We start from the raw sequence: 72,089 nt of genomic DNA, 5'->3' as shown, positions 1-72,089 counted from the left end.
TCTTTGGAGGACAGGGACACAGGGCCATTGAACAATCGTTGTTTGCTAATATGTTGATTACCCATTGTATAAGTAGTATATGTATCAATGTATATGTAGCTAGTTGACAGCAAAACCGTGAAGGCCAAACTATGCAGCTTGATTAAATACTCAAACAATGAGGGTTAATCTCACCTTCACCCTGATCTGTGGATGATGGCCTGAACCACAGATCTGGGTATAAAAAGGGATATATATCCGTCTGCAGAGATAGTCCACAGAACAGCAGCCAGTACACCATGGCTCCATCAAGAGGGAAACATTGACATTCTACAGGACACCAGCCTAAGAGACCACGGCCATTACTGGAAGAATACAAATCTGCTGCATTGACCATCACTGAACCAGTGGAGACGTTTGGGAAAGCCAGGTTGGAACCCTCTGGCCTCTTGGCCCCATGGAGACATTCAGAGAAGCCAGGTTCGGACCCTCTGGTCACATGGTCCCATGGAGACGTTCGGAGAAGCCAGGTTGGAACCCTCCGAGCACCTGCCCACATATCTCAATGGACTGTCAGCTTCCTAAGTTTGTCGATACCTCCTCTCTGTGGGTGGCCATCAACAGTGGGGTGCCACTGGTGGGGGTACTCGGACCTGGAAGCCCTGAAGTCGCAGCTGCTCTAATCCCTGCGAGTCAGCGGGTGAGAATCTGTAATTTGCACCATCTTGGGTATTTGCTGGGACTGTTCTATATGTTTTTGTCTGTTGGTGGTTCAATAATGTATTGTCACACTGTTTTACCCTCACCCTGTGTTGTCTGAGTAGTATTCTGCCCACGGTGAAGGAATGCAGGCGTTCAGTGAGATAAGCCCTGGTCCATGCGATCTTTCTAAAGACACCTGGGCCAGCGGACAAGAGCACCCACTGACTCTCATGTCCCTACACTCGGTGGCAGCGGTGGGATACTACTCAGCCTGGGGGAGCTGCAGGGGACTGGTGTTCATAGACACCGTCCAAGGGCTCCATAACAAGGGAGGCATATAGGCAGACCATAGGTGAGGCATACACAGCAGGTTTCGGATACTACCGTGCCCAAACCCACCATCTGAGCCTTGGGAAGAGGACCGGAGTGGATGTATAACCACAGAAAAAAAGGGCAACTACAGGAGCTGTGCCAACTTCGACAGATTGAATACCAGGCCACAGATACTTGGTCGGAATTGATCTAGGAACCACAGGATGCAGAGGATGCCATGTGCAGACGCAATAGATACAAGTTGGTTCTCGTCGATTACATGAGGGGTTACCAAGGTCAAGCCGAGGACCAAGAGAACGATGATCGGAATCCTATCACTTCTGGCTGATTAAGATGGGGGGACAATGTGATAGCACAGCATTTAATCTTAATTATGCCAGACATATATTTTCAGGAGGCCAGGAGACATAGACTATTGTTCATATGAGTCTGAAAGTTGAATCTTGAATTGATGTGTTTTTCTTTGGTGGGTCTAGAAACATAGACTATTGTCTGAACCTTGACTCGTGAATTGATGTTTGTGAATTGTTGAATGGCTGCTGTTTACCTATTATATCAGCTCCTACAGGTGATTGTGTTGCTATCTTTGGAGGACTGGGATGCAGGGTCATTGAACAATCGATGTTTGCTACTATGTTGATTACCCATTGTATAAGTCCATGTAACTTGTTGACCTGCAAAACAGTGAAGGCCAAACTAGGCAGATTTATTAAATACTCAAACAATGAGAGTTAATCTTACCTCCCCCCTGACCTATGGATGATGGCCTGAACCACTGATCTGGGTATAAAAAGAATCTGTATCCTTCTGCAGAGAGATTCTACAGAACAGCAACCAGGACACCATGGCTCCATCAAGAGGGACACAGATTTGACATTCTACAGGCTACCAGCTTAAAGGACCATGGCCCTAGCTGGAAGAATACAGATCTGCTCCATTGACCATCACTGAACCCATGGAGATGTTTGGGGAAGACGGGTTGGAACCCTCTGTTCACCTGGCCCCATGGAGACATTCAGAGAAGTCAGGTTTGGACCCTCCGGTCACATGGCCACGCATTTCAATAGACTGTCAGCTTCTTAAGCTTGTTGTTACCTCCTCTCTGTGGGTGCCCGCCAAAAATGGGGTGCCACTGGTGGGGGTAGTCAGCACTGCAAGCCCTGAAGTCGCTGCTGCTCTCATCTTGGTGAGTCAGCGGAAGGGCGATACTCTGTAATTTGCACCATCTTAGTTATTTGCTGGGACTGTACTATGTGCTATTGTCGGTGGTTCAATAAAGTATTGTCACACTGTTTTACTCTCACCCTGTGTTGTCTGAGTAGTATTCTGCCCACGGTGAAGGAGTGCAGGCATTCAGTGGGATGAGCCCTGGTCCACGCAGTCTTTCTAAAGACAGCCGGGCCAGTTGACGAGAGCACCCACTGACCCTCATGTCTCCATACACTTTCTCCATCATGCATGAAAAAGCAATGTTCATCACCACATTGCTGCTGGATGGTTGGGAGAAGTTCTTGGGAGACTATTTAGATCCCATAGCAGTATTCTTGGGAAAAATTGTGAGTGAGCCCCTTCCATGGATTAAAAGCCCCCACACGAGAGGTCCCAGGACGCTTTACTGCTGGCATACACAGGACTCAAAGCAGCGCTCACCTTTACTTCTCCAGACCATCATTCTTCCAGATGTCCCAAAGAGGCTGAAAGGGGCTTCATCAGAGAAAATACGCCATTCCTCTGCAGTCCAATCTCTGTACTTCCTGCAAAGTTATTCTTTTTCTGTGAAAACCAAAATTTGTGTCAGTCTAAAAACTTTTAGCTATAACTGCACTTGCACCTAAAACTAAAGGGAAGGGGTTGGCATTTTAAAAATTACTTTAGCATAAAATTACCAATCCCATGACTTCATACAGTATATTAGAACAATTCTCACATAGAATACGTGAGTTACATGTCATTACCTAAAGGTAAAAAAAAAATTATATGGAATATGCCTGGTCAGCTAGTTAGGGTGGAAAACATAAAAAGGAACTTGCTATCTGCATACACTAAATTCTATCTCACTTCTTTGCTTTTACTGCTACAGTTGTAAACTGGCGACAATAACTTGTGCTCCACTTTACCGTTCAAGAAATACAGAAGGAAAGTTGATTTCTGGGGCAAAAAAATGCTGTGGCTAGATGTTTGCTAGTAGTCAGTAGGGGAATATTAAACTCACTGCTTTTTTTCAATGACATTTTTGACTTGTATTTTTTATTTTTTCAAAATCGCAACATGCATTATTTATTGCATTTCTTTACCTTTTCTCTCCCGTAGACCTCCGTTGTATTCTTTTCTTCTGTTGCAAAACATAACTGTCACAGGTGTGTCAGGTGTAATAGACAGTCGCTCTGAATATGGCTGTAGAAGGTCACTGCGCTTGGCATTACAGACGCTTTCTTAATCCTTCTGCCTTTAGGACCCAGCGGCGACCTCCCTCCTGCTGCTGATTGACATACCCTTGTCTGGGAATTAAACACTCAGTTTGCTCCAGGGAATCGCCGGTGATACTTCTATGTACCTTTGTGCAGGCTTGGAGCACTAGCAGTCATCTAGCTTCTTCTCTGGTGCCCTTGGAGGACAGTTGGTGTTACTCCTCTGGTGTCTGCTCAAGCTAAGTTTATCCCCTTTGTTTGTCTACCTTGTTGTCTTTAGTTTGTAGGGGGGGACTGACCAGTGCTCACCCCTCCCCCTCCCTATCTAGGGCCAAGCTCTAGGGTCATCCAAGGCTTAGGGTCCTGCTCGGCGATAGGTGTGCAACCTATATAGGGACGGTAGGCTAGGCAGGGTGATGTTAGATCTGCCTAGGGGTCTCCACTCCCCCTTTTCCTAGTGTTTGGGTTTCTTCCCCCTCTTCCTTTCATGTTGCACTTAGTCTTTCCCACACCTTGCAAGACAATAACGTGTTCCATAAAGGGACTGATTCATCAAGGTTTTTTTTTGTGACATTTGGCGTTTTTACACCAATTTTTTGAAAGACCATGTGCAGTTTAGCAGAAGGGGTATGTGTTATGATCTGCAACATGTACTAAGGAAAGATAAGGGAAAACTGTGCCTACAGTAAAACTAAGCTGAATCCCTACGATGTAGCGGGCTGCCTGTTCCTAGCGAACAGACCCGCCTTAGTCCTCCGCTAGTCTGAACGAAGACCTATAGCATAAGGGGAGGGGTCCCTAAAAGAAATAAGGACTGGGACAAAAATGGGACACCTCCTAAACATAGAAGTTATTGCAGAACACAAAAAGACAAAACAGACAAAAAAGTACTAGAGGTCCCAGAAGGACAAAAAGAACTGACAGTGAAAGGCACAGAAGCACCTGGCTAGAGAAACAGTCAACCACTGAAGTCCAGCACAGCCAAAAGTGCGGAGCTGGAATATAAAGGCAGATGGTCACGTGACCGCAAAACACAAGATGGAAAAAACAAACAGGATGGTTCTAACAGTACCCCCTCTTTTATGAGGATCCTCCGGATCCTCCAGGCCCAGGCCTATCTGGAAACCTCCTGTGGAAAGCTTTAACAAGCCTAGGAGCAGAGACATCATCCGCCCTTACCCAGGAGTTGTCTTCGGGACCGAAACCCTTCCAGGAGACAAGATACTGTAATCTCCCTCTATGCCATCTAGAATTCAAGATATGTGAAATTTCATATTCACCGTCTTCCACCACAGGAGGAACTGTGACAGTGGTGTCCCTATCCGATAGATCAGCCTTTTTCAACATGAAACGCAGGATTAGTCTTCCAGGAAGTAGGGACATCCAACGTAACAGCAGACGGGTTAACAACCTGAAGCACTTTAAATGGACCCACAAACTTAAGACCCAGTTTCTTAGAGGGAATCCTCAACCGCAGGTTCTTTGAGGACAACCAAACCATGTCACCCACAGTAAACAAAACCTCCTTACGTTTCCTGTCAAAATACTTCTTGGACTTCTTGTTAGCCTCTTGCAGGTTGCAATGTACATTAGTCCAAACTCTCTCCAAATCACCGGAAAAATTCTCCTCCTCCGGCACCGCCGACCCCAATTTGGAGAACGAACCAAAAGACGGATGTCTCCCAGTACAACAAAAAAAAAAGAACACCCAGCAGAGGAGGATGTATGATTGTTAAGAGCAAATTCTGCGAGAGGCATAAACTCAGACCACACCTCTTGATTGTCCGCCACAAAACAACGCAAAAACTGTTCAACATCCTGGTTCTTTCTTTCAGTCTGTCCATTTGACTCAGGATGATAACCAGACGAAAATGACAAATGGACTCCCAACCTGTCACAAAAAGCACGCCAAAAGCGAGCCACAAACTGAGGTCCTCTATCAGAAACAATATCCGTGGGAACTCCATGAAGCTTGACAATCTCCTTAACAAACGCCTTAGCGAGTGTCTTGGTGCAGGGCAACTTAATGAATGGAACCAAATGACACATGTTACTAAAACAGTCCACGACCACCCAGATGACAGTAAAACCCTCGGACACGCGCAGATCAGTAATAAAATCCATTGTGAGATGTGTACAAGGCGCACTAGGAACCTCCAGAGGCAAAGCAACCCCGCAGCAGGGGTATGTGAAGCCTTCTTAGTCTCCGAAATTCCTGGATGACCTGCCAACCGAGACTCATGACACTCCACAAACAAATCTCTCCTAAAGGCTCTAGGCACGAACAACCTCCCATGGGGAGTATTAGATGGAGCATCATCTTGAGCTTTCAGAATCCCATTCTCCAAAACGTAGTCCAATGCCGCCACCACAACTCCTTTCTGTAAAATGCTCTCCTCCTCCTCGGCACCTACCGTAGGAGAGAAGCTGCGAGATAAAGCATCGGCTTTAACATTCTTAGTACCAGGGATATGGGTAACATAAAATGAAACCGAGAAAAAAAAAGTGCCCACCTAGCTTGATGGGCATTCAAGCGCTTGGCAGCATCCAGATAGATCAAATTCTTATGATCTGTGAAAACCTGAATAGGAAATCTAGCGCCTTCCAGAAAATGATGCCAATGTTCAAACGCAAGTTTAATAGTCAGCAACTCCCGATTTCCAACATCATAATTCAGTTCAGTTTCCGAAATTTTTTTCGAAAAGAAGGCACAAGGATGTACTCCACCCTTGTTCTCCTGAGACAAAACTGCTCCGACCCCCACCGATGAAGCATCGACCTCGACCAAAAAAGGCTTGGTCTCATCAGGCTGCATAAGGATAGGGGCAGAACCGAACCTCTCTTTGAGATACTCAAACGCTTCAATGGCCTCAGTAGTCCACTGGGCCGTATTCGCACCTTTCCTGGTGAGATCGGTCAGAGGCTTAACAATTATAGAAAAATTCTTAATGAATTTCCTGTAATAATTGGCAAAACCCAAAAATCTCTGTATAGATTTCAAACCAATAGGCCTAGGCCATTCCTGCACAGCCTGAACCTTCACCGGGTCCATCTCAAAGCCCTCGCTGGAGATAACGTAGCCCAAAAAACTAATTCGCTGCACAGCGAACTCACATTTCTCCAGCTTAGCAGAGAGTGAATTATCACTCAATAACTGCAAAACTTCACGTACGCTCCGCCAATGGGACTCCAGATCTGGTGAATAAATCAAAATATCATCCAAATACACAACCACATTCTTACCAATCAAAGGTCTCAGGATGTCATTAATAAGGTTCTGAAAAAAATGCAGGTGCATTGGTAAGACCAAAAGGCATCACTAACCAATAACCATGAGTGTAGAAAAAGTTTTTTTGTTATCATTCATATTCTCTGAAACAAGGCCGAGAAAGGAAAAATTCTGCCGGAGTATGTAAACTTTTGAGCACAACTGTAATATGTATATGTAGCACCCTGAGGATTCGGCTGCTACAGGGGTATTGCACCTCAACCCAGAGGTGTGATATTCCACTCCCGGGTAAGGAAGGAGTGTGGATCTGAGCTCGGTAGGCTGCATGCACTACATACATCCCATTTCCGAGGAACAGGCCGACGGTGCTCCCACTTAGAAATGTGCAGGTACGACCGAGTCTGTTCCTGGCTGGAGTGGGAGGGGGGTGGAACATCCCATGTAGTGTAGGGGCAGATAGGGGGAGCAGCCTGGGTAAAGATAGGAGCTCATTGGGTGCTGGTCACCTGAGCTCACACATAGAGGGTGTATATAAGGTGGGCACCAACTAGAATCAGGGTCAGTTGTAGAGAACAAGTCAGTTGGAGAGGAGCCTGTCTGATGCAGAGAACAAATCAGCAGAGAGAAGAAAGACCAAGGCCCAGAGTGAGAGAGGAGAAAAGAGAAAGACCCAGAGCACAGAAGAGAAGGGACCCAAGAACCCAAATCAGAGCACCGGGTGAGGAGTCAGCATCAGGGTACCGGAACCCAAGCTGGTGGGGGTAAAAACAATCCCCAGCCAGAGACCGGAGACCGTGGGCAGTGTCTGTCACGGTCACCCACCACATTCACCCCGAAGGCACACCACATGAAGGGTCAGGGAACCCAGGGCCAAGGGTGTCCCAACAGAAGGCCCGAGGGAGCTGGACCTAGGTGGATCACTGGTGGGGACGGCTGAAGAAAGGACAGAGGGAGAGCTCAGGGCCACGCTCCGGACTTGTTTGGGGGTTGGCTGGATCCAGGACCTGGTGGACGCAGCACGGCTCGGGTGGTCACTAGCAGCTGGAGTGACCAGTACAACATCTGCAGTAAGTAAACACCCTTAACTGCACAACCCGACTCTGTCTTCACTGCCGTCTGCACTACACCACCACAACCCCCATCCTCTGCGCCTGTCCCCTCTGAGGCTATACCCCTCCCGTTGGGGGTTATCTCACCAAGCTGCGCACCCACCATCAGCCTCAGCGGACCCTGCTGCAGCGGCGGCCACAGTGACCGCATCACAACGGGTGGCGTAGTCGACACAAAAGAACTTTAGTAACATCTGTAGAACTGCCACATCACACTGAGCTTGACGCCCTGGGCACGGGACCGGGTCACAGCCGCTCGGAGACTACAACCCCCCCCCCATCTGATCCGGTGCCGGGTATTCCCCTCAAAAAGGAATATGTCCCAGGGGGCGCGTCAACTTTGGCGTAGTCGGCAGGATTACGTGCCCGCAACACCCGGGTACTGCGTGCCTGAAGAAAAGTGCAAGTTTACCTCAGAAAGAAGTCTCCCGCCGGTTCCGGAGGGTCCACGCCATCGGACTCCATCACCAGTCGTTTCCCGCCGATTGTCCGCCATTTCCAGCTTGTTCCCGCCATCTGCAGAGTTTCCCGCCACTGGGCGACGCTTCCCGCCAAAACCGCAGATTTCCCGCCTTGGAAGAGCAGCGGACGCCATTATGGGCGTGCCAAAGGAGGGCAAGAGGCCACCTCCCATCGTGGGCCAGGACAGAAAATGGCGCCAAAAGTGGAAACCGCCCCCACCAACAGAGACTGTGATGCTAGAGGTGTCTGTCAGCGTGAAAGAACTACCCCTGGAGCTGACAGTCACCGAGTTGCCCCGGGACCGCCCTCGAGGTGGGAGGAGACGAAAGAGAAGAGAAAAGATGGGTGTCGCTTGGAGCGGTCTGGAGCGAGCGCACCCGGAGGCAAGAGGTCTAACGAGGAGTAGCGGAGGAGCTCACCCGGAGATGGAGAGAAAGCAGAACAGCACTGGCCCGCTGGCCAGGAGCCTGCCGGAAGCAGAGCAGAGCAGCACCGACCCGATGGTCAGGAGCCTGCTAGAGTCCACAACCCCGCTAGGTCTAGCGGAGATCTTAGCGCAGCTCCCCCGAGACCGGGAGTGTGCACAGACTGCCCTGGAGGGCCTCGCACGGAGGATGGCCTGGGTACAGCGCGAGATACTGGCGGAGTGGAGCCGGGAGATGACCCAGCAAGCTGAGACCAGTCAACGGAGCACGCTACCCTGGAAGAGGAAGCAGACCGCCTCTGAGGATGGCGCGGGAGGACCCAAGGCCGGAGACGGCGCCGAGAAGGGAGCCGAACGCATGGAGGCAGGTAAAGGGGACGCCTATACCCCAAGCCGAGAAACCGCCCACCTGCCCCAGCTCCCCGTCGCAGAGCCCGAAAGTCCCCCTGCTGTGCCCGTAGCCGCCATGTCACCGCTATGGACTAGGCCCCGACCGGAAGCCACCGCAGCGACCCCTGTGACGTCACGCGCCTCGACCCGGAGCGTGACAAAGCAGGAAATACCACCAGCCTGGTCGCAAGGCCTAGTACCCCCGGGCGCCGCATCACCAACAGCGCCCCCTACCTCCGCGGAGCCTCCGGCCTGGCCGCAAGGCCAGGTAGCCCAGGGTGCCGCCGTCCTAACGGTGCCCTTCACCTTCCAGGTGCCCCAGGCCTGGCCGCAAGGCCTGGGCAACCCGGGCGCCACCACCACCGCGCCCGCGCCCGCAATACCAAGGGTGCCACACCTGGGAAAGGACTTGTTCAGCCAGCTCACATGGCCGGACGGGTCTGAAGTTACAACCAGCTATAAGCAAAGAGCAGGAGGAAGACGCCGTTGAGTGCGGTAGAGCAAGTGATGTAAATAGTTACCCGACCGGGTACCAAAGAAACTGTTGATACATATATATATAGTCCCCGTTGGGACCAGCTGAGTGAACTGTTTACCCGTTAACCCCTTAATCCCACAGGCTGAGGACTGTGAGCAGCCATTCCCTTTCCCTCCTTAACTGGCCGAGGACTGAGAGCGGCCAACTTCCCCTGTAAATAGTTGCGCGTCCTAAAGCGCCCCCTACCGGTTTTATAGAAAACCAGATTTTCTAAGAGACTGTCGCACTTTTCCCGGACACACGGTGCACAGTGTCCGGAGGAGGAACCAGAAACAAGAGACGACGAGAATGTTATATGAAAAGTTTTATATATATATAATGTTTTATATGTTTTATATGTTTATAAAAATTTGTATGTTTTGGTGATGTTTTATGTCTTACAGCCCGAGGACGTGCTGTGATTTACCAGGGGGGAATGTAGCACCCTGAGGATTCGGCTGCTACAGGGGTATTGCACCTCAACCCAGAGGTGTGATATTCCACTCCCGGGTAAGGAAGGAGTGTGGATCTGAGCTCGGTAGGCTGCATGCACTACATACATCCCATTTCCGAGGAACAGGCCGACGGTGCTCCCACTTAGAAATGTGCAGGTACGACCGAGTCTGTTCCTGGCTGGAGTGGGAGGGGGGTGGAACATCCCATGTAGTGTAGGGGCAGATAGGGGGAGCAGCCTGGGTAAAGATAGGAGCTCATTGGGTGCTGGTCACCTGAGCTCACACATAGAGGGTGTATATAAGGTGGGCACCAACTAGAATCAGGGTCAGTTGTAGAGAACAAGTCAGTTGGAGAGGAGCCTGTCTGATGCAGAGAACAAATCAGCAGAGAGAAGAAAGACCAAGACCCAGAGTGAGAGAGGAGAAAAGAGAAAGACCCAGAGCACAGAAGAGAAGGGACCCAAGAACCCAAATCAGAGCACCGGGTGAGGAGTCAGCATCAGGGTACCGGAACCCAAGCTGGTGGGGGTAAAAACAATCCCCAGCCAGAGACCGGAGACCGTGGGCAGTGTCTGTCACGGTCACCCACCACATTCACCCCGAAGGCACACCACATGAAGGGTCAGGGAACCCAGGGCCAAGGGTGTCCCAACAGAAGGCCCGAGGGAGCTGGACCTAGGTGGATCACTGGTGGGGACGGCTGAAGAAAGGACAGAGGGAGAGCTCAGGGCCACGCTCCGGACTTGTTTGGGGGTTGGCTGGATCCAGGACCTGGTGGACGCAGCACGGCTCGGGTGGTCACTAGCAGCTGGAGTGACCAGTACAACATCTGCAGTAAGTAAACACCCTTAACTGCACAACCCGACTCTGTCTTCACTGCCGTCTGCACTACACCACCACAACCCCCATCCTCTGCGCCTGTCCCCTCTGAGGCTATACCCCTCCCGTTGGGGGTTATCTCACCAAGCTGCGCACCCACCATCAGCCTCAGCGGACCCTGCTGCAGCGGCGGCCACAGTGACCGCATCACAACGGGTGGCGTAGTCGACACAAAAGAACTTTAGTAACATCTGTAGAACTGCCACATCACACTGAGCTTGACGCCCTGGGCACGGGACCGGGTCACAGCCGCTCGGAGACTACAACCCCCCCCCCATCTGATCCGGTGCCGGGTATTCCCCTCAAAAAGGAATATGTCCCAGGGGGCGCGTCATATATATTTCCCATCCTGGTATATGTCCCCCATTCTTCCGCTGTTCTTTAATACATAGAAAAAAAAATGATGCTACCCCACTTCCCTCTACTCCCTCGCTGTATTGCTTCCTCTTCTGAAGTCCGCAAATGACCTCAGCATGCAAGCGACCGGGGCGCGTGACGTCACTGCCATGCACCCCCAGTCACGTGCATGCCAACGTCAGCTGCTGGCCTCTGATTGGCCGGCAGCGTGTATTGCAGCGCACAGACCCGGCGGGTCCCTGCACCACAATACACTTCATCTGAATATATGTCTGAGGATGCACATCCAATTGAAGTTTGCGCTGGCGTCAGCGGGCCCATCATCCACACACTCAGGAGCCCCCCTCTGCTAATCAGTGGATAGAGGAGAACGCATTTAGGCTGGAATTACTTGTATTGTCTAAAAATAGCTAAAATACACAGAGAAATGACACAAAATATTTGACTCCAACCCGTTTTATATTAAAACTAATAATTATCTTTATTTATATTACACCAACATTAAAGGGAATCTGTCAGCAGGTTTTTGATATGTAATGTGAGAGCAGAATGATATAGGGGCAGAGACCCTGATTCCAGCGATATGTCACTTACTCGGCTGCTTGCTGCAGTTTTGACAGAATCCCTGTTTTCTCTGCTGGAGATGAAGCAGTGCCAAGACTTCTGAGCTGTGTATAACCCCGCCCACACCACAATGGCGGGAGTCGGTGTTACACAGATTAGCCAAACTACCTGGCATGCGACAGCTAGTCCGGCAGTGATAATCTCCTGCTGATAAAACACTGATTGTATTGAGACTACTGGTCTACATTATGCTGACAGATTCCCTTTAACAGTTTGTATGGAAGTTGTTGTTTTTTGCCATAGAGTCAGCATCTTTTCACAATATAGAAACTCCTAAAAAAAAAATTTTTTTGAGACGACAGAGTTCTAGCAAGTTGTGCACATATCAGCCATCTCCTGAATAAACCACTTAAAGGGTTAGTCTCAAATGATAGGAGATACCTCTGGGAATGGGGCTCTGAGACTTGGGAACCGAGCTCTTCAGAGCCCCATATTGAGGAGCAGAGGTGCGCACGCTCGACCTCTTCTCCATTCATTGTTTATAGGACTGCTTTAGAAAGCAGAGTTTAGCCCACTGTGATTTCTGGCAGTCCTATAGACAATGCACAGTGGAAGTCAACCATGTGCACCTCTACTCAAGCTTCAGAGCCCCATATTGAGGAGCAGAAGTGCGAATGCTTGACCTCCTCTACATTCATTGTCTATGGGACTGCTGGAAAAAGCTGAGTTTAGCCCTCTGATATCTGGCAGTCCCTTAGACAATGAACAGAGTGGAAGTTGACCATGTAGACCTCTACTCAACTTTAGAGCCCCATTCTTGGCATCGCTGGCAGATGGACCCCCAGAGGTAAGTACATTTTTTCCCTGTCCTATGCATAGAGGATTATTTTTATATTTTTTTTATTTCTATTTAGCATAATATCTTTCCTATTTTTTGTACACTTTAATGCTTTTTATATTTTGGTAATGTATTATGGGTCTTTTGGTCCGGATTTGGTTCCTATCTTGGGACTCACTCTATAATTTGGGGTGGTTTACTGATTGTAAATTTTCGATTCTTCCATGCTGTATTCATCACAGGTTGGACTAATGCTACGCGTGCCCATCACCCTTCATTACAATTCCTAAAGAAAGTTTAAAAAAAAAAAAAGTTACTATATAAAAGGAGTCCATTGAGTTCCATTAAAAAAAAAAAAAGAAGTTTCCCTGCAGGATGTGGCTGAACAGGTTGAACAGGTGACAGGTTGCCGGGCGTGACATCGTATTGGGAAGTATTCAGCGCTTTAAAAGACTAACAGGTTGGACTCCTAGTCACATGGGTGTCTTATCTATAATAGAGTTTTTTTCTGTTGAAACTGCGGGCGTATCCTATAAGAGTGCGGATTACGGGGTGAGACTGATCCTCCCCTACTAGTGACACTGTCACACACCTTGTCACTCTCTCTTTTCCGCCTTCTCTGTCACTCTCGTTCCACTCTGCAGCGCTGACCATAGGACACATCACAGGTACGGTACCATATACTGATAGTCCTATGACTTTTGGGCTCTAGTACCTGCTCACCCTCAGCAGGTACCATCTCTACATAGATGGTAGTATAATATTGGATTATGGATTTACCTAGATATTGTTTATTCTTAAGTAACATAGTTGAGAAACTGAGTGTAGGTAGCAGTTACTTCACCCCAGAGTTACATTAGATGGTGCAAGCATGCTAAACCTTAAACTTTAGTCACTCTAAATACTAAAATATGTATTAACATTAATATAGAAAATTATAACAAGTGCAGAATCCTAATAACCAAGTACAGGAATGAGAATTTTGCAACAATGAGAATGGCATGTAATAATAAAATTTGCAATCTTTCTTCTAGAACCTGATTTTCCATCATGGGCAATAAAGTAGTAAGGGATAACTTCGAGTGGGTGTATACAGACCAACCGCACTCGGACAGAAGGAAAGAAATTTTGGGTGAGTACAGAAGTGATACAAAGATCGAAAAAAAGATTTATTCCTTTAAGTTATTGATGTGTATATCGTGTGATTTCTGAGATTATTTAGCTGCAGAACATACAGGGATTTTTTTTCGTCCTTTGCGCACAATGGTGGCTTCTATTTTGTAGGCTGCCCCCCATACTTCTATGATAGATACCTTAAGCTAATTGATAGGGTTTAGTATCTTAATGTCTTGCTTACATGAGGACGTTGGAACAGAATAGGCGATAACTTTTAGATCTATGAGGTTCTGAGTGCCTGGACACTGACCGATCACCAGAATGGGGCACTTTTATCCCTGCAATGTGCATGCTCAACCACTGCTCCATTCATTCTCTATAGCAATGCTGGATTGCTTTTTTCGACTTTCTCTGAAAGTGCCATGAATGGAGCTGTGGTCGAACATGCGTACTCCCGCTCCATCATCACGGGGATAAAAGTTTCCCATTTTGGCAATCAGTGGGGTTCCTGGAATCAGACTCCCACCCATCTATAAGTTATCACCTATCGTGTGGATTGGTGATAAAGGGGTATTCCAAGTTGGAACAAGTTAAGTAGTTGCATTTAGTTCCTCACAAGAATCTTTGCCGCACAACTACTACTGCGTACCCAAGACTAACGCACTGTAGAAGCTTCCTCCAGTTATTATGCTGCACACTATTGGAAGTGGGGCTCAAGTGGCAAACAGAGAATGTGTCATCAGAAAGAGATCTGGTAGGGTGAGGGAGGAGATTTATTAAGACCGCATTTTATATGCCAGAATTAAGACGCGCCTAATTTATTAGGAGGTACACACCTTTTAACAAATTAGGTGCGTCTCTAGCTGTTAATGCACCAGGCAACCAAACCTATGCCAGTTATGGGCTTCCATAATTTGTGCCATAGTTTACACCAATTTTTGGGATCAAATTATGAAACATTTGTCATCCCATAAGATGCAACGTCTCAGTTATAAGCGCTCTGTTTTGGAAATGTGCAATAAGGGATGAAAAATGAGAAGAAAGTCACAAATAATATGAAATTACAGCTATAGTTTGCAATATTATTAAGGTAGAAAAATTAAGGAGGGGGAATGATAAATTCCTGCCCTAAATGTTTACGTTTAGTTCTTTATGTTAACAGGGTCGTCTACTACTTTGACTACAGCCACAAAACAGCCACCAAACTGCCAGAGTTAAAGGGGTTGTGCAGGCTTGTCATTAAGTCTGCAGTCTCTCTACAGTATGTTACTGCAAACTTGTGAATCCTAACGGCGTGCACCGTGCCAGAGGTGAGGTCATGTCACGATTTGCATACTTACGGACACATTCTAACTAGACGTGTGCAGCCGCGCATGTCTAGTTGAAATGTGGCAATAAGTATGCGTATCACATACTTGCTGTTACATGACCGAATGCTTTCACCACCGGCACTAGAGAGTCCTGACAGCGCGCGTTCGAGGATTCACAAGTCTGCAGTCACAGAGTAACTGCAGACTTTCATGGCAAACCTGGACAACTCCTTTAATGACAGATCAGTGCCGATCCCCACCGATCTGATGTTCTATCCTAAAGATGAGTAATCAATATTAAAATAATAAACATATTTAAGAATTTTTTTTTTTTTTTTTTAAATCTATCCTTTGTTATTATCTTGATTTAAAAAATATCCTGGAATTTTACAGATCTCTCTCTAACAACTGAGCCTCATAATAGACTCACATGTCCTGTTCTGTAGAGATGACTTTTTAACAATCATCTAAGTATCTAACATCACAGGCAGAATTACAATGAGAGGTAAGACTTTCATTATCCGCCAAGGAGCCACCCTGGAATATCCAAAAAATGATCCTAAATGCCCCCAAATGTCCAGACATCCGTTTTAGTCATGCGTGCTCTGTGTTTTACACTTATCCATTATAGTCTATGGGCATATTCCCATTTATGTTTTTTTTTTTCGTGGACTGATTGTCCACCCAAAAAAAAAAAAATACATATTTGTCCATTTTTGATTTTTATCCCCTAATCCCTTTAATGTAATGTCAGTGCCTGAAGATACTTACAAATCACCAATAGTCTGATTTGAGGCCACATAACCCAGAGGAACAGCAGAGCTGGGCTTAGGTGTCCTGTAAAGCTTTAGGCTTACGCCAACCCCTTTTCCTGTTATGTGGGCAAGACTCCTAATATTTCTACCCCTGGGCAATTAAACCATTGCAGGATCCGGTCTTTTCTCTAATCATAGACTAGATGACCACCTAGCACACGTGAGCGAGGTAGGTCCATTACCCTTTGGCGATGAGATTTTGGAAATATTAACTGCTCCACAATTTGTCCTCGCTCATTATTTACTCTATATAACAAGTTATTTTTCACTGCAAAATACAGGAATACTTTCTCAGTCCCAGGTTTTTGGGATACCCCATTTATTACTTTTAACCTTTCTCGTACATGGGTTAAAGTGGAGTCCTTGAGTTGGGCTGTCCCAAATTTATCTTTGGAGACTGGGTAGACCAATTTCAGGTGGGTATCCACCAACATCTCCTGCAAAAGCCTTGAAGGGAGAGGTCTTATTCTTACCCAGGGTCACACCTATAGCTTGTAGATTTTCAAGTTTACCCTAAGATACCGAGTCAGTAACAGATACAGTTGCGTTGGTTAAACAGATTTGTAGCATAATTTACCCACAGTTGCCAAAACAAAGGAAAGTCACAACCAGTAATCACCGCGTGCATTAAGTGTTTACCATTCTGACTTCAGGTGTCACTTTTCCACATAGGGTTTCAAAAGACAGGACAGTGGTGGCATAATCCTTAAGGGGCAAGAGATAATCGTGAACCGTTGTTAAAAACGCACGTTTCACCATTATCTTGCCGTGTACACAGGCTGCCGATCACTCGATAAACGAGCAAAATACTCATTCATTTGGTGAAATGATCTTTTTTGCAGCATAAACATAATCTTTCTCAGTGGTGCGTCATCCTGTGTAAACAGGACTTGCGCTGTCGAAAACTATAGCAGACTATGCACGCTGACCGATCTAGTATAGATTGCTCAATGAGCATCGTTTACTTTTGTCTGCAATTAGACGACCGCCGATTAGTAAAATTTTACCGATCAGTGGTGATATCGTGGTCGGTCCATGTAAATGGACCCTTAATGTCCCCATGTATGCAGATGACTCCCATTAAACTTCTCTGTAATTTTATGCTACCCACCAAGCTGACACGGACAGCAGTCACCAGGCTAGCCGAATCTAAAGAGCATTAACTGAGTGTCCCTCATACTGCCAGTTTGTCTCTCTGTACTATGAAAGGGCTGGTCTAGCAAACAGTGACTTTCTCCACTCACTATCACATGCCATGGGTTCTTCCACTAGTGGACAATTGGCAGCCACATGACCAAGTCCTTGACAGCAGTAGAAAACAATGTCCTTGCCTACTGGTAGTTTCTCTCTCTCTGCAGTTCTCTCAAAAATTGTGAGGAACACTTTCACATTATCTTTAGGTGTCATTTTCTGCACTGACGCTCACACTATACTCTCAGCAGAGATTGGTTCTGTCTGGGCTGAAGTTTTTTCTGCCAGCACCTTTATCTGCTCCAACAAACATTTATTAGACTCAATGAGCAAACGGTTCATCTCTGGCTGATCCCCAGCTGCGGGTCTCTTGCCCATCACCAGCGGCCGGTCTCTTGCCCATCCCCAGCGGCCGGCCTCTTGACCATCCCCAGCGGCCGGCCTCTTGCCCATCCCCAGCGGCCGGCCTCTTGCCCATCCCCAGAGGTCGGCCTCTTGCCTATCCCCAGAGGTCGGCCTCTTGCCCATCCCCAGAGGTCGGCCTCTTGCCCATCCCCAGAGGTCGGCCTCTTGCCCATCTCCAGAGGCCGGCCTCTTGCCCATCGCCAGCGGCCGGCCTCTTGCCCATCGCCAGCGGCCGGCCTCTTGCCCATCGCCAGCGGTCGGCCTCTTGCCTATCGCCAGCGGGCCGGCCTCTTGCCCATCCACAGCGGGCCGGCCTCTTGCCCGTCCCCTGCGGCCGGCCTCTTGCCCATCCACAGCGGGGCGACCTCTTGCCCATCCCCAGCGGGCCGGCCTCTTGCCCATCCCCAGCGGGCCGGCCTCTTGCCCATCCCCAGCGGGCCGGCCTCTTGCCCATCCCCAGCGGGCCGGCCTCTTGCCCATCCCCAGCGGCCGGCCTCTTGCCCATCCCCAGAGGGCCGGCCTCTTGCCCATCCCCAGCGGGCCGGCCTCTTGCCCATCCCCAGCGGGCCGGCCTCTTGCCCATCCCCAGAGGCTGGCCTCTTGCCCATCCCCAGAGGCCGGCCTCTTGCCCATCCCCAGAGGCCGGCCTCTTGCCCATCCCCAGAGGCCGGCCTCTTGCCCATCCCCAGAGGCCGGCCTCTTGCCCATCCCCAGAGGCCGGCCTCTTGCCCATCCCCAGAGGCCGGCCTCTTGCCCATCCCCAGAGGCCGGCCTCTTGCCCATCCCCAGCGGCCGGCCTCTTGCCCATCCCCAGCGGCCGGTCCCTTGCCCATCCCCAGCGGCCGGTCCCTTGCCCATCCCCAGCGGCCGGTCTCTTGCCCATCCCCAGCGGCCGGTCTCTTGCCCATCCCCAGCGGCCGGTCTCTTACCCATCCCCAGCGGCCGGTCTCTTGCCCATCCCCAGCGGCCGGTCTCTTGCCCATCCCCAGCGGCCGGTCTCTTGCTCATCCCCACCGGTCGGCCTCTTGCCCATCCCCAGCGGTCGGTCTCTTGCTCATCCCCACCGGTCGGTCTCTTGCCCATCCCCATCGGTCGGTCTCTTGCTCATACAACCTGTTGGAGTTTTGTGTCAGCGCAGTGCATGTGACAGAATTAGGGGATTAGCTCACAGGATCACCATCTCATTGGCTAGACTGACACTTCAGGCACTATAAGACACAGTTCACACCAGCCAGGTTTGATACAACTGGCCGCAACCAGTTTTATTTGGTCTATGCAAAAGCATAACAAAATACTAATGATTCAAAATAAATCCTAGACCGGCTGTCTGCTAACTAAACAGGCAAAATCCTGACTAACCAGAACTAGGAATGGCGCACAGTTCCAAACCAAACAATTGCTTTACTCACAGCAGTTTCCCAGGAGCACAGAGGCAGCCATCTCTTGCGGTCTTGCTGTCCTTTTATACATTACCTGAGCATTGCAGGTGATTATCCAGGGTCATCCCAAACACCTGGGGAGGGAAAATACACAGTTCCCTACTACCAAACTGCCTCCTGGTTTATTTACACAGTATAACCCAGGAACCTAGGGAACATGGTCACACCATCACACACTTTTTCCCAGTTCCTGTTATAACAGCACATGGACCAAACATTTAATAAAAAATACTAATCTATATTTATAGTAAGCAAAAAAGAGTGAAATGTTATCATAGGAATCCACATTTTCTTATTTAAACAGTCCTGTAAAATAAATGCACCACATCCATCAGGTCTAGATAATAGTAATAATTTCTAAAATGGCTCTATATATGTGCAGCTCTTTACCAAAGGGTTAAAAGGAATAGATTTTAATTAAGTCTTTTCTCCAAGTGACTGAATAATAAGGAACGAGAGCGCTTATTGTGATCCAGCAGTCACCATCACCTTGAGATGCACTGGGAATTAGTACAAAACAGCTTGAAATTATGCAAAAATTGTGCACAGCTGTTAATTGCACAAACATTTTCCAACTTTTGGAATCTTTCCTCCAGCTCCACAAACTTTTTGAAAAGTGCATGAAGTTTAACTGAAGAGGGCATCGGCATGACCAAGTGCGGCAGACAAATTTATCATAATTTCCGCTAGTAAAAAAAGGCGTAAATTACAACAGAAATGTACTCCAGTCCCTGAATCGTACATTTCTCACAGCGGTGATGGTGCAACTATTTAAAAGGCGCACAGCTCTTATTGAATTTGGCTCATCATAATTCAGCACACTCTTCATCTAGACTGGCGCCATTCTTGTAGAATCAGCGGGGTCCTACTGTTCACGATTCTAGGAAAGCTGAGAAATGAAGGAAAGAAAATACAATTAAAAAAGTGTCTTGGAAGGTGGAAGGATATATCCCTTGTGGTTTGGAGCAAATGTTACGCCTGTATCCTGCAAGTCCAGACTTGCCGTGTGAGAGTTCTAATTAGAAGGATTCAGGAAAAGGTAAAAATAGGTCCTATTAATTTCAGAACCCAATTAATAAGTTGTTCATGACAGATCACTGACTGTGCCGCACAACAACCTGGAGGCCTCTATCCAGTGTATTATAGATTCCTCATTACAGATGACATTTTGGCCTACAGCAGATCTTGTAAAATGGACTTAGATGGCAGTAGTTCCGACAGCGATGTAGGACCATGGGAGATGCACTCTTGCTTTAGTAGTCTGAAATCATGTTTTCTACAGGTCTGTAGAGCATTAAAGTGGAATCTGTCCTTCTAAGGCGATGCTACACGAGGACATTAAATTATGGTAATGTCACTGAGTACCTTGGGACTGTGGGCGCTAAACAGGTCCCTAGAACTAGGGTCACCTTAGTCTATCCCTGTCCCCTGGATTACTCCTGAAAGTGGAGACGCCGGGTTCACGTGCCTTACTAAGCTCCTAAATTAACCCTTACCTGTCCCCTCCCCCACAGGAAGGTGGGAAGCTGAAGTGTATATAAATACACTAACCAGACAAACAAGTGGAAACATACAGGGATAAATGAAAACAACAATCATACAAAATACACTCACCAAACAACAGAGTGGAACACAGGGGAGTTAAAGGAAGGAGAAACCAAATAAGAGAGGATGAGGATGTGCACACAAACAAAACTTCAAGCAACCATCTCCTGAGCAAATCTCCAAACGTCAACTTCAACCACAGACTTCACACCAGGCAGTAAGAACTAACACTGGCAATTCCTAAGTGCCAGAGGCAAGCATATATAGTAGAGGGGAGTGGCCAACACTGAACAGCTGAGACAATCCAGGTAGGAAAGCTCCAGGAGCTTCAACTGAATAGATTAACCCTTGCACTGCTAGCAAGGAAAAAATCTGCACTGTTTAATAAGATGGTGAAGTACTTCTAACCAGTGATCGTCTGGTCCCTCTCTGTCGCGGTATTGCCGTGACGGGTAAATTGTATGAGTACTGCAGTATGACCTCAGTGATAGCAGACCATTGCTACAAATTTCGTCCCAGCCAATTTCTAAAAACTGTTGGAGTATTAAATCAAGAGATTTTTCCATAGGAAACCAATGAGTCTGTGTTAAATCCACAATTTTACTGCAATTCACTGGTGATAAAATGTTACCTTGAAGTCCAAACTTCCAATATATGTGCCCATACCCCATAAATCGCTTTTCCAGCCAACAACTGTCTCCCCCGTCTCCCCCATACTCAGGAATGCTCAGCTAAGCCTATCAGCAGTAATATGAAAGGATTAGACGTTTGAGTGCTACATGCCCGATCTTTATGTTCCCCAACATCATCCGTTGGGTGAGAGTCAAGCACCCCATACACATTAGATTGTCTGCTGGTCTCACCAAATGAAGCACTTTCGGGGTTGTCTGATCTTTGACAAGCGTGCACAGCTTTGTGCTTCTGCTTGATGGACGGTTTGGACCAGCGGCATCACTGAGCCTCTTACCCAAACTGCGCACTCTCGGATGTTGCTGCATGAGGCGGCTTTGCCTCTGCAGTATCGGAGGCGTGCAGCTTCACTGAAGCTGGCTGAGATCAGCGATCCGGGCAGCTCTATTAGAAAGCTGCTCATGCTCAGCCACCGTTGCTAGACTGCAGAGGTGGCCGGTAACCTAGGCCATAGACAGTAAACAATGGTATTCAATACCCCTCTTTTCTTGAGAATTTATAAGAACAAGGAGATGTCAAATGTGTATGAGGACATTGACAGTGATTGTTGTGTTGTGGAAAGTTTTTGTCCAACATAAGAGTCAGCCAATATCAACATCATATTGTAAGAAGAGGTAATAATTTGAGATTTAGATGCTGGAAACAAAAGGAAACCTGTTGAGCTTGTTATAGACAATGAGATATCTAATACCTATAGTGCGCCATTCTACAGAACTACCAGTGTGGGTACCATCAATCTCTCAATAGTTGGCTCAAAGCCCAATCGTTGCACCTGGCTTACAGAAAAACTGTTGGTTCTCCGGAATTGTCTGTTTTTAGGAAATACTAATATTTCCCATGATATAACTATTCTGGGCTTCTTTTCTTACATCTCTGTATTGTTCCTCCTAAACATTTATGAATAAATTGACAGCTGGGTGACAATAAGATATGAAAGACAGAAGTATGTTAACAAGGGCTGACTCCCCTAGACTGGAGTAACTTTTTTAAGTTAAAAAAGATGGAATGTGTTCACAGCAAGTCGTTCTTACATTGCTGCGCATATGTACATTCTTTTGGTTGTTTCTTTAGCGCTTTTGTTTGGCGGGCTCCAGACAAAACTCACCTGAAAAAGACATGGTGTTCACACACTCTTTAAGCTACATTCATACGGAGTTTTATTGAGGTGGTCAAAAATTACAAGGTTTTTTAGGGAAAACCAATTCAAGAGATACTCCTTCTTTGAGGATTTTCTGGAGGCGTTTTTAGTTTCCTGAAGCTTTTCCTGAATTGATTTTGAAAAGGTTTTTATTCTGCAGCCATTTTTGTAGCCTTTTGATGCGACAGTGACTAGTTTGAAACCGATTTCATCAGGAGACGCTTCTTTCTTTTTTTCCACCAGTCGTTTTTCAAAAACTCCTCGTATAAACGACAAAGTGGATTTCCCATAGAAATGGAATGAATGGGAGAATTTTCCAAGTTGTTTCTGAGGATTTTGGAGAGGATCCACTCAAAAAAAAACCTCCTCAAAAAAAGCGCAGTGTGAATGTAGCCTAAGGGTATGTGCACACAGATTCTTTTTGCTGAGTTTTTAGAGAACAAATTTTGCAGAAACTCCAACTTTTTGAAGAGTTTTGTGTTTTTGAGGTGGATTTGGAGAGTTTCTGTTCAGTTTCTGCTCCAAAACCTCCTAAAAAAAACTTCAGTGTGCACTTAACCTAAGACTGGGGTCCCCAACCTATGAAGCCTTGAAGCTTGAAGCCTCATGATGTATGATTTGTGTCTGTCTGACATCTTGGAACATTAGTGCAAGGCCTACCAAATAGCTATGAAGAGAAGGTCTCCAGATGATGACTCTTGTGAGTAGACCTAGACGTGCATCCACTGGTTGTGGTGGTGGACAGATAAATATGGTAAGCTGGAGATAGGAGATGCAGCCAGGGTTGCTTGACGTTGATGGTGTGGTGGGAGTGCTTGATGTGAGATTATTGAATGGTTTTTGGAGGGAGCCCCTAAATGTTAGTATACTGCTTATAAGGGAGGTGTTAGAACCCTCCTGTTAGTTTTTTCTATTTTGCTGGTCACGTGACTTTTTGCCTATTTAATCCAGCTCCGCCCTCCTGGCCTTGCTGGACTTCAGTGTTACATTTACTCTTAAGCTAGCCAGGTGCCTTGTACCTTACTCTGTAGTTTGGTTGGTCTTTTGACCACTAGTACTTCTGTTTGTTTGTTTGTCTTTGCTCTGCTACAATTTCTGCTAGGAGGTGTCCAACTATATCCCAGTCCTTAGTTCTTGTAGGGACCCCTCCCTTATATCTATAGGTCTGCGTTCAGACTAGCCGAGGACTTAGGCGGGTCTGTTCACAAGGAACAGGTCCCCCGCTGCATCGTAGGGAATCAGCTTAGTCCTATTGTAGGGACAGTTTTCCTATCTTTCCTTAGTGTTTGTAGCAATTCATAACAGTAAGTCCAGCCCAAAAATAAAACTCTCTAAGGAAAAAAAAAAAATCCAGATTTCAGCATGGTGTCGGTTCAGGTGTTGGCTCAACGCCTGCAGGGACTGTCTTTGGAGGTGGCCGAGCTCCAGCAACACGTGAGTAGCTGTCCTGGAGTGCATTTTGTCGAACCGAAGGTAGGACTTTCAGATTTTTTTTATGGTAAACGGCAAGATTTTTTTTCCTTTAAAAACGCTTGTTTATTTTATTTTCGTTTAAGACCCAAATCCTCGGGGAATGAATCACAGCGCATTGGGTTTATAATGTCACTTTTGCGCAAAGAACCACAGGGATGGGCCTTTTCTCTACAACCTAATGATCTGTGGAAGATTTTTTTTCTGCTATGGGGTCGTTGTATGATGATCCTGATCGAGTCTCATCTGCTGAAACTGAATTAAGACGTTTGAAGCAGGGATCAGGTGATGTGGAAAATTATTGTACATACTTCAGAAGATGGTCGGCTGAAGTGGAATGGAATGACTCAGCATTAAAATGTTTGTTTCTTGAGGGTCTAGGTGAAAGTGTTAAGGATCTGCTGATTGCCTTCCCAAAACCTGGAACCTTGCAGGAGGCAATGCAATTAGCCATACGTGTGGACAGGAGACTGCGTGCTAGGAGTAATGAAGAGAAATCTACTACTATGGCAGCTCCTATTTTTCAGAGGGTCTGTTCGGAGGGTGGAGAACCGATGGAGATTGGGGCGATGTCACCCCACTCTCAGGAAAAAGACCGCAGGTTTGCTAAAGGATTGTGTTTTTATTGCGGTAAATCTGACCACTTTATTAAGAACTGTGTGCTTCGTTTGAACAAAGAAAAAAAAAAGAGGTCAGTTACGCCCGCATAGCTTGTTTAAACTCAAAAGGAGTATTTCTTTCTGGAAGCACCTCATTCCAGGAGGAGTTGATTGAATTTCGGGTTTTTGTGGATTGTGGTTCTACACTCAATGTTGTTGATGAGGGCTTTTTGGAAAAATTTAAATTAGAATCCAAACTTTTGTCATCTCCTATTTCTGTGGTTGCTGTCGATGGCTCTCCCTTGAAATGTATTACTCACAAGGTTTTTGAATTTCCCCTCACCATTAATGGTATCCACCAAGAGAATTTGGATTTGGCGGTTTTAAATAATTTGCCTGCTCCAGTGGTTTTGGGGTTACCTTGGTTAAAATTGCACAATCCTGTACTGGACTGGTCTACCAATGAAATTAAGTCTTGGAGTCCTAAGTGTTATGATAGATGTTGTAACGGTCGCATTGCGGCTGTGGAAAGAGGGGAATTACCTGTACCTATTCAGGATTTCTGGAAGTTTTTTTCTGAGGAGGAGTCGCAAGTTTTGCCTCCTCATAGGGACTATGATTGTACTATTGAGTTTGTCCCTGGAGCGACTCTTCCCAAGAGTCGCTTATTTAATCTTACTATCCCTGAGAGAAAGGACTTGGAGGAATACATACAGACAAGCTTGGCCGCCGGTCACATTAGACCTTCTAAGTCACCTGTGGCTGTTGGATTTTTTTTTTGTAAAAAAAAAAGGACGGCGGTTTACGTCCATGTCTGGACTTTCGCGAAATTAATAAAATTATAGTACGCAATCCCTACCCATTGCTATTAATTCCTGACTTATTCAACCAGTTAGTGGGGGCCAAGTGGTTCTCTAAGATTGATCTCCGGGGGGCATATAATTTGTTACGTATGAAGGAAGGTGATGAGTGGAAAACTGCTTTTAACACTCCAGTGGGTCATTTTGAGAATCTGGTTATGCCCTTTGGTCTTACCAACGCACCAGCGTTTTTTCCGAACCTTATTAATGACATCCTAAGACCGTTGATCGGTAAGAATGTGGTGGTGTATTTGGATGACATTTTGATTTTTGCGCCGGATCTTGAGTCTCATTGGCGGAGCGTACGTGAGGTATTGCAGTTGTTAAGCGACAATTCACTTTTTGCTAAGCTGGAGAAATGTGAGTTCGCTGTGCAGAGAATTAGTTTTTTGGGCTACATTGTCTCCAGCGAGGGCTTTGAGATGGACCCGGTGAAGGTTCAGGCTGTGCAGGAATGGCCTAGGCCTATTGGTTTGAAATCGATACAGAGATTTTTGGGTTTCGCCAATCATTACAGAAAATTCATTAAGAATTTTTCTATAATTGTTAAGCCGCTGACCGATCTCACCAGGAAAGGTGCGAATACGGTCCACTGGACTACTGAGGCCATTGAAGCTTTTGTGTATCTCAAGGAGAGGTTCAGTTCTGCCCCCATCCTTATGCAGCCTGATGAGACCAAGTCTTTTTTTGGTCGAGGTTGATGCTTCTTCGGTGGGGGTCGGTGCTATTTTGTCTCAGGAAAACAAGGAGGAAAAAATTTTCTGAGACCGAACTTAATTACGATGTCGGTAATCAGGAATTGCTGGCGATTAAACTCGCATTTGAACATTGGCGTCATCTCTTGGAAGGTGCTAAGTTTCCCATTCAGGTTTTTACTGATCATAAGAATCTGATCTATCTTGATGCTGCCAAGCGCTTGAATGCCCTTCAAGCTAGGTGGGCACTTTTTTTTTCGCGGTTTAATTTTTCTGTTACTTACATCCCGGGTACCAAGAATGTAAAAGCTTAAAAGCTGATGCTTTATCTCGCAGTTTTTCTCCCATGGTTGGTACAGAGGAGGAGGAGAGCATTTTACAGGAAGGTGTTGTGATAGCAGCATTGGACTCCGTTGTGGAAGATGGGATTCTGAAAGCCCAGGAGGATGCCCCATCTAACACTCCCCATGGGAGGTTGTTTGTGCCTAGGAACTTTAGGAGAGATTTGTTTGTGGAGTGTCATGAGTCTCGGTTGGCAGGTCATCCAGGAATTTCTGAGACTAAGAGACTTGTAGGTCGCAGTTTTTGGTGGCCTGGGTGGCAGAAGGAAGTCATTAAGTGGGTGCGTCAATGTACTGTGTGTGCTAGATCTAAGTCTTCACATGCTCCTGCTGCGGGGTTGCTTTGCCCTCTGGAGGTTCCTAGTGCTCCTTGGACGCATCTTGCTATGGATTTTATTACAGACCTTCCTGCCTCTGAGGGTTTCACTGTTATCTGGGTGGTCGTGGACCGTTTTAGCAAGATGTGTCACTTGGTTCCCTTCATCAAACTGCCCTGCGCTAAGACACTCGCTAAGGCTTTTGTTAAAGAAATTGTCAGACTCCATGGTGTTCCTACTGACATTGTTTCCGATAGGGGACCTCAGTTCGTGGCTCGTTTTTGGCGTGCCTTTTGTGACAGGTTGGGAGTCCATTTGTCATTTTCATCTGGGTATCATCCTGAGTCTAATGGCCAGACAGAAAGGAAGAATCAGGATGTTGAGCAGTTCTTGCGTTGTTTTGTGGCAGACAATCAAGAGGGGTGGTCTGAGTTTCTGCCGCTTGCTGAATTTGCTCTTAACAACCATACATCCTCTTCTGCTGGGTGTTCTCCTTTTTTTGTTGTACTGGGAGACATACGTCGTTTGGGTCATTCTCCAAATTGGTATCGGCTGTGCCGGAGGAGGAGAATTTTTCCGGTGATTTGGAGAAAGTTTGGACTGATGTACGTCGTAACCTTCAAGAGGCTAACAAAAAATCCAAGAGGTACTTTGACAGGAAACGTCAAGAGGTTTTGTTTACGGTTGGTGACATGGTTTGGTTGTCCTCTAGGAATCTGCGGTTGAGGATTCCTTCTAAGAAATTGGGCCCGAAGTTTGTATGTCCGTTTAAGGTGCTTCAGGTAGTTAACCAATCTGCTGTTAGGTTGGAGGTTCCTACCTCCTGGAAGATTAATCCGGTGTTTCATGTTTCCTTATTGAAAAAAGCTGATGTTTCTGATAGGGACGCCACTGTCTCTGTTCCTCCGGTGGAGGAAGACGGTGAATATGAAATTTCTCGCATTCTTAATTCTAGATGGCATAGAGGGAGATTGCAGTATCTCGTCGCTTGGAAAGGTTTCGGTCCCGAGGATAACTTCTGGGTAAGGGCGGATGATGTCTCTGCTCCTAGACTTGTCGGAGCGTTTCACAGGAGGTTTCCTGATAGACCTGGGCCTGGAGGATCCGGAGGATCCTCATAGAAGAGGGGGTACTGTTATAACCCTCCTGTTAGTTTTTTCTATTTTGCTGGTCACATGACTTTTTGCCTATATAATCCAGCTCCGCCCTAGTGGCCTTGCTGGACTTCAGTGTTACATTTACTCTTAAGCTAGCCAGGTGCCTTGTACCTTACTCTGTAGTTTGCTTGGTCTTTTGACCACTAGTACTTCTGTTTGTTTGTTTGTCTTTGCTCTGCTACAATTTCTGCTAGGAGGTGTCCAACTATATCCCAGTCCTTAGTTCTTGTAGGTACCCCTCCCTTATATCTATAGGTCTGCGTTCAGACTAGCCGAGGACTTAGGCGGGTCTGTTCACAAGGAACAGGTCCCCCGCTGCATCGTAGGGAATCAGCTTAGTCCTATTGTAGGGACAGTTTTCCTATCTTTCCTTAGTGTTTGTAGCAATTCATAACAGGAGGGGGCACAAGATCTCAGTGTGATTGTTGTAGTGAAGCTTTGGCTCGTCACTATACTGGTAATAGGGGGCATGGATGTCACTACTGATCTGGCTCATGACCATCTCTAAGAGCTGAAAAACGTGGCTCAGAGGTGAGAAGGGTTGGGGACCACAGGCCTAAGAGATGTCTGAATCTTGTCACCACCATTAATGGTTTAGGAATAGTAATAGTGATATTACAACATTAGGCCAACATTAGACTTGTCATCGGACTGGTGCTCTCCAGTCCAGTATTCTCCATCCTTGTCTTTTTTTTTTTTTGGAGTGGCGTCGTTGTAAAGAATGGTGCCCGGACTTTACCAGGGGAGATAACATTGCTCCGGACACCCTGGAGATGATCTGTCTCGCTTCACCTGATCACACAACTGTGTCAGGTTTCACTTATCGTCATGGAGGTACCGGGCACCAAACTAAAACGAATCCCTTGTTGTCACAGTGTGAGCCGGGTGCTGGTTTACAATGCACAGGTGTCATGGTGGACATCTGATACAGCCCGCAATTATGGATGTGTTGTGAACCGTGTTTGTACCTAAGATTGACATTGTATTTAATATTGGTATTGTCACTATGCAGTGAATCATTTATGAAGCAATAATTAATTACATATTAGACCGAGGGCTGATATACAATTACCTAGTAATACACCACCCTTCCTTATGAAAACCAATGTTTATTGCAGTTTTTATGGTGCCTGTGTCTGGGACTTGGCAGTAGACCTTAAAGGATTACTCTCATCTTCATAGATGGGTATTATCACTTAGAGCTTGTAAAAAAAACAAGCACTTTTGCAATTTGCTGCTTTTCAAAATTGACAGCCATTCTCGGCATGTCACTGACTCGCCCAGGGGGATATGGGGGAAACTTGGTACCCGGGCCTTTACCTTCTTGGGATGTCACGGCCGTCGGCTCCCGGGCCCGTCCTCTGGGTCACTCTTTAAAAGGGGTTTGTTAACAGTTTGTCTCGTTACGCCACCTGTGGTTCCCGGTAATGGGTACCGGCGCTGCTGCAGACCTCTGGAGCGGATGTTAGGGCAGCTGGGTTGGTGCGGCTCTCCACAGGCAGAGCACAGCTCCAGGGCTGTGTAGGTGCAGATGGTGATGCTGGGCGTTGTAGTGCAGGAGCGGTAGCATGGTAGAAATAACTGACAGAGACAGTGGAGTGCAGTCATCCGAGTTTACTCACAGTTCTTTAGGTTCCTCGGGTACACTGTCCAGGTGTCAGCCTCTCGCGTCGCACTGCGTTTGCCTGGCAGGGGTTCAGCACTCCCTCAAGTATATCAGAAGCACTTAATGGGACCCCCTTTCTTTATGTTCCTTCCTTGACCAACTTCTCGCGCTGGGTCTTCTCCCTCCTGCTCTGCGTCCCGCCACACAAGGTCCCGATCGGGTACTCTCAGATCCCTCTGGGCAACTTGGAGTTCCCGGACCTACTTGGTGCCCTTGACGGCGGCTTAGGTGCGGTAGTGGCAACTGCACCATGGAAGTGCAGAAGCCTCCGGTTTTCCAGCCGAGACCTGGAGTAACACGGCTGGTCCAGGGACCGGTTCCATTCCTGCGGCCTGATCCCTTTGACACTTGGCAGATTCAGGCGTACGGGTTACGTCCTGCACTCACCGTACCCCCTGGGATCCCTTCTGTTACCGGAGCCTTCCTCCTCTGCTCCCCTCTCAATCCTGGGCCTCTCTCACTAGGCCCCAATCTGGAGCAGAGCTCCTGAAGAGACTCTGCTCCCCTCCTCTCCTCCTTCTCTTACTACTCACTGACTTACTTTTTGTTTCTAAGATGCCTCCCCTTTATATACACCTCCTATTCAAGTGCTCCCCTTGTCTACGTCCTTCACCCACACCCACTACTGGTTCCTCCTCACTTTTGGTTCCCCCCACTCCAGCCAGGGACGGGGCAGCAAAAGAAGTGCATCTTGCCCTTCCAGCTGGCCTGGAGTAGTGTAGTGTTAAGTGCAGGTGTTGGGGTCCCGGGCAGTACTCCATCCTTACCTGAGAGAAGGAGATGCCACACCTCTGGGTGAGGTGCAGTACCTCTGTGGCGACCAAACCCTCAGGGGCGCCACATTACCACTTTTATTTTGTTTACAACTTGGAGACCGACCACCGCTGCTGTCTAGCTTGTAAGCACTGCGCTGAAGCTGGCCTGGATAAGGAAGTAACGGCGCGTTCCAGCGAACCTGGCCGGCTTCAAACCAGTATTTACAAGATCAATACAAAAGAGCTTGTAAGCACTGTGCGCATGCTCTCTGCTGTCCATCAGCGGTGGTCGGTCTCCAAGCAACAGCTGTAATCAAAAGAAAAGTGTTAATGTCTCAAAAACGGCTGAAAATTTTAATAAACAGTGAATTGCAAAAGTGATGTATTTACACGATCCATCCGACAATACCTATCCATGAAGATGGGAATAACCCTTTAAAGTGAAATCCTGGTTTTAGCAGGTGTAAGGTGCTGCCCCTCGGGTCAGCCACTGCACCAATCTGCATATATGCCCGGGAGCTAAATGCCAGCTGGGCTGCTAGCACGTCATGTTGGTCAAGGTATTTGGATACAGGGATTTGACAGTGAAACGAACCTGCCATCAGTGCGATGTAGCCTCGACATCAGATACCCAAGCTGTGTGACATGCAGTAATTCTGAATGTCGACACTTAGGCTTTGTTCACACATCATGGTTTGTTTTGCATCACAAATCTGCAGCAAAACCTGATCTCCCAAGGGAGGTTTGCATATTTTTCTTGCAGTTTTGGTGCTTTTTTTGATGCGTTTTTTCAGCGTTTTTTTCACTGTCCTTCTGTCTTTTTTTATGCATGTACATAAAGTTCTGTGAAAAAAAAGAACCTCATTCTATTTTGGCATCAAAAACGCTGAAACAAATTTTGATGCGTTTTTGGTATGTTTTTTCAGTGTTTTTTTCACCACCCATTACTTCCTATAGGAGAAAAAACGCTGAAAGAAGTGACATGCTCTATTTTCCAAAAAACCAAGCAAGGCACAAAATACGCAGCAAAAAAACCCATCATGTGTGAACAGAGAATTCTGGAATCTCATAGACATTGCTGGTACTGCAAAAGGCAGCAGAAAATTTGCATTAAAAAAGCATCAAAAAGCGCTCAAAAACCCATGATGTGTGAACATAGCCTAAGAGACAGTTTGACTTGAGTCTCCGCCGCTGCTTCTGGCGCCTGTAATTGTCTGCAGTGCTCATGTCATATCGACAGCGCTGTGGCCAATTAGTGAGCTGGGCGCCTCGTACCGTCAACTCGGGCAGATCTGCTGAGCTCACTAATTGGCTACAGCGGTGTCTACGTGATGTCAGCGCTGCAGACAATAACAGACATCGGGAGCTGGTGGATACTCAGCGCTGGACCTGAGGAGGGTGAGTAATGCGTAGTTTGTATTTTTAAAACACACTGCAGCCGAGAGGCCGAGATCTTCCGACATTGGAAAACTCCTTTAAAAACAGATAGCACATGTATGAGAAAACTGGATGTGTGAATGAGGCTTAAAGGGGTATTCCCATCTCCAAGATCCTATCCCAATATGTAGTAGGTGTAATATTAATATTAGAAAATATCTTTAATTAGAAATGTAGTATAGTTCTTCTGATTCACTATGTCGCTTACCCCATGTGCAGGGCATTGCATTAACTTCGGTATCCATGGTTACAGCCAGTTAGTTAGTTGTTAATGGCCGTAAACATGGATACCTAAGCTACTGCAATGCCCTGCACATGCGGTGAGCGTCATAGATTATCAGAAGAACTATACTACATTTCTAATTGGAGGTATTTGCTAATATAATTATTATTACACCTACTACATATTGGGATAGGATCTTGGAGATGGGAATACCCCTTTAATGCTTGTAAAAGGGAATACCTCAGTTATATGGCCTCTGATTGATCATTTGGGGAATGATTATGTGGGATGAATATGGCCATGTACAGAAGAAGAGTCAGCGGTGGAGAAGGGGGAACTAACGACACAACAACGCTCATGTAGGAGGAAGGGAGTTGTTATCTCTATGACTGGGCAAAGTACCTGCCTGAACCATTATGTAAATACCGATTCTCTTCCCCAACGTTGGGCCATCGCCGGCCGCACCTGACACATCGCGGTATGTGGTTATTGTTCTACATATGGCTCTGATAAAGTCATTAGTAAATGTCAGGGGAGATGACGACGCAATCTGCTGATGTCTGTGGCTGAGATGTAGCTGGATACCTTATAGGGCCATAAATATAGGACTTCATTACACATTCCTGGTCCCAGCCTTTATGGGCACCGTTACTGTACCCTGATAATAATTAGCAAACTGGATGATGGTAATGTGCACGGCGCAGTCATCACTATTGATTGGCATCTCTGTCTGAGTAACTTATTAACTGCAAACAGTTTTATGGCTGGAAAAATACTCAATTAAAGGAATAGAAAGATGAGTATATATGGGCAGCACGGTGGCTCAGTGGTCAGCACTGCAGCGCTGGGCTCCTGGGTTCAAATCCCACCAAGGACGACATCTACAAGGAGTTTGTATGTTCTCCCTGTGTTTGTGTGGGTTTCCTCCGGATTTTCTCTGGTTTCCTCCAACACTCCAAAGACATACTGATAGGGACTGTAGATTGTGAGCCCCAATGGGGACAGTGCCCATATTGTCTGTAAATTGTCTGAATTTTAAAGCACTGCGGAATATGTTAGCGCTATATAAAAATAAAAAAATAAAATATCTCATCCAGAAAAGCTGGATATAGTTTACTAGGGGCTTAAATAATTCCTAATTTTTTTATGGGAAAATAGGCAGGTTTGGATATCTGGTCTGTCCTTCCATTGGTTTTCTTTTAGTCCTCACTTAGTCTAGGTGTTCGGTTTGGTTTGGGAAAGCTTGCGGTGTGTACACTTTAGGTCAGGCTCAGACGGGTATGTTTTACTGTCCGTACAATGCCCGGACTGACCGCGAGTCTCCCAACCTCAAACTTACATCCTTGTATGCAGGGCTGTGGAGTCGGAGTCGTGGAGTCGGAGTCGGAGCCCATTTTGGTGGACTCAGTATAAAAGGGACCGACTCCGACTCCTAAAATATATAATAAATTGGGTACAGTAGTTCAATGCAGTTTGTGGGGATTATTTTGTCATAAGAATTTGGGAAAGTTATGAAATGTCCTATACATGTCTGTCCTATTCCTGATCTAAGGGTCTGGACTTTTAGCTGAGATGAATCTGTGCTACAGTAAATTTATCACTTACACATGAGCCGTGTATGAGGGAGTCGGAGTCGGAGGTTTGGCTTACTGATTCCACAGCCCTGCTTGTATGTGTCAATGAAACTGTAAGTTCAGGTCGGGAGACCCGCGGTTAGTCCAGGCAATGCGGTTTAGTATACGGACCCGTGAAATACTCCTGTCTTAACCCAGCGTAAGATGGAGGAAAACTGAAGGGTGAGAATGTGTCTGCTTAAGAGACTCTGTGACTGAGGACGCTGGTCTCCTGATGGTACTATAGGTGTGAGGCAACACAAGACCTTTTTGGGATTTCTTGGAGTGGTGGTAGAAGGCCACCTGTATAGCCAGGGAAGCTGATGTATAGTTAGTGCAGGGGATAATGTATGTTTTGGGCATGGATATATAGGTTTTACATTTTTTCTTTTTATACACCAACAATAAAGAACAGGAGACGTCTTGATGGAACCGAACGTCTGTGTCTCTGACTGCATTGATCCCATTTTGCCCACCACTACGGAGTTAATCAACCATACGGGTCTGCTGTATACGAATCTGAAGCCGTCTTAGCCTTAAGTTTGCAATCGTCTTAGTTATTCAACTAAACATCCCTTACTCCAACATAGGAACTGGCAAATTTGGCATTCTAAATGAGAAAAGCTGAGGGAGATATAGTACTGGTGGACCTGTGTGCAAGCCGACTATCCCAAAAAGCAATATAAATCAGAATCAAGAAGTGGGCATAGGAGAGATTTACGCCACTTTCGTGTGGTAGAAAAGTTGAAAATTATGGCTATTACTACTATTTATGGTAAAGTAAGATCTATAAACACTATATCAACACTCATGAAAACATGTACTGAAAAACAGATGTCTGTATGAGGCCTAAGAGAGGAGGTGTTAGTGCTTAGTTGCTTATACCGTACAAATGTCAGTATTGGCTGACGTCTGGATTTGGCCAAGATCGTTAGATTCAATGTAAGTTGCTGAAGTATCGGGCTCTAAGGTTGCCCTCTGAATTCCCATTTCATTGTCACCTCATACAATGTATTTTTTCTTTATTCAGCTAAATACCCACAGATCAAGAATTTGATGGGACCAGACCCACAGCTGAAATGGACCGTCTCGTGCATGGTACTCGTACAGATTCTCAGCTGTTATCTCGTCCGTGATCTCTCTTGGAAGTGGCTCTTCTTCTGGTCCTATGCATTGGGAGGTGTGATCAATCATTCATTGACTCTTGCCATCCATGACATTTCTCACAATGTTGCTTTTGGTAACAAGTCAGCACGATGGAATCGATTATTTGGAATGTTTGCTAACCTCCCGATCGCAGTGCCCTACTCAACATCCTTCAAGAAATACCACATTGACCACCACCGGTATCTCGGGGGAGATGGCCTGGATGTGGATATCCCAACAGATTTCGAGGGGAACTTTTTCTGCACTCCAACACGCAAGATAATTTGGATCATCTTACAACCTCTCCTCTATGTCCTTCGCCCGCTATACGTCAATCCTAAACCCATCACACAAATGGAAGTTATCAATGCAATTGTTCAGTTCTCCTTTGACTTAGTGATATATTCCTTGTGGGGTTTGAAGCCTGTTGTTTACTTACTAGGTGGATCTATTCTGTCCATGGGTTTTCATCCAATATCTGGACATTTTATTGCTGAACATTATATGTTTTTAAAGGGTTATGAAACCTATTCTTACTACGGACCACTTAACCTGCTAACCTTCAATGTTGGCTACCACATGGAACATCATGACTTTCCGAGTATACCAGGCAGCAAGCTTCCAGAGGTAAGACCCCAACCATCACATTTTCGCAGAGCTTTATATTGCTTTCTTGTGCCAGAGGTGCCCATACACATTAGAGCAAAGTGGTCCAAACAACCCTATATCGGCAGGTCCAGCTCACCACCTTATCTGTAGAAAGTATGGCGACCCTTCCCTAATCTCAGGGGAAGGAAGGATAAGATGTGCTGAAATCCAGCATACTCAATCCTTTCTCCTCACTAGAGGTAAGCCCTGGCCAGAGATATCTGGCAGAGACGTATACCCCTCTCCTCATTAACGGGAATCTATCAGCAGGATTTCAACCCCCACCCCCTCAAACTATTTATATGTGCATGTAGCTCTTTCGAAGACAAGTCCAGCAATACGTTTACATGGCTGGTCCGTTCCTCTGTCACTGAGAAATCAGGGTTTGAATTGATATGCAAATGAGGCTGAAGAGCTATGGTAGATCTGAAGCCTATGTCACGCCAGCTCTATTCCCCGTCCAGTTCTGCCACCTCCTTCTTGACTGACAGCATCCATGCTGTGTAACTTCAGGCATAGAAGCCATCAGTCAAACAGGAGGAGTAGTCCAGAAGAATAACTCTCAGTAGAAAAAAGCATTAAGCTGACAATTAACAAAGGCGTACCAGCCCCTTAAGTGGTGTATCTCTTTGTCTTCCACACTTAGAAGGTTTAGGCGGCCATTCACATTAGATGAGAGGCCTCCAGCACCTGGGTGATAAATGTGCTTAGATACTGAGCTATACTGAGAAGAGGGGTCCTGTGTCCCCCCATTTGAATGGAGTGGTGGTTCTGCATATGCACTCCATTCATTATTTGTGGGGGAAAAGTATAACACTTTGTCCATTGTCTATGGGACTGAAAGAGATAATAGCAACATGCACGAGCTGACGCCACTGCATCCCAACGGGGTACTTGGGACCCCTGTTCTCCTTATGTTAGCTGCCATACCTCTGTATATAAATGTACTCCAGCTAAGAATTGCATATTTCTTCCACCTAGCTGTGCCGGTGGTTTTATCATATTTTCATGTATTTGCAGAAGCTCAATTATTACTGCTCACAATGTCCAATAGGTGAATAACACATACAAAATATAATTTGTACACTACTCATTTAGGCAAAACTTGGAGATGGCTATTACATAAATGACAGTACGAGGACATGATTAATATTACCCCTGGTTGCAGTTATGGGGGGAGCTGAGGGAGAGCAGGTAGTCAGGTGAGACCAGATTGTGGCGCTAAATCAATGATGGCACCTCTGCTCTCACAGTGACACGGACAGTCCAGGCTGCTAGGAGCAGTAGTCATAGATCCAAAGTGCAGTTAAGCTTTCAGGTAGGACCGGTCGATCGGACTCTGCTGTCAGCAAAAAATTGATCGTTTTGGTAACACATTACCTAAGTGCACCATAAATGCAGTCACCTTGAGTTCAGACATGATGCAATCTTCTTCTGCTACTAAACTATCCTCATTCTGCAAATTCCTACCTCTACTGTCCTCATGGTTAAAAGTAGTTTTGCAGAATAAGCTGTTATGGGTATAGGGACTAACACTATTTCTGGCCATTATTTAACTTTTATCCTGCATTTTTCACCAGTTTTTCTCATTGCAGGCTCTATCGCTAATATTCATTTGCCTCCTAACAAGGGTGTGGAGACTAGCTGCTATGATGTCTTACATACACCGCACATACAGACGTGAGGGATTCCTGCTCTCCTTTCTCTGTGTAGCACACAGACAGAAGCAGAAGCATTGAGGATATTAAAAACAGTACTGAGCTGCGTAGCTGTGATTCCAGCTCTGGGGTTAGATACATCACTTGCCAGAAGCTGTTTCTTTGCCCTTTGTCAGTCTCCCAGTCCCTCACTCCTCCTCTTCCGTTCCCTCTCCATACAGTTTAATGGGCTCTGTAACCTGATACTGGCAGTCCGTCCATCTTGCTTTGACCTAGGTAGATTTCAGCACCTTCCCCTCTTGAATAATGAGTTCTGGAGGGAAGAGTGGAAGGAGAATAATTGGCTCATGAATGGGGAAAGAAGCCGATTTCTCTCTGATCCTTGAAGAGCCAGCATCTGCGGCTCTTCTTTTGATTAACCAGCCTGGCACAATGCAATCATTGTGATGTGACGCACATGTGACTTTATGCCAGGCCAGCAAATCAAAAGAAGATCAGTAGATGCCGGGAGGTAGGTGGCGGTTCTCAATGTTCCCGACCAGCGGCCACAGATTAGCAACCTGACCTCTGGACTGGGTCCTGACAATCGATTTGCACAAACTCTAATATACAGTATACAGTTAGTGTGCAAATATACAGTTGTGCTCTAAAGTTTACATACCGCGGCAGAATTTTTCCTTTCTTGGCCTTGTTTCAGAGAATATGAATCATAACAAAAAAATCTTTTCTCCACTCATGGTTATTGGTTGGGTGACGCCATTTATTGTCAAACTACTGTGTTTTCTCTTTTTAAACCTTAATGACAAACAAAAACATCCAAATGACCCTGCATTGCATGTGTGAATGCTACTTAAGGCCTAATGCCTACCAGAGAGAGTGAACACCTACAATATATATATACACACACAGCCATGCCCGAAAGTGTTGGCACCCTTGAAATTGTTCCTGAAAATGAAGTATTTCTCCCAGAAGATTATTGTAATTACACATGTTTTGATATCACATGCTTATTTCCTTTCTGTGTATTACTATTTGTTTACATCTTGATGTGCATATCCGCTTCTTGCATTGGTTCTTTTTTCTCTCTTGATGTCCTTGGCTGTTGTATACAGTGCAGGATATAGCACCCTTTTTTATCTAATTTGATACATTGTGCACCCCTTCCTTATATATATTTATCTTTTTAACTTCAAGACACATCCAATCTGGTCAGTTTCCCTGAGCAGACTGACCCAGATGAACACCTAGCCTGTTTATATTCAGAGCTAACCAAGTGCACTAATCAAAGCCTGCAGAGCTAGGATTTAACCCCAGCCTACCTGGCATTGCTACAATGTCTATTTATAGTATAGATTAAATTAGTTCTTAATCTTTGATCTTTGTCATCTTCTTCCTTTGGTGCAATAAATTCATTTATTTTGTTTTTCGCTATGACAGGTCCGTAGAATTGCTGCTGAATACTACGACACCCTGCCTTACCATACGTCTTGGGGACGAGTACTTTGGGATTTCATATTCTGCAAGGAACTTGGACCTTTCTCTCGGGTGAAGCGAGAATGTGAGCTGGCCAAGAAGGACTGAAACTCAAAAGATGATTCGTTAATTTATTTCTTTGTCATTGCAAACGCCCTGTATGTATTCATTTTTTTTATATAGGTGTAAAACGTTCCAGTGAAACAAACCTACTTGAGGACCTAGGACTTTGTGTTTTCCCCGTTCTGAGCCTCCTTGCCTCGCTCCAAATATGTCACCACTTTTATAATTTCGCATCTGATTGAGGAGGCCATGAAGGAATCTCCTGAAAGATAATAAAATAGTATTCATCTTGCACTTGATAACTTCTAAAGGACAGGCAGAATTTTTTTTTATAGACCGAGCCTGAAGATTATTAACGTCCACTGTAGCCGGATGGTTTAGGACAACCTTTAGTCCAGAAAATGTTAGCCTTGATTTTCTCATGGCCAACCAATATAATAAGTTCTAGCACTAACGTAAGGAAGAAAGTAGTAGTGTCTACCCCGTGTAATGACGTGACGATGCACTGAATGTGGTGTAGTGTTGGTATTTGGTTACTGTTAAGTTGTTTTTTTTTTATATGTGGAATTGAGAAATGGGGAAAAATTAAAATTTGCTACTAATATCAAGAAAGACCATGAATCTGAATTCAATGAATTTCTTCTTGTATGGGCGACTGATCATCATGGAAGCTGGAACAAATGGATGGGAAGATGCACAGACATGATTGCTGCATGCTGAATGTCGTCCAGGGTAACGCCACCATGGGCACTGTCCGGCTTGGACTGGCCCACAGGTAAAGCAGGAGAATCCTCCGGTAGGCCTCTCTAAAGGAGTGCTGAAGAGCAATGCTACTGCGCTTCATTCACTATTTGCAGAAAAAGATGACTCTCCTATGCCCAAGCTTTTCTGTGGCTGCAGTATTCTCTGGTTTGGCAGTAAAATTGACCCTATTTTGTGCATATTTTCATTTCTAATGGTAGCATGGATTTCATCCACAGTTGGAGAAGGTCTGGTATCGTAATGTTCTGACTGATGACAAAATCCCTTTTAGAGAGGGATCTCTGTCAATGGGTACTTATATGAGACACTACAATATGTCTGCGTACTATTGGAGAAAGTACACTAGTGACACTACTGAATGTGACATATTGTGGGGCACTACTAAGCGGCACTATTATGTGGTTTTAGAGGGGTTTTCTGATTTCAGAAAACCCCTCTTCCCCAGCGCAGTTTATTTAAAAATAAACAACACATTCTTTACTTACCCTGCCCAGGTCCAACGCTGAGTCTCTGCCATTGCTTCCCGTGTCTGTTATTCTCTGCAGCTCTGACGTCACATCGACGGTGCTACAGCGTATCGTTGGCTCTGCCCGAGTTGCTGAACTCATTGATTGGCTGCAGCGTTGTCCATATGACATTAGTGCTGGAAAAAATAGCAGACATCGGGAGCAGCAGAAGAGACTCAGAGCTGGACCTGGGGAGAGTGAGTAAAACTTTTTTTTATAAGCAATCTGCAGAAGGGAAAAGGGTTTTTCTAAAACCAGAAAACCCCTTTAATGTGTTGCATATTCATCACAGTTCAGAGCTCTCTTAAAGGAGACAAGGAACAAATAAATACATTTATGATGCAACCATTTTTAATATGCTCAATTTGCATATCCCCAATTTGCACAAAATTTTACATCAACGTGCGACACATTAATCTCCTGCTCTTTACTAACACTGGGTCGTGGACTAATTATATTTAAAAAGTCGGAATTTGTGCTGAATTTCAGCCTTAAAGAGCGGGATCCAAGGGGTAACGTTTCTTCTTGCGGAGAGTGACATGTCAAGCCTGGCATGCCAAGGTGAGGAGACTTTTAAGCCTTGCAATGCTCTTCTGGGAAATGAAATATGCAAATTTTGGTACAATGATCCTCTCCTATATAACATTGGGAAGTGTACTAAGATAAATGAAGACTTTGCGCTGCCATAATCTGCGTCCTATTTCTAATTTATCAATATGGAGTGGCAGAGTTGCAAGGTTTGGTGCAAATTATGTCATTTTTGCTATCCTGTCAACATAAGGACACAACAGGGAACAAACCTTTTCATTTTGATATTTAATTTACCGCATTGCCTTGAGAATAAAATATGTTGAATTGCTTCCATCCTGTTTTTCTGACCTATAATTATTTTACAGGCAGATGTTCCTCAGGATACGAGAACTATTAAAGAGGTTGATAAACACAGGTAGATGCCGGGCTGCTTCTAACTACAATAGACTGATTTGTCATTACGCTTTTATCACTAGGAAACGGTACGTCATAACCATTTAGGAGCATAAACCACTCTGGCAGATCAGTAGTAATTATCTCATTATTTTCCTGTTTATTAAAACTTTTACTAAAATTGTATGAATATAAAAGCTGAACAGAAAATCTTATCCCAACCTCTTAATTACCGACCAAAAACTTGTATAGACTAAGGCCCCAATTCATCAAGATCAGCATTTTTCTTACCTTAATGAGGTGTTCTGGTGGAGTACGAGGCACCTGACCATTAGGAGGGCACCTGCCAGTTAATGAATCAGACAAGGTGCAAATTGGTGTGCACTTCTATGTGTGCCCGGCCACAAATGTCACTCCAGTCTGAGACTGGAGTAAGATTTGTAGTGGAAAGTATGCCACCGCTTGTCATGAATTTGACAAGTGGAGGTCACTCAATCACGCCCCATCTCCCCTCTTTTTGTCAGAGCTGTACAAAAATGGTGTGAAAACACCAAAAGGTTTTTTGCGCAAAAATTTTCCAACTTTTCAATGCTTTTTACTACAGTTCTCTGGCGTGAAAGCTTTGATGAATCGGGTCTTAGACTTATAGGCTTAAGCCCCCGTCTCACATAGCGATATCGCTAGCGAGATCGCTGCTGTGTCACGGTTTTGGTGACTCACCAGCGACCTCACCAGCGATGTCGCTGTGTGTGACACTTTGCAACGATCAGGCCCCTGCTGTGAGGTCGCTGATCGTTGCAAAGTGTCCTGGACCATTTTTTGGTCGTTGGCCTCCCGCTGGCCAGCACACATCGCTGTGTGTGACCAGCGGGACCAACGATCTGGCTGGTAACTATGGTAAACATCGGGTTACTAGGGGCACGCGCGCACTTAGTAACCCGCTGTTTACCATGGATACCACTCTGCTACGGTGCACGGAGGCTCCCGCGCACCGTAGCAGAGTGGTATCCATGGTAAACAGCGGGTTACTAGGGGCACACGCGCACTTAGTAACCCGATGTTTACCATAGTTACCAGCCTGCTCCTGCTTGCAGCAGGCTGGTAACGGGAGCAGGACATCGTGGAACGATTCTTTCCACGATATCGCTGCTCCCCTGATCGCTGGTGAGCCTGCCTGTTTGACAGCTCACCAGCGATGTATTAGCGATGCAGCAACGATCCCTGACAGGTCGTATCGTTGTCGGGATCGCTGCTGCATCGCTTAGTGTGACGGGGCCCTTAGACTTAGACTTCTTACTGCTGAGGGTATTTAGCCTAGACAATCTCCTGTGCGCTAAACAAACTGTAGTCTGGGTTGATAAATCTTATCTTTGCTGCAAACCCTAATGTGTGATTCATTTTCAACCTTTGCATGTAAACAAAACAATTTTTATTCTCTGACTTTGATTGGAGATCTTGAAAATTTCCAAAAATTTAAACACAAAGGAGCCATTTGCACCAGAAACCTCTGGTAAAGCTGATTGAAAAGTCACAAACTTTTTGCTCAAAACTTTTTCAACTTCAGGCTTTTTTACGCAAGTTCCACCAACGTTTTGAAAAGTGAGAAGACTTTAATGGGGTGGGGTCGTGGCCACACGCCTCTTAATAGATTCGATACATCCTATTCCAGCAGACTCTTGATCAAGATAACAACTCCAGTCTTGAGGAATTGGTCCTAAAGTTAAATAAAAAGTTTAGAACTTTATTAAAGGGAATTTGCCAGCAGATTTTTACTATGTAATCAGAGAACAGCATGATGCTACATGACCCCTCTATAAATCACTGGTGAGGCCACATCTAGAACATAGGATCCAGTTTTGGGCTCCACATTTTAAAAAGGATATTCGGAAGTTAGGCAGTTCGAAGGTGGGCAACTAGATTATTTATTGGGGTGGAAGGTCTCTCCCGATGAGAGGTTGGAAAGTTGGGCTTCTTTTAGCCTCAGAGAAGATCTCATTTACATGTATAAATACATGTGTGGTCAATAGAAAGGACTGGCATGTCACTTATTCCTTCCAAAGGACCAAGGGGCATTCTTTACATATGGGAAAAAAAGGTGAATCCGGCCAATAAACAGCAAAGGGTTCTTTACAGTTAGAGCAGTCAGAATGCCGGCCACAAAAGGTAGTAATGGCCAACACTATAACAGCTGTTAAAAAAGGGGCTGGATGATTTCCTCAGAACAAATGTCATTGTTGGGTTCTAAATAATCTAATAGATGATGGAGAAATGTTGAACTTGATGGACCTGTGTGTTTTTTTTTAACCTACGCAACTATGCAGAGCGCAGCAGCCAATGACAAACTCCTCTTGAGTGCTGTGCTCTCCATATGAACTGGCAGTGGAGATCGAGATGACAAAGCTGCACTTTCTTTCTGCTCAACTGAACCACAACGCTACAACTGAGACGGGAGGATTTGGTGCCCATTTTTTCAGGCCTGTTTCCTAGCAGGAGGAAATCTTTACCATCCATAAAAATAAGGAATGCAGCCAAACTTGATTTACACATAAAAAAACCCCTTAGAAAGTAACTAAAATATATGAATCACACAGGAAGAGTGCAGGATAAAATTATAACTTCTGTTTTCCAGCTACAATAGGTCTGTTGTGTAAAATAAGTACATACCCTCATCTACAATTGTAGGTAATTACCAAGAGGTTTTTATGTGACCATTGGCACAAAGGTTATTTCTCTGACAACCAGATATCGGCCACATTATCCATTCCTTGCAATAGAATACACCAAATAAGATGGAAAGCTAACGGAAGAATAAGATGACACGTCTCCAGAAGTCCAGATTCCGTCTATCATTGAGTTTATATCTCTGCTAGGAACAAGTGTGAACCAAGTATGTGGACACATGGCAGATACCAGAGTTGCCAACTTGAGTTTTTATTTTTTTTTCTGGACAACTTATCAAAAAGTCATGGACCGGCAATAATTTTTATGGACACATTGGAAAACTCTAATAGATCCTTATGATTATCAGTGATCCACCTCTACAGCCCATACTTCTGATATGAAGACATCAGCTGCAATCGCTGCAAAATAATAATAATAATTACAGGCACAATAATCTGTAGAAGTTTCTTCAGCTTCAAAAAAATCACGAATGCCTTACATGTTTTTTACGGACAGGGCAAAAAAGTACCTTATTTCTCCGGACAGTCCTGGAACTCCTGGGGGGTTGGCAACCCTGGAAGATACTTGACTACAACATCAACTCTCATTCACTTAAAGGAAATTTCTCATAAGAAAATTACTTTTTGTTTAAGTTAGGTTTTGGTATAAAAGCATTTTTTAAACATTTTTAGAATTTGTTTTCCATATTGTTATCTTTATTAAAAAATAGAAATCTTGCAATTTTCAGACTGGTCACTGGGTTTTTTTCACTGTAACATCCTTCTGTTTCAGGAAATTCACATGAACATTTGCAGCAATAAACTGACTTAGACCCTATAATATGTATAGATGCATCTAATGAGCGTGTGCAAAGGGCATTGTGAAGGGAGTTGGAGTAGACAGAGCTGTGACATTGCCTGTGTCATCTCTGTATAGAGGTGTTACCCGTCATCATAATCCTGCCTCTGATGATACAGAAACTGCTGTAAACTCTTCCGGAAAGAACAGGAAGTATGAGTCTAAAAAAGCCCCAGTGGCCTGTGTGAAAATTGAATATTGTGATCACAATACAATAGCCGTACAACCACAAAATAAAGATGCACCCGTCTTCCCTAGTAAAAACCTTTTCACTGTGTAATAGTATTAGCTTTGGCTCTCAGCCCAGGGACTATAATGACGTCCTCACTTTAAACAGCAGCTTGTATTCCCCATGTTTGACAAGTACTTGTGTCCTTAGTAATGGCTGATACAAAGCTATTTAGACTCAAAGCAGTGATTCCAAACCAGTTCGTCTGAATATTTCTGTTACCATAACACAGAATGACTCACCCAAAGGGATTTATTTATACAGTATTAACCCCTACCCAACATACCTGTATGTCCTATGTCAGGTATGTGTGTATGGGACGGGCTCAGGAGCTGAGCCTACTCCATACTCAGTGGATGCCACCTGTGATATACAGAGGGCACCTGCTTCTAACAGGAGCGATTGGAGCTATCTTCTACTGTTTAACCGTTTAAATGACACCGTTAATCTATGACAGGGGCATTTAAGGGTATGTGCACACAACGTCTTCTTCAGGCAGATTCAGCCTGGAATCCACCTGAAAAAAAGATAAGTGTCCCATAAAATAAGTATAATGGACAATGACGCTGCTGTCTTCATTTTCTGTTTTATGTTACTTTTTTTAACCACTTCAGGGTTCAGAAATCCAGAAGCGGTTAAAAGAAGTGACCTGGTCATTCTACAGCCGGCTACCGCTCAGAAATTGCAAATTTCCTTCTTTTTCTATATTTCATAGTATAGAGTAGGAAAAGTCAGTGGCAGAGCTGGTGCTAGAACGACGGCAAAACTGCTAATGATGCCGCTTCAGGAAGATGACCGCAGCTTCGACTTTGAAAATTCACCGGCTCAGCCGGCGTCTATAAGATACCTATGTGGCATGATTGCATGACGCAGTCATTTAAAGAGAACCTGTCATGTGAAAAAATGCTATTAACTTGCAGATATGGGGTTAATCTGCAGGTTAATAGTGTTTTGAACCTGCGTCGCCCCAGCACCACTGCCAGGAGGACATTAACTTTATTCCTCCCGGCAGCATCAGCGTTCAGTCACAGGAGCGGCTCCGACACGGGTTCAGCCACCGCTTTGTGTATCTGTAACTGCGCCCCCAGCACTGACTGACAGCAGCTCTGCATTAGGGCCGGCTGTCAGTCAGGGCCGGTGGTGTGGTTACAGCTGCCAGTCTCTATACTGGTAGAGATCCGGCGCCAGCGCCACGCCTATGACTGAAACCCAAACAATGCCGGCAGCGGGTCTCAAAGTGCAGGCGCCGGGCAGAGTAAGAACTCTATTAACCTGCAGATTAACCACCATATCTGCAAGTTAATAGCATTTTTTTCACATGACAGGTTCCCTTTAAACGTCAGTCAGTGGGAGTCATAGGAGATCAGCAATTTCACAATATACAGTGAAATGAAGTATGAAGAAAAACTGATCACAAGTTCATGTCCTCTAGGGATAGTATAACTTAATAAAACTATTAAAAAGTATAAATTAAAAAAATAGCACCTGCTTTTTCCCAGTTAAAAAAAAACTGAAATTCAAAGAATGAAAAAAATGAAAATATAAAATTAATATAAATTAATCAACCCTTAGGGTAAACACTGTAAACCCTATAAAAAATCAAAACCCCACAATTGCTGGGTTCAGTCACTGCACCTCCCTGAAAAATGCAATAAAAATTTGAGCAAAGCATTCTATGTACCCCAAAATGGTATCAATAAAAACATCAACTCACAATGCAAAAAAGCTGACACAGGAGTCCTTAAGTGAAAAAAATAAAATTTTTTGCCACAAACTAATAATTTATTTTTTTACAAAGTAAAATCAAAACCTATACACATTTTTAATTGCCATAATTGTATTGAATCATGTTGCTGCATGATGAACACTGAAAAAAGAAAAATATTAAAAAAAACAATGGCAGAATTGTAATTATTTTTTAACCATTTCATCTCACTTGGAATTTTTTCCTCCTTTTTTTTCAGTGCAATATATGGTGAAATGAATGATTTCTTTTAAAACTACAACTCGGCACGCAAAAAAACAAGCCATCCCCCATTCAGCTGTGTTGAAGGAAAAATATAAAAAGCTATGGGTCTTGGAAGAGGGGGAGAAATAATTGAATGCAAAATAGAAAAAATTGTCCGATCACAAAGGGAATAAATTACAAAATAGAAAACATTATGCTTAAAATACAGATTTTAGAAGCTGAAGGCAATAAGTTCTTGTTCTATATGGTGACTATTACTAAAGACCATGGTTTCTCCAGTTGCTGTAGATTAAACAGTAGCAGTACTGTAAATCTGCAGATCATCAACTTTAACTGCTTCAGGACCACCCATAGACTTTGAACATGTCAGTGGTCCCGCTCCTGCTCTGCATAGTAGCACAATTACACGCGATCATGTAGCAGCGTGAAAGGGACTTCGGCTGTCAGAAACAGCCGGAGTCCCTACAGAAAAGGCAGAAATGATTTATTACCGTTTCTGCCTTCTAGATTGCTAAAGAAGCGCTGTGTATGCAGTAAAAGGATGCGCTCCTCCATACACAGCGGTCATGTGATCTCTGTGTATAGTGAGGGAGCAGGAGCTGCTGGGTCATAGGAGAACCAGAGTCTGCATTTCCTCTGTAAGGCTATGTGCCCACGTTGCATTTATGAAGCAGAAAATTTCTGCTGCATAAATGCAAGTCCTCTCCCGGAAAAACGCATGCGGAATTCCGCACGCGTTTATCGCGCATTTTTCGCGCGTTTATCACGCGTTTTCCACATGCGGAATGGCCTTGCGTTTTTTATGCATTGGACAAAGGCAATTCCGCTTGCGGAAACGCAAAATTAAATGACATGCTGCGGATTTTTGAACGCGGCATAAACGCTGCGGAAAAATCCGCAGCATGTGCATAGAACTTGCGGAATCCCATTGGGGACCATGGGGTGCGGATATACATGCGTTTTTCAAGCGTTTACGCTGCGGAAATTCCGCAGCATATACGCTTGAAAAATGCTACGTGGGCACACAGCCTAACTGAGGCTAATATTCCAGCCTATGTGCCCACGTAGCAGATTTGATGCAGAGCATTTTTGCCTCTCTCTGGCAGAAAAAAACGCATGCAGATTTACATGCGTTTTTTTCTGCCAGAGAGAAGCATTTTTCCAGCATTTTTACATGCGTTTTAGAATGCGTTTTTTCAAGCAGTTTTCCAAGCGATTTTAGCATCACTTGGAAAGTGCTTGACAAGTTGGTAACACAATATAAATCCATGCAACCGGCATGGATTTATAATGTGTGAACAACTGATGCTTTAAATGCAGCATCTATAGTAAAAAAAAGAGAATTAAAACGTTAAAAATAAAAAATAAAAAAACTGTATATTTGTGGCACCCCAGGTCTGGTCGCCACAGTGGCAGCAATGTCATGTCTGAGAGCAAGTGGGAGGTTCCCTGGTTGGGGACAATTAGCATGCAGCACCTCCTGCCTCAGTCCAGGGAGGGGAGAAACCTGCCCTTTATAAACTGGATCTGGGGCGGGGTTAGAGAGACCAGTGAGAGACCAGACAGAGTCTAGTTCCAGAGACAGGGACAGGTCAGCAGCAGGCTGAGGAGTCCCTGCATGCAGAGGAGGAACACAAGGCCTGGAGGGGAACTAGCAGAGTTCGTCCTGGCCAGAGACTTACTAAGCCGGACACTGGAGTCCGAGGCTGTGAGGGTTACAAGCCCAGCAGCAGAAAACCACCACGCAGGGGACTTCAAGTCCTCTGGCCCAAGGAAGCCCGGAGGCTCAGCCACACGAGAGGGACCACTACTGCCCTGGAGGGGTGAGAAGCACGGAAGGCCCGAGTCGCCAGTCATACGGGTGAGAACAACACGGTACACTCAGAGACGTGGGCTACCACTACACTACAGCAGGATAGCCAAGAAAGAGTGAAGTCAGCACGGTAGGCCTACAAACTCCCCCTGACCAGCAGGATTTCCCAGTTGCTCTCCGACTGACCAGGCCTCCATTGTTAACCTGTATTCCGGATGGGTCCTTTAATACCACCAACAGTAAAGACCCTGAATTGCATGACAGACTCCGTGTGGTTACTGCTGCTCCCGCGCACCATCACCCCCAACATCCCTACTTACTGCCCTGAGGCTATACTCTTCCCGAGGGGAGTTAGACTATCCTCTGCTGCATTCCCAATACCAGCCTATTGTACCCATATATAAATATTATCATGAAGAAAAAATAAATAAACAATAAAAGTACATGTATTTGGTATCGCTGCATCCGGAATGACCTGACCTATAAAACTGTCCCAATAGTTAACCCCTTTAGTGAACATGGTAAAAAAAAGTAAATCAAAAACAAAGCAAAAAAACAATGCTTTATCATCATACCGCCGAACAAAAAGTGGGATAAAATGCAATCAAAAAGACAAATGTAAATAAAAATGGTACCGCTGAAAATGTCATCTTGTCCCATAAAAAACAAGCCGCCATCAGCAGAAAAATAAAAGTTATAGCTCTCAGAATAGTTTTTATTGTGTAAAATCGCCAAAACATAAAAAAGCTATATAAATGTAGCGTCACTGTAAACGTACTGATCCGAAGAATAAAGATGCCTTATCAATTTTACCACACGCAGAATGGCATTAAAAAAAAAAAATAAATTCCTGAATTGTCGGTTTTTGTTTATTCTGCCTCCCAAAAATTGGAATAGAAAGCGATCAAAAAAATGTCATGTGCCCAAAAATGGTACCAATAAAAACGTCAACTTGTCCCGCAGAAAAACAAGCCCTTACATGACTCTGTTGGGGGAAATATGGAAAAATTATAGCTCTCAAAATATGACGATACATAAACTAGTCTTTGCCAAAAAAGGCGTCTTTTAGTGTATGACAGCAGCCAAACCCGATATAAATCTGGTATCGCTGTAATCACACTGACGCGATGAATAAAGTAGTCTAATCACTTATACCACAAGAGGAACGGCGTAAAAAATAAATAAAACCAATTCTTCACCTGCTGCTGATTTGTTCATTCTGCCTCCCAAAGATAAGGCTCAGCTCACATTTATCCTGCTCTCTGCGCTGAGCACTTACACAGGGGTTTCCGTGTAAATCTCTTAAATACGTGATTCAGATGGAACCCATGATGGAAGATTCCCTGTAATGAAGCAGATGGAGGCACCATGGACGCCATCTGGCCTGTGATCCCACGGTGTCCGTCTTTTTATTAGGTGTAAGGCGGCGGTGTACACACCGTGCAGTAACTGAGGCAGTGACCCAAGCAAGTCCAGCATAAACAGCTTTTATTCAGCAACTCACGGTTAAACAGAAAGTCCTCCAGTTCGCAGCCGGGTTAACATGAGTCCATAAACAACGGTTGCCGGGGACAACGGCCACGCCGGGCCTCTCAGAGCCTGACAGGTGCAGAGCCTTCCTAGGCGGTGGTTCAGCCACTCTCAGTCCTGCTGAGCTAACCTGCTGTGCTCCTAGCAGGTTGCAACATAGAACAACACTAAACCTTAGTGAAGGAGTTTTAAAGGACCTGTGGCAAGAGCCACTGGAAAATCCGGGTTGGAGGGAGGAGGCCGCCCCACTGCCTCCTGTGACCTCCTCCAAGAAATGAAGGCCCTGCCGGGTTTTACTTAATCTGCCTTAGCCAGGTAGTCTGACCAGGTGATTGCTCACCTTCATTCCTGCATTGCAGCCGTAGCTGTGTCTGTGACTGCAATGCACTCCAATGGATTTAATAGGTCTCTGTACATATTCTGGGGGATATATAACGTCCCTCGTATACGATTCCGGTCACTGCCTCACAGTGTGCATAAAAGTACCATCGGCCACAGTTTTGTGAACCTTGGAAAAAAAGGGGGATGCAGGACAGGCGAGACCCACCCGGGTCAGAGCAAGAACAGGGACAGACACGATAGTCACTTCAGTACCTTTTACTGATGGAAATTCAGGCACGTCCCGGAGCACTGTAGGGTGAAGGGTGCATGTCAGGATCCTCCCCAATGAGCGGGTGTAGGGCCTCCTGTTACTTGCCTCTGCGTAGTAAGTTTCTGACCTGCCTGGAGCTAGGCCTAACTTTGTCTCTGTCCTGCGCTGGCTGACCTTGTAGTAGGGCCTTTTCTTGGAGTACACGCTCCTCAGCTTGCGGGGCCTATGTGTCTCCCAGCTCTGTTACGTATCAGCACTTTAGCGATCCTGGGACCTGTAGTTCTCCAGGGATTCCGGTTATGCCTTACTTGGTCATAGAGATCCCGGTAAGCTTCGGACCCGGTGTCCAGTAAATTCTTCGGGGTGAGCTAGTTAACCCCCCCTGCCCCCTATGTACTAACTCTCCACTCGCCTTCGGCCTACTCGGGCCCTCACTAGGCTATACACACTAATGGAAGCTTGCCGCGCTTCACCGATCTTATGGCGCCGGCACACCTAAAACTCACTACTCTGAGCTACAACAGAGTCTAGAATGTGCTCCATTGCAGGCTGACCTCTCTCAGGGTTCTCTGCTGCAGGAACTCTCTCAACAGGTTTGGCTCTCTGTCGACTCCAGTCTAGACTAACTGCTGCCTGGCTCCACCTTCCCTATTTATCTATCCCTAACGGGCTCCCTCTGGTGGTCTGAGGTGGAAGGTGGAGATGTGTGAATGGTTATGGGGGCCTCTTGTGGAGGAATCCATCAATGCACTCTTCCAGGATCTGTGATACCAAGCGTAGCAGGGCGTCACATTCCCCCCTCGTTAAGCTCAGCACTCCGGGGCTGAAGTACATTTTTATAACAACAATAATAGGAAACATGAACAATGCATTAATAATCTTCCCTTTATGGGAGGCACCAAGCTTAAACGTTGCATAGCAAATTAAACAAATACAAAGTGTCCTCAGAATTCAAGTCTCTTGTGGTGAGGTTCCCAGACAGGATGTCCATCTCACAGGGTAGAGTACTTGGTGGTTTGAGGGACCTGTCCCAAACCCTCAACGTAGGCCTTGGGGTGGCTGCAGGGCATGAAGATCCCGAGTTGGATCTCCAATAGAGCCACTCCCGACAGGTTTTCCTTCTGAGGTCACCTAAAAGGGGCACTCCAGGGAGTGCAATTATATACAAAAGCAGTTTTTGGGCTGCACATAGTCCTCAGCCACGCAGTTCTTAGATATGCAATAAAAGAATTAGTAAGGTAAAGCACAAAGTAATAAACATATGCACGAAAATACACAATTAAGTCAGTACATTACAATTTTAATACCCCAGGGGTAACTATCTACATTCTCAGAAATTTTACTATTTACTGAGTGTACCTAACAGGGGGTTTACCTCTCGTGCTACGTGTTGATCTGCGTAGTGCGGTGGTCTGTGGGGTATCAGTGTCTGTATTTTCAGTTACCCTACCAGTTCTACGTGTAACCAAGTTGTAAAACTGCCTTAACCTCTCTCTTGGACTGGCAAGTTCACCATTGGCTGGGCCCTCTTGCTCTGCTCCTACCGGGGATCTTTCTTCCGGGGATACTTCTTGAGCTGGCTCTTCTGCAGCACTTACAGGTTCAACTTGCTGTGGAGGGTTGTCTGGCTGTTCGTAGAATTGGAGTACTGGGATGATTACTGCACCTCCTATTTGAGGCCAATCTGCCGGGAAATCTCCTAGATCAGTGTGTATCACTGCTTCTTCAGGTTCTTCCGAGATTGTGAGTGGCACTTGTTCTTGGGGTTTCAGTAAGTCTGGACACAACTTTAGGTGGTCCCTGGACACTGTTGCAGTTGTCCTTCCTCCATCTCGACTGATTATGCAAGTCTTCTTATTGTCAAACCTTGACAGTAACACAGTGTAGGGTTCTTTTTCCCACTGGTCATCAAGTTTGTGGTTGCGTCTTTTCCTTTTCAATACTGTTTCACCAGGTGTGAAGGGTTCTGCGGGTGCGTTTTTGTTGTAGTGCGCCTCCTGCTTTTCTCTCACCCAAGTGAGACTGTCCTCGACACAGGCTTGTACTCTTCTGTACTGCTCTTGTCTGGTCGTGTCCCAGTCCTCAGTGGTCATATCAGCTTCAGGCTCAACAACACCAAGCTCCAGATCCATGGGCAGCTTTCCTGGCCTTGCCCGCATGAGGTATGCCGGAGTGCAATTGGTGGAACTCACTGGTATATGATTATACAGATCCACTAGGTCAGGTAGTAGGTCTGGCCACTGGTTTCTCTCCTCAAGTGGTATGGTCTTTAGCAGGTCGATGATGATGTTGTTCATCTTTTCGCAGAGACTGTTGGTTTGTGGGTGATACGGTGTAGTTCTTATCTTGTTACACCTGTATAAATGGCAGAACTCCTTGAACAACTCAGCCTCAAAGGCCGGGCCTTGGTCCGTCAGCACCTGCTCATGCTCAGGATAACCATGGGGTCTACAGAAATACGCTTGAAATGTTTTTGCTGCTGTCTCTGCCGTCAGGTCTTTGACGGGGGCGACCACCAGGAAACGTGAGTAGTGATCCACCATGGTCAAAGCATACTAGTATCCTGACCTGCTGGGGGACAACTTGACATGGTCCAGGGCCATGATCTCCAGGGGCTGAGTCATCTTGATGGGTTGCAGGGGTGCCTTCTGGCTGCTGAAGTCTTTTCTTCTTAGGCCACAGGGTCCACAGTCCCGGCACCACCTCTCAATGGAGCTGCGCATTCCTACCCAGTAGAATCAACACTTCAGCAGGGTCTCTAGCTTTTTCCAGCCAAAGTGCCCTGCCTGATCGTGGTAAGCTTCTAATACCATCTGGATGTCTGTCTTCGGGACCACTATCTGCCATACCATCTCATGGGTTTTTGGATTGACGTACCTCTGGCACAGCTTCTCACGGTAGATAAACAGCCGGCTTCTCTCGTTCCACAGCTGCTTTGCTTGCAGAGACGAGTCTTTTTCCAGGGAGGCACCTTCTTGGGTTATCAGCTCCTTGATGCGGCTGACAACCGGGTCACTGTCCTGGGTCTCTTTCCAGCTGTGGTGAGGCAGGGGATTTAACGTCTTTCCACGCTGCCTCCTGGAGGCTCGTTGCTCGTGGATCATCCCAACCCGATGAAAGGCAGGTAGCTCTATCTCTTTCAGGTCATCCACTTCTTCTTCTGTGTCTGACTGGTGAGGCATCCTGGACAGGGCATCGGCGTTGGCGCTCTTGCGGCCCGCCCGGTATTTAATTGTAAATTGGGAGTTTGACAGCCGAGTCATCCATCGTTGTTCCAGTGCTCCCAACTTAGCTGTTTCAAGATGGGTCAAGGGGTTGTTATCAGTGAAGGCAGTGAACTTGCTGGAGGCCAGGTAGTGCTTGAACCTTTCAGTGATGGCCCAGACCAAGGCCAGGAACTCTAACTTAAAGCTGCTATAGTTCTCTGGGTTCCTCTCGGTCGGGCGGAGCTTCCTGCTTGCATATGCGATCACTTTCTCTTGGCCATTCTGCTTCTGACTTAGAACAGCGCCCAGGCCTTCGTTGCTGGCATCTGTATACAGCAGGAACGGTTGGCTGTAGTCAGGGTAGGCTAGGATCTCATCGCCTGTCAGGATCTCCTTCATCTCCTGAAACGACTCGGCTTGCTCCTTACCCCAGTGGAATGGTGGATTTCTGCCTTTAGGGGACTGCCCTACCAGGAGGTCTTGCAGAGGAGCTGCTTTCTTAGTGTAGTCTTTTACAAACCTCCGGTAGTATCCTACTAGTCCCAAGAACTGACGCACCTCCTTGAGGTTCTTCGGCTCCGGCCACTTCTGGATGGCTGTGACCTTCTCTGGGTCTGGGGCTACCCCTTCCGGACTGACAATGTGCCCCAGGTACTGTACCTTTCTCTTGAGCAGGTGGCACTTTGAGGGCTTCAACTTCATCCCGTACCGGGACAGTGACTCAAATACCTCTGCCAGGTGTTTCAAGTGGTCCTCGTACGTTCTGGAGTACACTATTACATCGTCCAGGTAAAGTAACACAGTCTCGACGTTGCGGTGTCCTAGGCAGCACTCCATTAATCTCTGGAACGTTCCGGGGGCATTGATGAGTCCGAACGGCATACTGTTGAACTCGCAGAGTCCCATCGGGGTAGTGAAGGCCGTCTTCTCCCGATCCTCCTCAGCCACAGCTACTTGTCAGTACCCACTAGTGAGGTCAAGGGTGGAAAAGTAATTTGCAGACTTTAAGGCAGCTAGGGACTCCTCTATGCGTGGTAAAGGGTATGCATCTTTATGTGTAATGCGATTTACTTGACGGTGATCTACACACATTCTCATGCTCCCGTCCTTTTTCCTAACTAGCACTAGGGGAGCTGCCCAGGGACTACAACTATCCCTTATTACCCCCGTCTTCCTCATGTCTTGCAACATTTCCTTTGCCTTCTGGTAGTGTGCTGGTGGTATAGGCCTATAACGTTCTTTGATTGGGGAATGGTTGCCTGTGGGGATATGGTGTTGAACCCCCTTAACCCTCCCGAAGTCAAGTGGATGCTTACTGAACATCTGTGAGTATTCTTGAACCACCCGGTGTACACCCTGTTTTTGATGGGCAGGAGTGGTGTCTGTCCCAACATGGAGCTGTTGACACCAATCCTCCACCTGGGTTGCAGGGTCATTATCCTCCTCTTCATCTGGTGAGGTTAAGGACTCCACCTTGTGAATGCAGTTGTTATTTACAGCATGTAATTTGGCAACACTGGCATAACATGGCAATCTGACCTCATCTTCCCCTAAGTTGAGAAGACGGACGGGCACCCTCCCATTGCGTACATCTACCACTCCCCTGGCGGTTAAGAGCGTGGGTCTATGCTCGGAGCAAAGGGGTTCTACTACTGCCTGATAGCTCTGTCCTCTAAGACCTATAGCATCTCTACACCAGATGAGCATTTCTCTCATTGGGGGGATGACAATGGGTATTGGGTCCGTCACCCGCACGTTACCGATTTCACCGTCTGTTAACCTTACTTGCTGTTGATACATCAGGACTCGGATCTCCCTCTGCAGTGCCCTTCTCTGTCTTGGTCTGACAGTGTCGGCTATCTGTTGGAGCAAGAACACAAATTCTCCCAAACAGTTACCACCAATGTTAGTGCCTAGTACTATATACGGATTGGTGTCATCAGGATTAGTCTCTACTACAATTAGCCCCTGGTACTTTAGCTCCACTCTCCCCACCTTTACAGTCACATTCTTAACCCCGAGTAGGTTAAGGGGGAGTCCATTTGAGGCATAAACAGAAAGATTTGGAGCTGGTGGACGTAGGTCGTCCATAGACCAGAACCTCTTGTAGAGGACATCACGCATGATGGTTACCTGAGATCCTGTGTCCAGCAGGGCGCGCGTCGGGATCCCGTCCAGAAAAATGGACCGGAAAGGTCTTCCTCCGACGAACCTGTTGTACCAGTCTGATGGGCCTGGTGAATTTACTCCTGGGTGTCGGCCCTCGGATCCAGGGTTTTCTCGTTTAAAGGACAATTCTGAGCGATGTGTCCGGTCTTGCGGCAGCGGTAGCAGGTAGGGTCCTTCTGTGGACGGCGCTGGTCACTGGTCCTCGGTGAGGGTGGTGTTGGCCTCCTCCTCCTTCTCATCCAGGAGACATCCTCAGGGCTATCGGCTAACAGGATCTTCCCTCCTTCCTCGGGCTCCGTCCGCAGCTGCAGAGCACTCAGCACGGTGGTCAGGGTTTTGCTCAACTAACGCACCTCAGAGCGCATACTGTCCAGCTCTCTAAGGGACGTTGCTGGAACCTTGGCTTCAGGAGCCACTGGGGAAAAGGTGGGTATAGCAGGTACTGGGGTAGCCCCACCCTGGTAACATTGGATGGCATTTGTTTCCAGGGGCTGCAGTCCTTTTATAGCCATGTCCTTGAGATTATCAAAAGTGGCATCTGGATGATCCAGGGACCACCAGCGCACAGTCCTTCTCTCCTCTGGAGACCTCAGTCCCCGGACAAACTGTTCCTTCAGCATTTTGTTCTCATTTTCGATGCTGGTTGGACTAACCTGGTTCAGAGCCCGCAGGGCCCCTTGTAGATGCAAGGCGTAGTCCCGAACATTGTCCTCCGGTTGTTGGGAACAGCTGTAGAACCTCATCCGGAGGTCCGCCTTAGTAAGATCCTTAAAGACAGTCTGTAGCTTTTGGAATATCGTGGACACTGACTCCTGGTCTGCGGCCGACCATGTTTCCACTTCCCGCTCCGCAGCACCGGTCAGTTGTCCTAATACAACGGCGGCTCTTTGTTTGCCGGTCATAGAGTGCATGTCTAAGATACCACATATCTTCCGTTTGAATCCAGACAGGGTATCTGGTTTGCTGTTGTACTGGGGGAACCACTTTGCTCCAGGAATGTACGGTAAAGTCATAGGAATGACAGGTGTTACAGGCGCTGCTGGTGGAGCAGCCGCTTTGGCCTGCTCATCATCGGGCGCGGGTTGAACTTCAGGGACGTTGACCGGCATGTCGGCATTCTTCTCGCTCAGCGGCCCAACAATGGCGGCAACCTTCACCACAACTTTACGTACACAGTTCAGAATAAAGGCGCACAGTACCCGGTGGCAACGGGCACAACACTCCGTCATTGCAGCGGGCACGCGATCCTGTTCGTGACGCCAGGAAAGAGATGAGTAGCCCAGGGGGACGGAGATTACTCGGGCACCTGGGCCTTTAGCCTGGCCTTGGGGATGTCGCGGTGGTCGGCTCCTGGGCCCGTACCCTGGGGTCGCACTTTAAAAAGCGTTGATAGTGAGTTGTTAATTTTATTAAAGTTTGTGACGCCACCTGTGCCTTCTGGTGAGAATCACCAGCGCTGCGCAGTCCACTGAGGCCGATGATAAGGCAGCTTGAAGGTATGGCTCCCCACAGGTGGAGCTAGGCCTCAGGGCAGTGTACGGAAGGGGGATGCAGGACAGGCGAGACCCAGCCGGGTCAGAGCAAGAACAGGGACAGACACGATAGTCACTTCAGTACCTTTTACTGATGGAAATTCAGGCACGTCCCGGAGCACTGTAGTGTGAAGGGTGCATGTCAGGATCCTCCCCAATGAACGGGTGTAGGGCCTCCTGTTACTTGCCTCTGCGTAGTAAGTTTCTGACCTGCCTGGAGCTAGGCCTAACTTTGTCTCTGTCCTGCGCTGGCTGACCTTGTGGTAGGGCCTTTTCTTGGAGTACACGCTCCTCAGCTTGCGGGGCCTATGTGTCTCCCGGCTCTGTTACGTATCAGCACTTTAGCGATCCTGAGACCTGTAGTTCTCCAGGGATTCCGGTTATGCCTTACTGGGTCATAGAGATCCCAGTAAGCTTCGGACCCGGTGTCCGGTAAATTCTTCGGGGTGAGCTAGTTATGCTCCTCTGCCCCCTATGTACTAACTCTTCACTCGCCTTCGGCCTACTCGGGCCCTCACTAGGCTATACACACTAACGGCAGCTTGCCGCGCTTCACCGATCTTATGGCGCCTGCACACCTAAAGCTCACTACTCTGAGCTACAACTGAGTCTAGAATGTGCTCCATTGCAGACTGACCTCTCTCAGGGTTCTCTACTGCAGGAACTCTCTCAACAGGTTTGGCTCTCTGTCGACTCCAGTCTAGACTAACTGCTGCCAGGCTCCACCTTCCCTATTTATCTATCCCTAACGGGCTCCCTCTGGTGGTCTGAGGTAGAAGGTGGAGATGTGTGAATGGTTATGGGGGCCTCTTGTGGAGGAATCCATCAATGCACTCTTCCAGGATCTGTGATACCAAGCGCAACTGGCCGTCACAATTAAAAATAATGGTCTATCTATGACGTTACTTAATTCCTGCAGTACTCGCGAGTGTATCCCATCCGGTCCTGGGGATTTGTCAACTTTAGTGATTTTTAGATGCCGCCGTACTTCCTGCTGGGTTAAGCAAGTGACATTTAATGGAGAATTTTTGTCATCACTAATCATGTTTTCTGTCATGCGATTTTCTTGTGTAAATACTGTTGAAAAAAAATCATTTAACATATTGGCTTTTTCCTCATCCTCATCCACCATTTCACCCAGACTATTTGTAAGGGGGCCAACACTATCATTTTTTAGTTTTGTAGTTAAAGAATATTTTGGGATTATTTTTACTTTCTCTGGCAATGATTCTCTCTGCCTCAATCTTTGCTGCCTTGATTTGGTTTTTACAGAATTTATTTAATTTTCTATATTTATTTAATGCCTCATCACTACCTACTTGCTTTAGTCCTCTAAATGCTTTCTTTTTGTCACTTATTGCGCCCCCTACAGCTCTATTTCGCTATAGTGGTTTCCTTCTATTTCTAGCATGTTTATTCCCATAGGGTATATATTGTGCACAGGTCCTATTCAGGATGTTAATAAATGTCTCCCATTTGCTTTGTGTAGTTTTATGTCTCAGAATATCACCCCAGTTTATTGCACTAAGATCATCTCTTAACCGTTGGAAATTTGCCTTCCTGAAGTTTAGTGTCCTTGTAACCCCTCTACTACACATGTTATTAAAAGTTACATGAAAACTTATTATTTTGTGATCACTATTACCCAAGTGACCCCCAACTCGTATATTTGATATGTGGTCTGGCCTGTTGGTTAATATTAGGTCTAGCAGTGCCTCCCTTCTTGTTGGGTCCTGAACCAGTTGTGAAAGGTAATTGTCTCTCATAGTTGTCAAAAACCTATTACCTTTGCTTGAACTACAGGTTTCTGTCCCCCAATGTATTTCAGGGTAGTTGAAGTCCCCCATAATAATGACTTCTCCTTGAGTCACTACTTCATCTATTTGCTTTACAAGGATATTCTCCTCTGCTTCCATTATTTTTGGAGACTTATAACAAACCCCTATCAGTAATTTATTAATTTTTTTCCCCTCCCCTTATCTCCACCCACAGGGACTCTACATTTTCATTAGATTCACATATATCCTCCCGCAAGATGTGTTTTAAGGATGATTTTACATATAGACACACACCTCCCCCTCGCTTGTTTGTACGGTCATTTCTGAACAGACTATAGCCCTGTAAATTAACTGCCCAGTCATGGCTCTCATCCAGCCATGTCTCAGATATCCCCACCATGTCATAATTATTTTCCAACAAAATTAATTGTAATTCCACCATTTTGTTGGTGAGGCTTCTGGCATTAGTGTTCATGCATTTTATGCATCTCCCTGTACCTCTATTCCTTCTTACTTTATTGACTGTTCTAACCCCACCCCCAATTTCTTTATTTGTGCCCAGGTCACTATCTGCACTATCTTCCCCACCTACAAAATGAATACCCTCCCCCCCAATCCCTAGTTTAAACACTCCTCCAACCTTCTAGCCATTTTCTCCCCCAGCACAGCGGCACCCTCCCCATTGAGGTGCAGCCGGTCCCTAGCATAGAGTCTGTAGCCAACTGAGAAGTCGGCCTAGTTCTCCAGGAACCCAAATCCCTCCTTCCTACACCAGTTCTTGAGCCACTTATTTATCTCCCTAATCTCCTGTTGGCACGTGGTACAGGTAGTATTTCAGAGAATACCACCTTGGAGGTCCTTGCTTTAAGCTTGCAGCCTAATTCCCTGAAATCACCTTTAAGGACCTACCTCTAACTTTGACATTTGTGCCAATGTGCACCATGACCGCTGGGCCCTCACCAGCCCATCCCAGTAATCTGTCAACCCGATCAGCAATGTGCCGGACTTGAGCGCCGGGTAGGCAGCACACTGTTCAACGATCCCTGTCTTTGTGACAGATTGCCCTATCTGTTCCCCTAATAATTGAGTCCCCCACTACCAGCTCGTGCCTGGCCTGCCCTACTCTCCTATTTCCCTCCTTACTGGAGCTGACACTCCTCCGGCTTTCAGTGGACATGGCTTGCTGCCGCAGTGCTACCCCTGTACCGTCACCCCCCTCATCTGCCAACTTTGCAAACTTATTGGGGTGTGCCAGATCAGGACTAGCCTCCCTGGCACTCTCTCCTCTACCCCCCTTCTAACTGTCACCCAACTAACGGCCTCACTATCCTGCAGCTCCCGACTACCACCCTCCCCCACATCTACCCCAGTGAGCAGTTGCTCAGTGAGCAGCAGACTCCTTTCCATGTTGTCTATGGATCTCAGTGTTGCCTGCTGCTCTTTTAGATCCAGTACCTGGGCTCCCAAACGCACAACGTGCACACATCTCGTGCAGCAGTAAGCAACCCCGACCGGCTGTTCAAGGATTGCATACATGTGGCAAGATGTACACTGGATAGCATTGCCAATAATGGAGCTCATTTCCTAATGGGGATTGCAATAGACAGAATGTAAAGAAAAGTAAAGAGTTAATAAAATACAGACAGCAATTCAGTCCAAATTCCTCCCTTCCAAACTCCCTGAATCCAAGTCACTGGAAAAACTAGTCACACACTTACTTCCGTTTGCACTTATGCTCCAGTCACACTTAGCTCGTTCACACTTGCAAAAGAAGAAGATTTAAACAGGGTTTTTTTTTTTTTTTTCCCCCTTTTGCAGCAATGCACCCTACAGCTCAATGCACTTCCAAAGGCTTTGTTTTCTTCCACATTCCAAAAATTCCTGTGAAGCACCTGAAGGGTTAATAAACTTCTTGAATGTGGTTTTGAGCATCTTGAGGGGTGCAGTTTTTAGAATGGTGTCACTTTTGGGTATTTTCTGTCATAAAGGCCCCTCAAAGTTGCTTCAAATGTGATGTGGTCCCTAAAATAATGGTTTTGTAAATTTTGTTGGAAAAATGAGAAATCGCTGGTCAAATTTAACCCTTATAACTTCCTAAGAAAGAAAAAAATTGTTTCCAAAATTGTGCTGATGTAAAGTAGACATGTGGGATATGTTAGTTATTAACTATTTTGTGTGACATATCTCTCTTATTTAAGGGCATGAAAATTCAAAGTTTGAAAATTGCAAAATTTTCTACATTTTCGCTAAATTTTCAATTTTTTCACAAAGTAAAGCAAGTCATATCGAACAAATTTTACCACTATCATAAAGTACAATCTCACTTGGATCAACCATATGGTACTGCAGGGAAAAATAATCCAGGATCTCTTTTCTGATGGTCCCATATTTAGTGTGAAAATATTATGTTTAAGTCATAAAATTTGTAAAATATCCACTTATTTTTTAAGAGCTGCAAAATTTCCAACCATGGTCTATATTATTACAGCAGTATAGAAAGTGCAATATCTTTGTATAATAGATGGCTTCTTTCCACAACTTTGGTATTTCCAGTTCATCCAGTTCCAATGTCAAATTGTGGAATAACTGGTGGTGAGTCATTGTAAATGATCACTTCTTGCCGGCAGATTAGTGACAGGAGAGCGCACAATTTTTTCAGCTGTCATGGCATTTACATTAGAATAATTTCACTTAATTTCAGCCAACAACCCATAATTATCAAGTGTAACGTTAATATCCACATTGACACATCATTTACCTGTTTCAAAACTCCCAGAACTCCAGAATTACCTAAAGCCTCCATACACAATAGACTAAAATCAGCAGGATCGGCCAACCATCTAATGTGTGTGGGCCCTCCCGAGTCCCAACTCTCCCCCGATAGACGATATTTGGGGAGCGAAGGATCGGCACGATGCATCAATCGATCCTCTTGTTCTCCTTGGAGATCAGCTGGAGCCAGTGGAGTCTGAGCGTTCTTATGCATGGAGGAGTCAGGAGAGATAGCTGTCGGCTGAGCAATCATTACATTCTCCTTTTACCTATCACCAAGACTTTCTCCTCCCCTGAGGGAAAATTCTAAATAATAAAGTAAGCAACAGCAAATTACAGACTTTATACCATCTAAAAAAATCACATTTTATGCTACTGACCATCAACATAACATCGTATACCTTTAACATACCGTATATGTCATCATATGACAACAATCTGAACGTTTTACAATTATAGTCTTCATTCCAAAGAATGTAAAATAAAATTGCAATTTTAAGGGAATTCTTTAATCATAAAACATATTCTTTTTAATCATAGTGAAGGGAAATATGACCACAGATTACTTTGAACTAATTAGCACACCTTTACCTTTTTAAATGCCAATTATTCTTCACTGGAGGTCTGGAATAAGGTGGGACACATACTGTTTGGATCATGAAGTCTAAAGTTTAAGTTGCTCTGAATGGGGCAGTCGAGCACAATGATTAACATGGTTATCCTAAGGCCGTAATACAGTTTAGATGAAAATGGGTTGACGATTGTTGTACAGAAGAATGAATGATTGGTGTAATGACAGAGCCAATATACAAACTATCGGTGTATCTGGATTCAGTGAATGACTGTTCTACTGTCCAATCTAGGGCAACAGCGTGCTGAGCTGTCGGTTTGCTGATTGACAGCTAAGCAGTCCAATCAGGAACTCGGGCGTGTTGAATTGTCAGTGTCTTGAGTGACAGTTTTGCTATCCAATGAGGGCAAAGGTGTGCCAGGGCTTCCTCCATGTGTCTCGTGTTAGGAGTAATTACCTGGCTAGTTTTAGCTTTGCTCATGAAGTGTGTGTTTGCTCTGTGCTCCTAGTCTTGTATTCTGATCTTTGCTGCTCGACCTTGGATTTGCCTTGATCATCCGTTTGCTTAGCCCTTTTGTAGTGATCCTCTACCGCCTTGGAATTCTGACCTCAGACTGTTACTTGACTACACATTTGTCTCACCCCTCTGTCTATGACATACCCTTCTGGCTTTTGACCTTGGACCACTTGACTACCCAGACTCATGGCTTCTCTGTTAGTAGTGACTAGCATTACAGGCTCAAAATACAGTGCATTGTGAAAGTATTTGGCCCCCTTGAACTTTTCTACCTTTTGCCACATTTCTGGCTTCAAACATAAAGATATAAAATTCTAATTTTTGGGGGAAGAATCAACAACAAGTAGGACACAATCGTGAAGTGAAACGAAATTCATTGGATATTTTAAACTTTTTTAACAAATTAAAAACTGAAAAGTGGGGCGTGCAATATTATTCGGCCCCTTTACTTTCAGTGCAGCAAACTCACTCCAGAAGTTCAGTGAGGATATCTCTGAATGATCCAATGTTGTCCTAAATGACTGGTAATGATAAATAGAATCCACCTGTGTGTAATCGAGTGGATTTCTAGCATGTTTATTCCCATAGGGTATATATTGTGCACAGGTCCTATTCAGGATGCTAATAAATGTCTCCCTTTTGCTTTGTGTAGCTTTATGTCTCAGGATATCGTCCCAGTTTATTGCACTAAGATCATCTCTCAACCGTTGGAAATTTGCCTTCCTGAAGTTTAGGGTCCTTGTAACCCCTCTACTACACATCTTATTAAAAGTTAGGTGAAAACTTATTATTTTGTGATCACTATTACCCAAGTGACCCCCAACTCGTATATTTGATATGCGGTCTGGCCTGTTGGTTAATATTAGGTCTAGCAGTGCCCCCCTTCTTGTTGGGTCCTGAACCAGTTGATAAAGGTAATTGTCTCTCATAGTTGTCAAAAAACTATTACCTTTGCTTGCACTACAGGTTTCTGTCCCCCAATGTATTTCAGGGTAGTTGGAGTCCCCCATAATAATGACTTCTCCTTGAGTCGCTGCTTCATCTATTTGCTTTATGAGGATATTCTCCTCTGCTTCCATTATTTTTGGAGACTTATAACAAACCCTTATCAGTAATTTATTATTTTTTTTCCCCTCCCCTTATCTCCACCCACAAGGACTCTACATTTTCTTTAGATTCACATATATCCTCCCACAAGATGGGTTTTAAGGATGATTTTAAATATAAACACCCCCCGCTCCCTTGTTTGTACGGTCATTTCTGAACAGACTATAGCCCTGTAAATTAACTGCCCAGTCATGGCTCTCATCCAGCCATGTCTCAGATATCCCCACCATGTCATAATTATTTTCCAACAAAATTAATTGTAATTCCACCATTTTGTTGGTGAGGCTTCTGGCATTAGTGTTCATGCATTTTATGTATCTCTATGTACCTCTATTCCTTCTTACTTTATTGACTGTTCTAACCCCACCCCAAATTTCTTTATTTGTGCCCAGGTCACTATCTGCACTATCTTCCCCACCTATAAAATGAATACCCCCCCCAATCCCTAGTTTAAACACTCCTCCAACCTTCTAGCCATTTTCTCTCCCAGCACAGCAGCACCCTCCCCATTGAGGTGCAGCCGGTCCCTAGCATAGAGTCTGTAGCCAACTGAGAAGTCGGCCCAGTTCTCCAGGAACCCAAATCCCTCCTTCCTACACCAGTTCTTGAGCCACTTATTTATCTCCCTAATCTCCTGTTGGCACGTGGTACAGGTAGTATTTCAGAGAATACCACCTTGGAGGTCCTTGCTTTAAGCTTGCAGCCTAATTCCCTGAAATCATCTATAAGGACCTTCCACCTACCTCTAACTTTGTCATTTGTGCCAATGTGCACCATGACCGCTGGGTCCTCACCAGCCCTTCCCAGTAATCTGTCAACCCGATCAGCGATGTGCCGGACTCGAGCGCCGGGTAGGCAGCACACTGTTCGACGATCCCTGTCTTTGTGACAGATTGCCCTATCTGTTCCCCTAATAATTGAGTCCCCCACTACCAGCTCGTGCCTGGCCTGCCCTGCTCTCAGGGGACATGCCTTGATGCAGCAGTGCTACCCCTGTACCGTCACCCTCCTCATCTGCCAACTTTGCAAACTTATTGGGGTGTGCCAGATCAGGACTAGCCTCCCTGGCACTCTTCCCTCCACCCCCCCTTCTAACTGTCACCCAGCTAGCTGCCTCACTGTCCTGCAGCTCCCTACTACCACACTCTCCCACATCTACCCCAGTGAGCAGCTGCTCAGCGAACAGCAGACTCCTTTCCATGTTGTCTATGGATCTCAGTGTTGCCAGCTGCTCTTTTAGATCCAGTACCTGGGCTTCCAAACGCACAACGTGCACACATCTTGCGCAGCAGTATGCAACCCCGACCGGCTGTTCAAGGATTGCATACATGTGGCAAGTTGTACACTGGATAGCATTGCCAATAATGGAGCTCATTTCCTAATCGGGATTGCACTAGACAGAAATGTTAGGTAAAAAGAAATGTAAAGAATTAATAAAATACAGACAGCAATTCAGTCCAAATTCCTCCCTTCCAAACTCCCTGAATCCAAAGTCACTGAAAAACAAGTCACACACTTACTTCCGTTTGCACTTATGCTCCGGTCACACTCAGCTCGTTCACACTCGCTAAGGAAGACGATTTAAAGAGTTTTTTTTTCCCCCTTTTGCAGCAATGCACCCTACAGCTCAATGCACTTCCAAAGGCTTTGTTTTCTTCCACATTCCAAAAATTCCCGTGAAGCACCTGAAGGGTTAATAAACTTCTTGAATGTGGTTTTGAGCATCTTGAGGGGTGCAGTTTTTAGAATGGTGTCACTTTTGGGTATTTTATGTCATAAAGGCCCCTCAAAGTTGCTTCAAATGTGATGCGGTCCCTAAAATAATGGTTTTGTAAATTTTGTTGGAAAAATGAGAAATCGCTGGTCAAATTTAACCCTTATAACTTCCTAAGAAAGAAAAAAATTGTTTCCAAAATTGTGCTGATGTAAAGTAGACATGTGGGATATGTTAGTTATTTGTTTCCAAAATTGTAGACATGTGGGAAATGTTAGTTATTAACTATTTTGTGTGACATATCTCTCTTATTTAAGGGCATGAAAATTCAAAGTTTGAAAATTGCAAAATTTTCTACATTTTCGCAAAATTTTCAATTTTTTCACAAAGTAAAGCAAGTCATATCGAACAAATTTTACCACTGTCATAAAGTACAATCTCACTTGGATCAACCATATGGTACTGCAGGGAAAAATAATCCAGGATCTCTTTTCTGATGGTCCCATATTTAGTGTGAAAATATTATGTTTAAGTCATAAAATTTGTAAAATATCCACTTATTTTTTAAGAGCTGCAAAATTTCCAACCATGGTCTATATTATTACAGCAGTATAGAAAGTGCAATATCTTTGTATAATAGATGGCTTCTTTCCACAACCTTGGTATTTCCAGTTCATCCAGTTCCAATGTCAAATTGTGGAATAACTGGTGGTGAGTCATTGTAAATGATCACTTCTTGCCGGCAGATTAGTGACAGGAGAGCGCACAATTTTTTCAGCTGTCATGGCATTTACATTAGAATAATTTCACTTCATTTCAGCCAACAACCCATAATTATCAAGTGTAACGTTAATATCCACATTGACACATCATTTACCTGTTTCAAAACTCCCAGAACTCCAGAATTACCTAAAGCTTCCATACACAATAGACTAAAATCAGCAGGATCGGCCAACCATCTAATGTGTGTGGGCCCTCCCGAGTCCCAACTCTCCCCCGATAAACGATATTTGGGGAGCGAAGGATTGGCACTTTCCATCAGTCGATCCTCTTGTTCTCCTTGGAGATAAGCTGGAGCCAGTGGAGTCTGAGCGTTCTTATGCATGGAGGAGTCAGGAGAGATAGCTGTCGGCTGAGCAATCATTACATTCTCCTTTGACCTATCACCAAGACTTTCTCCTCCCCTGAGGGAAAATTCTAAATAATAAAGTAAGCAACAACAAATTACATACTTTATACCATCTAAAAAATCATATTTTATGCTACTGACCATCAACATAACATCGTATATCTTTAACATACCGTACATGTCATCATATGACAACAATCTGAACGTTTTACAATTATAGTCTTCATTCTAATGAATGAAAAATAAAATTGCAATTTTAATGGAATTCTTTAATCATAAAACATATTCTGTTTAATCATAGAGAAGGGAAATATGACCACAGATTACTTTGAACTAATTAGCACACCTTTACCTTTTTAAATGCCAATTATTCTTCACTGGAGGTCTGGAATAAGGTGGGACACATACTGTTTGGATCATGAAGTCTAAAGTTTAAGTTGCTCTGAATGGGGCAGTCGAGCACAATGATTAACATGGTTATCCTAAGGCCGTAATACAGTTTAGATGAAAATGGGTTGACGATTGTTGTACAGAAGAATGAATGATAGGTGTAATCATGACAGAGCCAATATACAAACTATCGGTGTATCTGGATTCAGTGAATGACTGTTCTACAGTCCAATCTAGGGCAACAGCGTTGTTATGCACACGCCAGGACTGACTGGCGTGTGCGTGTTTAGTGATCCCACTGGACCATGAACCGGAGAGTGCCTGGAGGGGCGTAACTAAGTATCTTCCCGATCCGACCAAGGTCGCGCGAAGGCATACGACGCCTGTGCACCAGGGAGGAACCGAGCAGAGGGACCAGGTGCTACTTCAGGTCAGACCCCGGACACGGCTGTTGACCCACACCGGAGAATACAGGAAGAGGCAGGTTAGGCTGGCACACTGACTGGTGGGTATAAGCAGGCACGGCTGGTATGCAGACAGGTAAGCACGACTGGTATGCAGGCAGGAAGTACTGGCAAGCACGGCTGGATTGCCGACAGGGAGGCACTAGCAGGTTGGGGCACAGACTGGATAAGGTCCAGTACAGACTGGGACTCAGGAACAGAACTGCAGATGCGGTAGACAAGCAGAGCAAAGTGAGGCCGCTGGAGCGGTGAACAAGAGCAGAGCAGGGCGAGGCCGCCGGAGCTGTGAGCAAGAGCAGAGCGAGACCGCCTGGAACTGTGAGCAAAGGCAGGGCAGAGCGAGACTGCCTAGAGCGGTGAGCAAAGGCAGAGCAGAGCGAGACCGCCTGGAGCGGTGAGCAAAGGCAGAGCAGAGCGAGACCGCCTGGAGCGGTGAGCAAAGGCAGAGCAGAGCGAGACCGCCTGGAGCGGTGAGCAAAGGCAGAGCAGAGCGAGACCGCCTGGAGCGGTGAGCAAAGGCAGAGCAGAGCGAGACCGCCTGGAGCGGTGAGCAAGGCAGAGCAGGCAAGAACCGCCTGGAGCGGTGAGCAAGGCAGAGCAGGCAAGAACCGCCGGAGCGGTGAGCAAGGCAGAGCAGGCAAGAACCGCTGGAGCGGTGAGCAAGGCAGAGCAGGAAAGAATCGCCGGAGAGGTGAGCAAGGCAGAGCAGAGGGGACAGGACTCTGTTCACACGGAACAGACTGGAAGGGAAAAGCAGAACCAGATACACACAAGATACTTGCAATGAAGTAACGAGTGGACTCTAAACTCACAAACGGAAGTACAGCGACAACGAGTAGGAGTTAGGTGCAGGTTCAGACTCTGCAGAAAAAGAGAAGGTACGGACATAGAGAAAAACAGGAAACAGGCTAGGAGAGTGTTCAGACAGGAACTGAGTGTTCAGACAGAAACTGACACTGCAGCGAGTTACAGGAGCGAGTCTGGGTATGCGGCCCCCAGAAAAGGCGGAACGAACAGGCTAGGAGCATGTTCAGACTGGCTTGGAAATACAGCCTCCAGGAAGGCGGGCAGACAGGCAAGAAAACACAGACAACAGGTCTAGGTATGCGGCCCCTAGAAGGCGGGACGACCAGACTAGGATACAGTTCAGACAGGAACTGCCACTGAAAGAGACACAGAAGTCAGTTGTTATGATCTGCTACAGAGACTAAGGAAAGACAGGAGATCTGTCCCTACAATAGAACTAAACTAGATCCCTACGATGTAACGGGGAACCTGATCCTGCGATCAGACCCGCTAAAGTCCTCGGCTAGTCTGTTCGAAGACCTATAGATGTGAGGGAGGGATCCCTACAAGAACTAGGGACTGGGATAAGTTGGACACCTCCTAGCAGAAATAGTAGCAGTCAAAGACAAACACACAACAAAAAGCATAGAGGTCAGAAGACCTAGCAAAACTAACAGAGAACGGCAACAGAGCACCAAGCTAGCTCAAGAGTAGTAAATACAATGAAGTCCAGCAAGGCCAGGAGGGCGGAGCCAGATTAAATAGGCAAAAATGGTCATGTGACCAGCAAACTAAAAAAAACCTAACAGGAGAGTTCTAACAGTACTCCCTGTTCTAAGAGGATCCTCCGGATCCCCTAGGCCCAGGCTTACCAGGAAACCTCCTGTGAAACGCTCTAACAAGTCTGGAAGCAGAAACATCATCCGCCCTCACCCATGAGTTATCCTCAGGTCCGAAACCCTTCCAAGCGACGAGATACTGCAAACTCCCTCTATACCGTCTAGAATTTAGGATGCGGGAAATTTCATATTCCCCGTCCTCCACCACCGGAGGAACAGTGGCAGAGGCGTCACCATCCGACACATCAGCTTTTTTCAACAGAGAAACATGAAACACCGGGTTAATCTTCCAGGACGTGGGAACCTCCAACCTAACAGCAGATTGGTTAACTATCTGAAGCACCTTAAAGGGCCCTACGAACTTGGGACCCAATTTTTTAGAAGGAATCCTCAATCGCAGATTCTTAGAGGACAACCAAACCATGTCACCAACAGCAAACAAAACCTCTTGCCGTTTCCTATCAAAGTACCTCTTAGATTTTTTGTTAGCCTCCTGAAGATTACCATGCACATCCGTCCAAACTCTCTCCAAATCACTGGAAAAACTCTCCTCCTCAGGCACAGCCGAAACCAATTTGGAGAATGACCCAAAAGACGGATGTCTCCCAGAACAACAAAAAAAAGGCGAACACCCAGCAGAAGAGGATGTATGGTTGTTAAGAGCAAATTCAGCAAGTGGCAGAAACTCAGACCACCCCTCTTGATTGTCTGCCACAAAACAACGCAAGAACTGCTCAACATCCTGGTTCTTCCTTTCTGTTTGGCCATTAGACTCAGGATGATATCCGGATGAAAACGACAAATGAACTCCCAACCTGTCACAAAAGGCACGCCAAAAACGAGCCACGAACTGAGGTCCCCTATCAGAAACAATGTCAGTAGGAACACCATGTAGTCTGACAATTTCCTTGACAAAGGCCTTAGCGAGTGTCTTAGCGCAAGGCAGTTTGATGAAGGGAACCAAGTGACACATCTTGCTAAAACGGTCCACGACCACCCAGATGACCGTGAAACCTTCAAAGGGGGAAGGTCAGTAATAAAGTCCATAGCCAAATGTGTCCAAGGTGCACTAGGAACCTCCAGAGGGCAAAGCAACCCCGCAGCAGGAGCATGCGAAGACTTGGATCTTGCACACACAGTACATTGGCGCACCCACTTAATGACTTCCTTCTGCCATCCAGGCCACCAAAAACTGCGACCCACAAGTCTCTTGGTCTCAGAAATTCCTGGATGACCTGCCAACCGAGACTCATGACACTCAACAAACAAATCTCTCCTAAAGGTCCTAGGCACAAACAACCTCCCATGGGGAGTGTTAGATGGGGCATTCTCCTGAGCTTTAAGAATCTCATCCTCCAAAACGGAGTCCAAAGCAGCAATCACAACACCTTCTTGTAAAATGGTCTCCTCTTCCTCCTCAACACCGACCATGGGAGAAAAGCTGCGAGACAAAGCATCCGCTTTAACATTCTTGGTACCCGGGAGGTAAGTAACGGAAAAATTAAACCGCGAGAAAAAAAGTGCCCACCTAGCCTGACGGGCATTCAAGCGCTTGGCAGCATCAAGATAGATCAGATTTTTATGATCAGTGAAAACCTGAATGGGAAATTCAGCACCTTCCAAGAGGTGACTCCAGTGTTCAAATGCGAGTTTAATCGCCAGCAATTCCCGATTACCAATATCGTAATTAAGTTCAGTCTCAGAAATTTTTTTTGAAAAAAAGGCACAGGGATGTACTCCATCCTTGTTTTCCTGAGACAACACCGCACCGACCCCCACCGAAGAAGCATCAACCTCAACCAAAAACGGCTTAGTCACATCAGGCTGCATAAGGATGGGAGCAGAGGTGAACCTCTCCTTTAGAAACACAAAAGCTTCAATGGCCTCAGAAGACCACTGAACCGCATTAGCACCTTTCCTGGTGAGATCGGTCAGCGGTTTGACAATAATAGAAAATTTTTTTATGAATTTTCTGTAATAATTGGCGAAACCCAAAAACCTCTGTATCGATTTCAAACCAATAGGCCTAGGCCATTCCTGCACAGCTTGAATTTTAACCGGGTCCATCTCAAAACCTTCACTGGAGATAATGTAGCCCAAAAAACTAATTCTCTGTACAGCGAACTCACATTTCTCCAGCTTAGCAAAAAGCGAATTGTCCATTAATAACTGTAATACCTCACGTACGCTCCGCCAATGAGACTCCAGATCAGGCGAATAAATCAAAATGTCATCCAAATACACAACCACATTTTTGCCGATTAAAGGTCTAAGGATGTCATTAATAAGATTCTGAAAAAATGCTGGAGCATTGGTAAGACCAAAAGGCATCACCAGATTTTCAAAATGACCCACAGGAGTGTTAAAAGCAGTCTTCCATTCATCACCCTCCTTCATGCGCAACAAATTGTATGCCCCCCGGAGATCAATTTTAGGGAACTACTTGGCCCCCACTAACTGGTTAAATAAATCAGGAATCAATGGCAGTGGGTAAGGATTGCGTACAGTAATTTTATTAATCTCACGAAAGTCCAGACAAGGACGTAAACCGCCATCTTTTTTTTTTACAAAAAAAAAATCCAACAGCCACAGGAGACTTGGAAGGCCTAATGTGACCGGCGGCCAAGCTTGTCTGTATGTATTCCTCCAAAGCCTTTCTCTCAGGAATAGTAAGATTAAATAAACGACTTTTAGGAAGAGTCGCTCCAGGGACAAATTCAATGGTACAATCATAGTCTCTATGGGGAGGCAAAATTTGTGACTCCTCCTCAGAAAAAACTCTCCAAAAATCCTGAATAGGTACAGGTAATTCCCCTTTATCCACAGCAGCAATGCGCCCGTTACAACACTTGTCA

At 45.7% G+C, this 72,089-nt stretch overlaps 1 protein-coding gene across 1 annotated transcript; it reads left to right on the top strand.

Annotated features, from left to right (window-relative positions):
- Positions 1–13,117: 13,117 nt before the first annotated feature.
- Positions 13,118–39,028, top strand: LOC141154876 (sphingolipid delta(4)-desaturase/C4-monooxygenase DES2-like). The gene is made up of 4 exons (XM_073641402.1): positions 13,118–13,314; positions 13,681–13,778; positions 34,459–35,201; positions 38,318–39,028. Exons 2-4 carry the CDS (start codon positions 13,697–13,699, stop codon positions 38,459–38,461), a joined length of 969 nt encoding a protein of 322 aa, XP_073497503.1. The 5' UTR covers positions 13,118–13,314; positions 13,681–13,696; the 3' UTR covers positions 38,462–39,028.
- The last annotated feature ends 33,061 nt before the right edge of the window (positions 39,029–72,089 follow it).

This window comes from Phyllobates terribilis, unplaced genomic scaffold (genome assembly GCF_046119375.1).
Source record: "Phyllobates terribilis strain yellow unplaced genomic scaffold, ASM4611937v1 Scaffold_7__3_contigs__length_470593459, whole genome shotgun sequence".
Taxonomy (NCBI): Eukaryota; Metazoa; Chordata; class Amphibia; order Anura; family Dendrobatidae; genus Phyllobates; species Phyllobates terribilis.
This window is presented reverse-complemented; position numbering and strand designations above follow the sequence as displayed.

Coding starts and splice junctions, on each gene's coding strand:
- LOC141154876 (XM_073641402.1), top strand. CDS start 13,697: ATGGGCAATAAAGTAGTAAGGGATAACTTCGAGTGGGTGTATACAGAC. Junction 13,779..34,458: donor CAGAAGGAAAGAAATTTTGG/GTGAGTACAGAA, acceptor TTCTTTATTCAG/CTAAATACCCACAGATCAAG. Junction 35,202..38,317: donor CAGGCAGCAAGCTTCCAGAG/GTAAGACCCCAA, acceptor TCGCTATGACAG/GTCCGTAGAATTGCTGCTGA.